The sequence below is a fragment of the Hyla sarda genome, chromosome 13, assembly GCF_029499605.1.
Source record: "Hyla sarda isolate aHylSar1 chromosome 13, aHylSar1.hap1, whole genome shotgun sequence".
NCBI lineage: Eukaryota > Metazoa > Chordata > Amphibia > Anura > Hylidae > Hyla > Hyla sarda.
This window is the reverse complement of record NC_079201.1, coordinates 12,684,155-12,756,243: the sequence shown is the minus strand read 5'-3', so window position 1 is coordinate 12,756,243 and position 72,089 is coordinate 12,684,155. Positions and strand designations below refer to the sequence as shown.

Below are 72,089 nucleotides of genomic sequence, written 5' to 3'. Positions count from 1 at the left end.
TGACCCGGGGCGCTGCGATTCCGCTTCCAGCCGGGATGCGATTCGCGATGCGGGTAGCGCCCGCTCGCGATGCGCACCCCGGCTCCCGTACCTGACTCGCTCTCCCTCGGTCCTGTCCCGGCGCGCGCGGCCCCGCTCCCTAGGGCGCGCGCGCGCCGGGTCTTTGCGATTTAAAGGGCCACTGCGCCGCTGATTGGCGCAGTGATTCCAATTAGTGTTTTCACCTGTGCACTTCCCTATATCACCTCACTTCCCCTGCACTTCCTTGCCGGATCTTGTTGCCATTGTGCCAGTGAAAGCGTTTCCTTGTGTGTTCCTAGCCTGTGTTCCAGACCTCCTGCCGTTGCCCCTGACTACGATCCTTGCTGCCTGCCCCGACCTTCTGCTACGTCCGACCTTGCTTCTGTCTACTCCCTTGTACCGCGCCTATCTTCAGCAGCCTGAGAGGTGAGCCGTTGCTAGTGGATACGACCTGGTCACTACCGCCGCAGCAAGACCATCCCGCTTTGCGGCGGGCTCTGGTGAAAACCAGTAGTGACTTAGAACCGGTCCACTAGCACGGTCCACGCCAATCCCTCTCTGGCACAGAGGATCCACTACCTGCCAGCCGGCATCGTGACAGTAGATCCGGCCATGGATCCCGCTGAAGTTCCTCTGCCAGTTGTCGCTGACCTCACCACGGTGGTCGCCCAGCAGTCACAACAGATAGCGCAACAAGGCCAACAGCTGTCTCAACTGACCGTTATGCTACAGCAGTTACTACCACAGCTTCAGCAGTCATCTCCTCCGCCAGCTCCTGCACCTCCTCCGCAGCGAGTGGCCGCTCCTGGTCTACGCCTATCCTTGCCGGATAAATTTGATGGGGACTCTAAGTTTTGCCGTGGCTTTCTTTCCCAATGTTCCCTGCATCTGGAGATGATGTCGGACCTGTTTCCCACTGAAAGGTCTAAGGTGGCTTTCGTAGTCAGCCTTCTGTCTGGAAAAGCCCTGTCTTGGGCCACACCGCTCTGGGACCGCAATGACCCCGTCACTGCCTCCGTACACTCCTTCTTCTCGGAAATCCGAAGTGTCTTTGAGGAACCTGCCCGAGCCTCTTCTGCTGAGACTGCCCTGTTGAACCTGGTCCAGGGTAATTCTTCCGTTGGCGAGTATGCCGTACAATTCCGTACTCTTGCTTCAGAATTATCCTGGAACAATGAGGCCCTCTGCGCGACCTTTAAAAAAGGCCTATCCAGCAACATTAAAGATGTTCTGGCCGCACGAGAAATGCCTGCTAATCTTCATGAACTTATTCACCTAGCCACTCGCATTGACATGCGTTTTTCCGAAAGGCGTCAGGAGCTCCGCCAAGATATGGACTCTGTTCGCACGAGGCGTTTCTTCTCCTCGGCTCCTCTCTCCTCTGGTCCCCTGCAATCTGTTCCTGTGCCTCCCGCCGTGGAGGCTATGCAGGTCGACCGGTCTCGCCTGAAACCTCAAGAGAGGACACGACGCCGCATGGAGAACCTCTGCCTGTACTGTGCTAGTACCGAACACTTCCTGAGGGATTGTCCTATCCGTCCTCCCCGCCTGGAAAGACGTACGCTGACTCCGCACAAAGGTGAGACAATCCTTGATGTCTACTCTGCTTCTCCACGTCTTACTGTGCCTGTGCGGATGTCTGCCTCTGCCTTCTCCTTCTCTACTGTGGCCTTCTTGGACTCTGGATCTGCAGGAAATTTTATTTTGGCCTCTCTCGTCAACAGGTTCAACATCCCAGTGACCAGTCTCGCCAGACCCCTTTACATCAATTGTGTAAACAATGAAAGATTGGACTGTACCATACGTTTCCGCACGGAGCCCCTTCTAATGAGCATCGGATCTCATCACGAGAGGATTGAACTTTTGGTCCTCCCCAATTGCACCTCGGAAATTCTCCTTGGACTTCCCTGGCTTCAACTTCATTCCCCAACCCTGGATTGGTCCACTGGGGAGATCAAGAGTTGGGGGCCCTCTTGTTCCAAGGACTGTCTAAAACCGGTTCCCAGTAACCCTTGCCGTGACTCTGTGGTTCCTCCAGTAACCGGTCTCCCTAAGGCCTATATGGACTTCGCGGATGTTTTCTGCAAAAAACAAGCGGAGACTCTACCTCCTCACAGGCCTTATGATTGTCCTATCGACCTCCTCCCGGGCACTACTCCACCCCGGGGCAGAATTTATCCTCTCTCTGCCCCAGAGACTCTTGCCATGTCTGAATACGTCCAGGAAAATTTAAAAAAGGGCTTTATCCGTAAATCCTCCTCTCCTGCCGGAGCCGGATTTTTCTTTGTGTCCAAAAAAGATGGCTCCCTACGTCCTTGCATTGACTACCGCGGTCTTAATAAAATCACGGTTAAGAACCGCTACCCCCTACCCCTCATCTCTGAACTCTTTGATCGCCTCCAAGGTGCCCACATCTTTACTAAATTGGACTTAAGAGGCGCCTATAACCTCATCCGCATCAGAGAGGGGGATGAGTGGAAAACAGCATTTAACACCAGAGATGGACACTTTGAGTATCTGGTCATGCCCTTTGGCCTGTGCAACGCCCCTGCTGTCTTCCAAGACTTTGTTAATGAAATTTTTCGTGATCTGTTATACTCCTGTGTTGTTGTATATCTGGATGATATCCTAATTTTTTCGGCCAATCTAGAAGAACACCGCCAGCATGTCCGTATGGTTCTTCAGAGACTTCGTGACAATCAACTCTATGCTAAAATTGAGAAATGTCTGTTTGAATGCCAATCTCTTCCTTTTCTAGGATATTTGGTCTCTGGCCAGGGACTACAAATGGATCCAGACAAACTCTCTGCCGTCTTAGATTGGCCACGCCCCTCCGGACTCCGTGCTATCCAACGCTTTTTGGGGTTCGCCAATTATTACAGGCAATTTATTCCACATTTTTCTACCCTTGTGGCTCCTATCGTGGCTTTAACCAAAAAAAATGCCGATCCCAAGTCCTGGCCTCCTCAAGCGGAAGACGCCTTTAAACGACTCAAGTCTGCCTTTTCTTCGGCTCCCGTGCTCTCCAGACCTGACCCTTCCAAACCCTTCCTACTGGAGGTTGATGCCTCCTCAGTGGGAGCTGGAGCTGTTCTTCTACAGAAAAATTCTTCCGGGCATGCCGTCACTTGTGGTTTTTTTTCTAGGACCTTCTCTCCGGCGGAGAGGAACTACTCCATCGGGGATCGAGAGCTTCTAGCCATTAAATTAGCACTTGAGGAATGGAGGCATCTGCTGGAGGGATCAAGATTTCCAGTTATTATTTACACCGACCACAAGAACCTCTCCTACCTCCAGTCTGCCCAACGGCTGAATCCTCGCCAGGCCCGGTGGTCTCTGTTCTTTGCCCGGTTTAATTTTGAGATTCACTTTCGTCCTGCCGATAAGAACATTAGGGCCGATGCTCTCTCTCGTTCCTCGGATGCCTCAGAAGTTGAACTCTCTCCGCAACACATCATTCCACCTGACTGCCTGATCTCCACTTCTCCTGCCTTCATCAGGCAAACTCCTCCAGGAAAGACCTTTGTTTCTCCACGCCAACGCCTCGGAATCCTCAAATGGGGTCACTCCTCCCATCTCGCAGGTCATGTGGGCATCAAGAAATCTCTGCAACTCATCTCCCGCTTCTATTGGTGGCCGACTCTGGAGACGGATGTTGTGGACTTTGTGCGAGCCTGCACTATCTGTGCCCGGGATAAGACTCCTCGCCAGAAGCCCGCTGGTTTTCTTCATCCCCTGCCTGTCCCCGAACAGCCTTGGTCTCTGATTGGTATGGATTTTATTACTGATTTACCCCCTTCCCGTGGCAACACTGTTATTTGGGTGGTCGTTGATCGATTCTCCAAAATGGCACATTTCATCCCTCTTCCTGGTCTTCCTTCAGCGCCTCAGTTGGCTAAACAATTTTTTGTACACATTTTTCGTCTTCACGGGTTGCCTACGCAGATCGTCTCGGATAGAGGTGTCCAATTCGTGTCTAAATTCTGGAGGGCTCTCTGTAAACAACTCAAGATTAAATTAAATTTTTCTTCTGCATATCATCCCCAGTCCAATGGACAAGTAGAAAGAATTAACCAGGTCTTGGGTGATTATTTGCGACATTTTGTTTCCTCCCGCCAGGATGACTGGGCAGATCTCCTTCCATGGGCCGAATTCTCGTATAACTTCAGAGTCTCTGAATCTTCCTCCAAATCCCCATTTTTCGTGGTGTACGGCCGTCACCCTCTTCCCCCCCTCCCTACCCCCTTGCCCTCTGGTCTACCCGCTGTGGATGAAATTTCTCGTGACCTTTCCATCATATGGAGAGAGACCCAAAATTCTCTCTTACAGGCTTCATCACGCATGAAGAAGTTCGCAGATAAGAAAAGAAGAGCTCCTCCCGTTTTTTTCCCTGGAGACAAGGTATGGCTCTCCGCTAAATATGTCCGCTTCCGTGTCCCTAGCTACAAGTTGGGACCACGCTATCTTGGTCCTTTCAAAGTTTTGTGTCAAATTAATCCTGTCTCTTACAAACTTCTTCTTCCTCCTTCTCTTCGTATCCCTAATGCCTTTCACGTCTCTCTTCTTAAACCACTCATCCTCAACCGTTTTTCTCCCAAATCTGTTCCTCCCACTCCTGTTTCCGGCTCCTCGGACATCTTCTCTGTCAAAGAGATCTTAGCCTCTAAAAAGGTCAGAGGGAAAACTTTTTTTTTAGTGGACTGGGAGGGTTGTGGTCCTGAAGAGAGATCCTGGGAACCTGAGGACAACATCCTAGACAAAAGTCTGCTCCTCAGGTTCTCAGGCTCTAAGAAGAGGGGGAGACCCAAGGGGGGGGGGTACTGTTACGCCGAGCGCTCCGGGTCCCCGCTCCTCCCCGGAGCGCTCGCTACACTCTCCCCGCTGCAGCGCTCCGGTCAGATCCACTGACCCGGGGCGCTGCGATTCCGCTTCCAGCCGGGATGCGATTTGCGATGCGGGTAGCGCCCGCTCGCGATGCGCACCCCGGCTCCCGTACCTGACTCGCTCTCCCTCGGTCCTGTCCCGGCGCGCGCGGCCCTGCTCCCTAGGGCGCGCGCGCGCCGGGTCTTTGCGATTTAAAGGGCCACTGCGCCGCTGATTGGCGCAGTGATTCCAATTAGTGTTTTCACCTGTGCACTTCCCTATATCACCTCACTTCCCCTGCACTTCCTTGCCGGATCTTGTTGCCATTGTGCCAGTGAAAGCGTTTCCTTGTGTGTTCCTAGCCTGTGTTCCAGACCTCCTGCCGTTGCCCCTGACTACGATCCTTGCTGCCTGCCCCGACCTTCTGCTACGTCCGACCTTGCTTCTGTCTACTCCCTTGTACCGCGCCTATCTTCAGCAGCCTGAGAGGTGAGCCGTTGCTAGTGGATACGACCTGGTCACTACCGCCGCAGCAAGACCATCCCGCTTTGCGGCGGGCTCTGGTGAAAACCAGTAGTGACTTAGAACCGGTCCACTAGCACGGTCCACGCCAATCCCTCTCTGGCACAGAGGATCCACTACCTGCCAGCCGGCATCGTGACAATTACTTTATATTCAGATTTTTTTCAGGGATGTGATGTGACCAGAAGTCAGCAATTTTGGAGCTTGTGTTTTTTGTGTGCGCTCACGCTGTTGACCGGGTAAGATCAGGAGTGTGATCATTTAATAGTTCAGACGATTCTACGTGTGTGGTTTTTGTTGTTTTTTTTACTGGAAAAGGAGCGATTTCATTTTTTATTAGGATTGGGATTTTTAAAATACATTTTTTTTTTTTTATGTAAATTTTTTTTTTACTTCTTTTAGTCCCCCTAGGGAACTTTTTTAAGCAATTGTTCCATTTCTTACATAGGTTGATGCAATGCACATATAACAAATTGATCTATGCGATCAGTGCTCTGCAAGTACAGCCTGCCATAGATCAGCAAAGGCCTTGGGCTGCATACATTACAGGGGTGCTGGTTGGTCCCACTGTATCACCAATGACCAAAATACTGTTTAAATGCCGCTATTGATTGTTCCATCTAGATCAGTTAATGACTGCTATCTGAGCGATCTGCAATGTTGGTCATTACCGGGGAGTGTCAGCTGCAGATAGCAGCTGACACCCAAGGGGTATGGCACAGGCTTGGCTTCTGAGCCGCTCTATACTCCATCACCTAATCCATTCCATAACTGTACAGCATTGGTCAGAAAGGGATTAAAGGTTTTGTTAACATCTCTGATCACAGATTTCATTGACAGGACAAATCTTCCACTTTGAAATATAGTATTGTAATTTAAATTGACCCTTTGCTGACATTGTTCGAAGGCCCATAACCCATATTACATAGGGAGAAGATGTGTTGCAGATGAATGATGTTTTTTTGAGAGTTCAAAATGATATGGCTGATGCAATATTAAAGCCTTCAGACCCTTTCACGTTTTTCACATTTTGTTATGTTGTGTTTGGTTAGCATCAACCAGGACTCTTCTTAGAGCTGGGTGCTACACTAGGCTAAGTAATCAGGGAATTGGTAAAATAGGTAAAAAAGAACCCAATGGTCACTCTGGCTGAGCTCAAAGATCCTGTGCTTAAATGGGAGAAACCTACAGAAGGTCAACCATCACTGCAGCACTGCACTTGGGGTTTTATGGCCAAAAAGAAGCCTCTCTTCAGTTAAGAGAACATGAAAGTTTTCCTAAAAGCACCTTAAGGACTTTTAAGACTGTAAGAAACAAGATTGTATGGTCTGATGCAACCAAGATTGAACTTTTTGGTCTCAATTCTATGCATCATCTCTGGAGGCAACCAGGCACTGCTCATTACCTGCCCAATACCATCCCCACAGTGAAGCATAGTAGGGACAGCATCATGCTATGGGACTAGTTTTTGGTAGCTGAGATTGGTCAGGGTTGAGGGAAAGCTGAATGAAGGCATACACTATATGCCTCACTTCCCAGTTCACATTCAATTAATTGCTGCCCAGGTGTAAGCGGGGGTGATGTATGAATTGCAGCTGACAATCTACATTTGCTGGACTGGAGAAAGACAGGAGTCCCCGGTCCTCTTTAGTAAGCAACAATTCTCTATGCATTGCTACTTACTTTTCTTGGACAAAAGGAGTTTAAGCAATGATGCAATGCTATGCCACTTAAAGTTGTTGTCTCGGCAGAACGGTCATTTTACTGCAATGGCCATAGCTCTATGTCACTGCTGAGAGGCGGATCAGGCATGTTGGTCAGGCGCAGCTGCAGGAGGGGATTCTGGGTAAACAAGGGGGTGCTCTGGCTGCCCAAGTTACTCCCCAGTGCACCGATGGCCAAATTACCATAAGGCACAGCACATCTACATAACAAACGTATCATTTATTCCATTACAACTTCTATTTAGCAGTGACATCAATATATGAGCAAAGGTTCTGTCATTTTTCCTTTAATGTAATAGGACTTTAATTTTCATTGCTTATTTCCATGGAAATGAAAGCCTATTCTTCATCATTTTGTGGGTAAAATTTCCTTGCTAAATTCTGTAGTGTGAACAAGCCCTAAGCCTGCCGAGCCTGTGTCTGTGTGCCTGCACTTGCTCTACCTCTCTTCACTCCTTCCCTTACCCTCCTTTCTACAGACTTCTATGGGCAGTGTAACCTGATCTCAGTGCAGCTAAAAACCTGTCTTCACACTACTGAATACATATTTTACTTAGTGATGAACAGATGTAAACTAAGGGGGTGAGAAGAAAAACAGCCTTGTAAAAGCATGTTTCTCTGATAGGATATATTACCGAATTTCTTATATTTGCTTGTTCTATTGATTTACACAATGTTGCTGAAATGTGAACTTTATTGACCAAGCTTTTTGTTTATACAAAGAGAGAACATATTCTTAAAGAATCATCTGTCACTGATTGTTTTCAGTAGAATACTATAAGAAGAAATATGGAAGAAATATGATACTCTATTTTTGTGTCAGCCGGTTGAAATTTGTTCTGTGAAAATGGCCATCAAATCTGCAACAAATTCAGCACGTGTAACATATAAATTTTGCGGTGGAATTTCTTTTGTGGCTTTCACCCATTGCAATGACAAGAGTGAAATTAGCAATAAACCCATGACAGAACAGAGCTCTCAAAGATATGTACAGCAAGCTCCCTTATAATCTGACTGGCTGGCCTTGTTTAACTCTGTACTGCTGTACAAGGAAATAAAATATCAACATAGAAAATGTCCTGAAAAATTTCACAAAATTTGCAATTTAAAAAAAAAAAGTTTTCATTTTCCACCCTCCAGTATCAAAAACTTGTATTTAAATAAAACTTTCAACCCAAGATATATAACTTATATAGCGTTATCACAAATTTTTCTGGCTTCAGTGTCCTTTTGCGTCATTCACTCCTGACAGGAAGTTATGTAGTCCACTCATTGTCAGTATGGAGTTGTCTTAGCAGCTTCCGGCTCCTCCAACTCTCCTGACAGGAAGTTATGTAGTCCTGTTATTGTCAGGGTGGTGTTGTCTCAGCAGCTCCCCAGCTTCCCCATCTTTTCCAAGACAACACATCATCAACACCACTGCTTTCTCAGTTGGCTTGGCTGGATCTTGTCGCTAAACTCTAGCCTCACCCGCTGTCATATACACATATTCATATACATCTTTAATAGGACATTTAGGAAGAATGAGGTGTGTTTACAGCATGTTGCCTTATGTTGAAAAATGCCACAGACAGAGAAGCAGACAGGAAATGAATACAGCAGGTGCTGCAAGCTCACTGATTGTGCCATAATCTGCTGTGAGATGTTCTGCAACAGATTTTTGGTAGACAAGTAAGCAATGCTACATGCTACTGCAGAATTTCGATGTTTTTTTTTTTTTTTTTTTTTACCTACGTCAGAAGTTAGAATACTCCTTTAGGGTACATTCGCGCGTATGCAGATTTTCTGCTGCAGGTTTCAGTGTAAACTAAATGACTGAGCACAGCTTCTAATCGGCAGTTACAAATCTTGCGCATCAAATCTGCTCAGGATCCTGTACATGTGAACGTACTCTTAATCTCCAGTTTTGGCATCAGCTACAAATTTCCAAATGTTTGGATACCAGTAATATATAACACAGATATTTAGAGACTCTCAGCACATCTAGGCTCCCACTTAACATTGACCTAAAGGTTGGGTTGTTCTTTTTGTTGTATTTGTTTTTGTTTAAAGATCTTTGCTTATTGTTATCAGTATTGTGTCGGATATCATGAGAAATGTATTCAATCTTATTCTTTTCAGTAATTCCAATTGAACACTTGGATACTCTGCGGATTTAAAGACTCTATTTGCCATTCTTTCTGATATTCGCGGCATTATGTATGCTCTCCGCACAACTTATTTACTTGTCTCTATTGAACGACAGTTGATTACTTTGCTTTCTATCAATAATATACGATTGTTTGAATGAAAAAGGACTCCCTAATGACAACGTACTATTGTAAAGTACCTCCAAAGTTATCAGAATTTCTTCTTTAAGGAACTACAAGGTAAACATTACAGGAATTTGAGCTTTTACTTTTCTTTATAATAAATATTGCCATGAAATCGCTTAGCACTGGCTATTAAAAAATTATAAAATACTATCTCTTGGCACATCAAAGCTGTTCTTTATTATTCATTTTTTCCCCTAACCATGCAAGTTAGGTTTAAAGTAAGCTGTGTAAAAAGCCCAGTACCCCTGTGGGTAATGGGGGCATCATTTTAATGTTGTCCATGCTCCGCATAGGATGGTATATGCTATGGACTGTTAGTAGATATAATGATTACATCACAACTTATTAAACTTAGTGCAATATTGTAATATGATAGGACTAACCTGCTAAGCACTCACTGGTGTGATGTGGTGATCTCCGAGGTCTGGAAGTCATTCTGTGCATGCACATGGCAAACAAACAGGGCTCATCATCCAAAATAGACTGTGACACACACTGGCACGTCATAAACTACTGTTGGCCATGCATAATCCTATATTATTGCAACTCCTCCAATGTATTAGCATTTAAACAGTTAAAATAACTACAGTACAGACCAAAAGTTTGGAGACACCTTCTCATTCAGAGTTTTCTTTATTTTCATGACTATGAAAATTGTAGATTCACACTGAAGGCATCAAAACTATGAATCAACACATGTGGAATTATATACATAGCAAAAAAATGTGACAAAATGTCATATTCTAGGTTCTAGCCACCTTTTGCTTTGATTACTGCTTTGCACACTCTTGGCATTCTCTTGATAAGCTTCAAGAGGTAGTCACCTGAAATGGTCTTCCAACAGTCTTGAAGGAGTTCCCAGAGATGCTTAGCACTTGTTGGCCCTTTTGCCTTCACTCTGCGGTCCAGCTCACCCCAAACCATCTCAATTGGGTTCAGGTCTGGTGACTGTGGAGGCCAGGTCATCTGGCGCAGCACCCCATCACTCTCCTTCTTGGTCAAATAGCCCTTACACAGCCTGGAGGTGTGTTTGGGGTCATTGTCCTGTTGAAAAATAAATTATGGTCCAACTAAACGCAAACCGGATGGAATAGCAGCCGCTGCAAGATGCTGTGGTAGACATGCTGGTTCAGTATGCCTTCAATTTTGAATAAATCCTCAACAGTGTCACCAGCAAAGCCCACCACACCATCACACCTCCTCCTCCACACCAGCACACCTGTGAAGTGAAAACCATTTCAGGTGACTACCTCTTGAATCTCAACAAGAGAATGCCAAGAGTGTGCAAAGCAGTAATCAAAGCAAAAGGTGGCTACTTTGAAGAACCTAGAATATGACATATTTTCACACTTTTTTGTTATGTCTATAATTCCACATGTGTTAATTCATAGTTTTGATGCCTTCAATGTGAATCTACAATTTTCATAGTCATGAAAATAAAGAAAACTCTGAATGAGAAGGTGTTTCCAAACTTTTGTTCTGTACTGTAGATCACAGCAATATCCAATGCCAGTTATTAGCAGTGACCTGCAGGGTATGGAGCAGGCTGAAGTCCTGAGCCTGTTTCATACACTGTTGACAGCCAGAGAACAAGTATACTTGTCCTGTGTCTTCAACAGAGTGACAAGCAATTTTCTAGGGAAGGGGTGGGGTTCTTCCCCCCAACCCCCCCCCCCCCCCTTCGGGCACCCATGATAGCACGAGATAATACCCAAGTAAAACCAGTCTAAGTATATGGTGAATGGAGGCTGCAGTACTCCGCTGCATGAAGGTACTGAACTTAAAACATTAACATGCCCTCATCAAGAGGATATAGAGGTGGCCTTGGGGGTTTTGGGTTTATTGTGTAATTGTACCCCATGTGACATGTGATTTAGTAGGTGGCACAGGATGGGACAACTGAGGGGTGTTCATAGTGAGCCTATAACACCCTACACTATCCCTATTGTAAACCTTAAGACCTAGGTGAATTCGTCATCCCAATAAGGACTGTCCTGTGCTGGAACCTACCCTGTGCTGGCTATGAGACCCTCTTTAACGCTAACTCACTAACTAGGACAGATAAGCTGACTCTCTAACCAGCCCTATGGAGATTATAGGCTGGTTTCACATAACATTTGGGACCTACAATGGCACTGTACCTTGAGATACATATTCTTTTATTTTACGGTCCCAAAAGCACAGCAGACCTTGCAAAATCAAAGTATACGTTCAGGAACGTAGTCACTAGTTGAACATGTTTGGTCTATTCGATTTAAAGGAAACCTGTCATCAGTTTCATCTGCACTAACCTGTTGGTACAGAAAGGTAGTGCAGGTGACACTGATGACAACGATATTTACCTGATCTTGTTCCATGCTCCGGTTCTCCCACAATCTTCCTCCATATCTTCCATAGCTTCCTGATGATAGGAAGCTCCGCCTATGCTCCATGTCGGACCGGAACGTAAGATACCGAGGAAGATAGCGAGAGAACTGAAGCACGTAACAAGATCAGGTAAGTATGGTTGTCATCAGTGTCACCTGCACTACCTGTCTGTACCGACAGGTTAGTGCAGGTCAAGCTGATGACAGATTTCCTTTTAATAGTTCTACTGCGAGTATACAACAGTATATGTCAGCATACTTTGTTGCTGGCATTCCAATGTATGCTTGCGACAGACTGTAAAAGAAATCAGGACTTGAACACAAAATAGAACACATCCTAGGATAAACAAATGCTACTTTATTAAATAGAGAACCATTTAGGAAAACAGACAAACACTATTGTGATATCATCAAAATGGAACACTGCTTGTAAATGAAGAAAACAAGGTATTATGTGTTTATCACAATACCTCTCATCTTATTAGATGCAGACTATAATAACATTGTCACAACAGAACAAGCCTATTGTGGCATCAACACAATAAAACACATCATCACATGAAAATAGAACACAACTTTTAGACTCATTATAATAGAACACAACCTAATAAATAAATAAAAAGAGCCCAATGGGGACTTTATTGTAAATGATGGGTAGCAGCTGGCCTAGCAGACCAGATGGTGCTGGTGTGGGGCATCAGGGGGGTCAGGATGGTAAACATAGTCAGCAGACCAGGTTGTACACTGGAGAGTCAGAATGGTACCAGAAATGAGGCAGAAGTGAAGTCCAAAAAAAAGTAGCAATTTGGATTGGCAGCAGGAGAGACAATATGGTACAGATGAGGTCAAGCAGAATTGTAGTCCTGGAAACAGACTCAGGCCAGGATACACAGAATAGTAGTATAATTGGACACAACATGTATTGTAGTAGCCAACCCTGCCTAAAAGGGACGTTACCTGTTTCTTAGTTTTTGAAGAAGGCAAATTAAAAAAAATTTCCTCACAAATTCTCTGCTAGAGGAATTTCATCACAAAATCAGGAGACTGGGAAAGCTGGGTGGCATGCAAGCCTTATCAGACAGATATTCTCTTCAGGAGACTGGGAAAACTGGAGGGGCACTGTGAGCCCTTTAACTACAAACTTACAACCAGCTTTCCCTGTTTTCCGTAGAGTTCCAATATGGCAGGAAGACTAGGCAACGCCAGGTCCTCAGCTAATGCTCTAATAAAAGTAAAAATATCCCACTGCTGTCACCTATTTGTCATATGCACACTTCCCCAGCATAAAACATGGGCGAGACTGCTAGGAGTTAATCTTTTCCTGCCTACTCTATCATGCACTCATCTTCCACTCAGGTTGAATACTGAACATAAATCAATACGGCCTGTACGCCCCAGATAACTCCTGCCTCCACTAAATTGTTGGCGATAGGTTCATAACACACACTCAGAAAAGTGTTAAACATTGTATTAAAGACTATATATTTCTTTAAAGCATTCAGGGACCAAACTTTTTTTTTAACAAAATGATTAAATATTAAATGGATTGATACAAAAACATATGCATGTGAATTGCTGGCAGTTGGTGTACATATTTAAAGTGCATGGTATAAAAGGAGCTCAACATTTCATATATACAGAAAAGAGAAATAGAAATTAAATAACCATTAACAAGAGTTTACTGCTTACATAAAGAGAGGTCTCGAAAGCAAAAACCGTCATTACGGTTCTAGTTACTATGTGGTACAATGGAATTTAGATTTTATACATTTTTTCTATTTTGAGACATAAGTAATTTCCAGGGATTATAGCTCTTCCCCAGTGTAAGGGGTTAAAGGGGTTATCTAGTGGAAATAGGTAATTTCGTATTGTTCCCAGGCTGCATATAAAAATAAGAAACTCTTTAACTCACATTCCACCGCTCCCTCGTAGCTCTAGTATCGGGGAGCCCTGTCCACAGCAGGTGACTCTGCTTTCCTCCGAACTGCAGAGCATAGTGTCTACAGCCATGGGAACTGACATTGCCGAACTGGCCCTACTGCACTGTTTCTCCACTGTTTATAATGTGACAGATCCAACTGTAAAGATATCAATCTTTTGATGGCATGCTGCTGCCGGTGGTCCTCCCCACTTGGGACATCTATCTGACTGGTCTCAACATGAAGTTATGACCTTTGTTCAGTGCTGCGATCCAGATTTAAGTATTTAAAGTCATGCCTTTTCTTTCCTTTGTTTTTATTTAATATTACGTAAATACACAGAAGAACGCTTTTTAAAGTATGGAGTAGACCCCTTGTCAGTTAAAGGGGTACTGCAACGAAAAGTAGTACCCCTTTAGGGGAGGGTCTGACCGCTGAGGCCACCCACAATCTCCATGGCCTCAGCGGAGGGTCTGATCGTTGAGGCCACCCACTATCTCCTGAATGGGCCTTGGCTCTCTGAGAGGAGCACGTGCTGGGGTCAGCAAGCGCTCCATTCATTCTCTATGGCAGTGCCAAAGGAACCCGAACGCTGCAGTCAAGCATCTCCGGCGCTCCCATAGTGAATAGGGGATGTTATTTTATGCTGCAGTACCCCTTCAAAAGTATAACATATCTATTTTTTGTGCTTTTTTTCTGCATATTAAAGCTTTAAAATAACAAGGAAAAGGACAGTGGAACACATCAGCATATTTGTATCCTTACGCACGGTCTATGACAACAATAGGAATGAAATTAATAAATATTTATTATAATGTAACTCTTGCTTTTATAAACTGTATCTGCAATACGAGGCCGTACATTTGACGTGTCTCTAAACAGTTTGGAGTTCCCTCTCAGAAATCCCCTAGTTCTTCCTGGATCCCGTCAGTTCCCAGTTTCACTTTCACTCAGCAGTAGTAACCCTTGGGCGGGTCACACTGTAGGCTTCAGAACAGAGAACACATAACAAGCCCTGGTCTGTTGTCTCCTCTGATCTATGGAGTTGTCGCTCTTGTCGTGAGGAACCTCGTATGTCCTCCCTTTGGAGTCACCTTTATCTTTATCTTCACAGAAGGCTGTGCCTCTGATATCTTCTTTGAGATACTTACGTGCCTTCATCTGCTGCTTTGTTACGTAGACTCGTGGGACCATCCTGGAATTGTCACCTAAAAAATTCTGTGGCATTGCAATGTACCCTTGGATTATCTTGCTCATTCTCTGTAGCCGATACCTCCAGGTGAGACAAGACTTTGTTACTTTCCTATAATCACTGGTTGTATAGTCCTAAATAATAATTACTAGCAAACCTGGTGCTGCCCTGCCATGTATCTGGCATCTCCATGTGCTTTGCAGTACATCAGTCTTCTCTGTGATTTCCCCCAAGGAGTTAAAATGTGTTTGTTCCTCATTTCTGACACCGGTAATTTCCAAGCACCTGCTGTTCGCCTCCCTGGGGACTTTAAGTACAGGCGTGAAGTGCTGCGTACTATCTAAATGTGTGTGCACTTTAGCATCCCACTGGTAGGCTAATTTCATGCCATGATCGACTTAATCCGTTCTGTCTTAACAATGAATCTATCTTGGAAACTTGTATACTGTGGCAGCGCTGCTGTTTATGAAATAGCCCACAGAGAATTGGCGTAATGAACCCACCGTTGAGTGAAAATTAATATAATCAAAAAATGCCTGGAAGCAAGTTAACAGTGAAGTTAAAGTCAATTTTCTTTTGTTTCTTGTAGTAAACATAAGTAGTAAACATAAAAAGTCAGACTAAATGGTAGAGTTACAGATAAAGTTTAAAGATAAACCAGTTTATAAACCAACTTTGTATTGTCACACATCAACGTAACCAGGACGTCTTATACCCTTTGTCCATCATCCGGCAAACTTAGCAGCACCCGCAGTATTGTAGTAGTACTAAATACAGAGTCTTAGTTCAAGGATCAATTTAAAGGGGTTATACAAGGCTGAAGATGCTTATTACCAAGGGTTTCCCACTATGTGGTCACTTGCTAAGCCACTGGAACCCCACTGATCATGAGAACAAAGGGCCCTTTAACGTTTTATCTGCACAAAAACTGAAAAGCAACTCCGCTATAGAGTGTCTGTATTGTGGCTGCAAGTCCCAGTCTGACCACAGGTCTAATTACTCTTTTGGGTCATCAGAAATGCATTTAGGCTAGGATTTGCAGTAATGTGGCCACAGAAATGTAGCCTTATTATGCCGTTGTTGAACTTTTCTTAGTAGCCCCTAAAAACGTATCCCCTTATCTGCAGGGACTAACCTTTGAGACCCCCCCCCCCCTGCAATCTCCAGAATGGGGCTCACACACTCCCCAATGCGTGAAGCAGTGGGTTGGCACCTGAGTACATCGCTTGGGTGTTTCCGGTGCCCCCATGCATGGAGCTGGTGCCGACCCTATAGACCATGCTTGGAGCTGGTGCACTGGGGAGTGTTTGAGCCCTGTTGTGAGCCCACCCCCCTGTGATTAGCCCCTTACCTTGTGAAAGGGGGATACGTTTTTAAATTCTGGAGTAACCCTTTTGAAAGGAGTTATTCAATATTATAAAATGTATGGCTTCCCCATGGATTGGCTGTTTGAAGAAGTAAGGTGCAGCAGCCTCTTCAGTGTTTACCAGTGCACATACTTTCGTTGCTATACAGTAACCCCCCGACATGCGATGGCCCCGACATATGATCAAATCGACATATGATGGCCTCTCAGAGGCCATTGCATGTCGATGTCAGCATAGACATACGATGCTTTTATATGTCAGGGCCATCGCATTAACTGCTATTCGACAGCGCAAAATGCTTAAGCTGCTGTCGGATAGCAGCTTAAGCATCCCGGACAGGTTCACTTACCTATCCCCGCTGCTCCAGGTCCACTTCGGGATCCTCCGGCGTCTTCTGCATCTTGTCCAGGGTCCGGGCCTCGCTTTCCGTTGTCGTTATTACGTCGCTACGCACGCCGTGCCGGCGCAGCAGCCTAATAACGTCACCAGAAAGCGAGGCCCGGACCCTGGAGAAGATGCGGAAGAAGCCGGAGGATCCCGAAGAAGACGCCGGAGCAGCGGGACAGCATCGGGAGCCGTGAGGACGCGGTCCGGAGCGACGGGGACAGGTGAGTATTAAATGCACTTTTTACATTGCACGAATCCCTCAACATACAATGGATTCGACAAACGATGGGTCGTTTGGAACGAATTACCATCGTATGTTGAGGGACCACTGTACTAATAAAGGGGTTGTCCAGGAATAGAAAACCATAGTCACTTTTTTTTCCAAAAACAATGTCACCCCTGTCCTCAGGTTGTGTGTGGTATTACAACTTGTTTCCTTTCACGTCAATGTAACTGAGATGCAATACAACACACAACCTGAGGACATGGGTGGCACTGTTTTGGAAGAAATTAGCTGTTTTTCTCTTTCTGAACAACCTCTTTAAGTATTAAAGCATTGCCCTGTTCACTTAAACAGGACTTTGCGCTGCCACTACTAAAAAATAAAGCAATGCAGGTCGAAGCACTGGTAAATGTTAAAAAAAGGCTGAGGTGCTCACACAAGCAGAGCTGATCAGCTGGGGTGCCTGGAGTCGGACCCCTCCACAAATCTAATATTAAGGGCATATCCCAAGGGTAGGCCATCAGCTTTATAAATCTGGATAACTTCTTTAATTTCAATTAAGAATCATAGTTCGACACAGCTCTATGGAGGACTTAAAGGGTACCTTTCATCAAAAAATCTTTTATAGATTAATGTATGCAGAATAACTTTCCAATTGCATGTTATTAAAAAATATGCTTCTTTCTATTTAATTTTCCACTTTGAAAAAATGACCACTAGGGGTCTCCCTACCAGTCCTTCTTTATAGATTTCAGACTCATGCAGGAGTCCTAAATCTCAGACTGCAGCCGGGACACAGACAAGCTCAGCATTGCTCACTGCCAGGGATTTTTTCTGTGTCCCGGCTGCAGTTTGAGATTTAGGACTCCTGCATGAGTCTGAAATCTATAAAAAAGGATTAGTAGGGAGACCCCTAGTGGTCATTTTTTCAAAGTGGAAAATTAAATAGAAAGAAGCATATTTTTTAATAACATGCAATTGGAAAGTTATTCTGCATACATTAATCTATAATATATAAAACGTTTTTTGGACGAAAGGTACCCTTTAAAGGGATTCAGATCCAAAGTTCAGATCCAGATCCAAAGTTATCTCCTTTTCACAGGATAGGGCATAGCAGCTGATCATTGGGGTCTACCAGCTGGGACCTCCACATTTCTGAAAACACAGGACAATTGTTAGTAGAACGACTATATACATGCTCGGCTAACACGCCATTTGTTTTCTATAGGGCTTCCGAATATTGCTGATCAGCTTATCTGTGAATAGGGTTATGTTTTGGATCCTGGCATAACCCCTTTAAGCAAAGTCCCACTGAGACCTGTATTAGAGCCATAAAAAAATCATTGTAGTTGTCAACAATTCTTCAGAAGATAAAATAGGGAGACTAGGGGCTTACCATAGAAACTGGAACATCTCAAATTACTAGCTACAGATATTTCATGCTTAAAGGGGTTTTCTGGGATTTTACATTATAGGCTATCTGTAGTAGTTGTAATATCTGTGTACCTACCTGCATACCATATTTAAGTGGTCCCTCAACATACCATTGTAATCCGTTCCAAATGGACCCTCGTTTGGTGAAACCATCGTATGTTGAGGGATCCGTGCAATGTAAAGTATAGGACAGTGGTCTACAACCTGTGGACCTCCAGATGTTGCAAAACTACAACACCCAGCATGCCCGGACAGCCAACGGCTGTCCGGGCATGCTGGGAGTTGTAGTTTTGCAACATTTGGAGGTCCGCAGGTTGAAGACCACTGGTATAGGAAGTTGTACTCACCTGTCCCCGCCGCTCCGGACCGTCACCGCTGCCCGGGATGTCGCCATCCATCGCTGTCGCCACATCCCCGGGTGTCCCCGATGCTCCGGCAAGGCCTCTGCTTCCCCGGCATCCTCGCTCTCCGTCCCACCATCACGTCGCTACGCACGCCGCTCCTATTGGATGACGGGACGGCGCGCGCAGCGACGTGATGACGTTGATGGAGAGCTCCGACGATGCAGGGGATCCCGAAGAGGACGCGCCGGAGCCCCGAGGACAGGTAAGTGACATCACCGGAGCACACGGGGCGCCGTACACGGCTATCTGGTAACAGCTGAAGCAGTCTGCGCTGCCGGATAGCCGTTTATGCGATGGCCCCGACATACAAAAGCATCGTATGTTGATGCTGCCTCTGACAGACAAATCGCATGTTTAAATGATCGTAGGTCGAGGCCATCGTAGGTCGGGGGGGGGGGGGGGGGGGTCACTGTACTTTGATGTATTTCAGGAATTTTATGAATGTTTTGAATACATAAGTCCCTATATACAAATGATAAAACATAAAAGTAAAAGTACTGTACATGTGGATGGCTGCCAGGAGTTTTCCCAGCTCTCCCCACTGCACTAGAATAACACAGTCTTTTCAATTATTCAAATTGTATAAAGGCCTCTAAGGTTACCTAAAAGAAGCTGGTTTATATCACAATACACCATAGGGGCCAACAGACATATAGGGGGGAGATTTATCAAAACCTGTGCAGAGGAAAACTTGCCCAGTTGCCCATAGCAACCAATCAGCTCGCTGCTTTCATTTATATGAAGGCCTGTGAAAAATGAAAGAAGCGATCTGATTGGTTGCTATGGGCAACTGCGCAAGTTTTCCTCTGCACAGGTTTTGATAAATCTCCCCCCATAGTTTCTATCTACATCATAAAGGCAGGTAATAATTTGGGTGATCAGATATCTAAAGGTGAACAGTACCCAGAAGAATTATCAGACTAGGGTTACCGTATTTTTCGCCCTATAGGACGCACCGGCATATAAGACGCACCCAATTTTAAAGGTGCAAAATCTAGAAAAAAAAGATTCTGCACCCAACAGTGATCTTCAACCTGCGGACCTCCAGATGTTGCAAAAATACAACTCCCAGCATGCCCGGACCCAGCCTTTGGTATCTAAGCAAACTGAACACAAATTTGGTATTTCGGTGATCTTAACGCTGGAACCAGCGCCGGGAGCTCCTGACGTCGTAGCCCCGCCCCCTCATGATGTCCCACCCCGCCCCCTCAATGCAAGTCTATGGGAGGGGGCGTGACTGTCACGCCCCCTCCCATAGACTTGCATTGAGGGGGCGGGTCGTGACATCACGAGGGGGCGTCGTCGGCTCCAGCGTTTGGAACAATTTGTTCCAAATGCTCAGCAGCGGAGTAACCCTTTAAGTCATTTATGGCTTCTATTGGGGAAGTGGTTAATGTAGTACGTACTGTTGTACCTTTGGTTCTCTGCCGCAGAATTTCATTTTTTCCTGACCTATCAGACAAGGGGAAGAAAGTGACAGATGACTTTTTGAGTCATCTCAGTAACCTCTGAGATGGTGTTACTTCCCTTCATTTTCTTATTTCCTTTTTTTTTATTTTATTTCCCATGTGGTGTTTCTCATGGTTTCCTTGTCATTGATAGAGGTTGTTCTATGACTTCATTATAGATTTGATAGGGATTTTCCTATGCCGAGATGAAATATAGGGATTTTACAGTTATACTGTATGTAAATAAATCTGCAGTATTTATACTTATACTATATATATATATATATATATATATATATATATATATATATATTATTTATTTATTTTTTATTTTTTATTTATTTATTTATTTATTTTTTATACTGAAAGGTAAGTAGTATTTCAGAACTTTAGGCGAGGAACCTCCTCAGACAAAATTGTAATGAAAAGACTTGCTCATCTTCCATGTTCTAGACCCATTCTTAGGTAAAGAATTCACATTTTTACCAACGTGTTTCCTACTTGGCATGATAAATGCTTGCAGTGAAGCCTGCCGTTAAAAATGATTTTTACTGTAATAATTAAATATAATAATATACAACTTGTCAAGTTAGGTTAAAGGGGTATTCCAGGAAAAAACTTTTTATTTATATATATATATATATATATATATATATATATATATATCAACTGGCTCCAGAAAGTTTAACAGATTTGTAAATTACTTCTATTAAATTTTTTTTATCCTTCCAATAATTATCAGCTGCTGAAGTTGGGTTGTTGTTTGCTGTCTGGCAACAGTGCTCTCTGCTGACATCTCTGCTTGTCTCGAGAACTGCACAGAGTAGAAGAGGTTTGTTATGGGGATTTGCTTCTACTCTGGACAGTTCCCGAGACAGGTGTCATCAGAGAGCACTTGGACAGAAAAGAACAACTCAACTTCAGCAGCTCATAAGTACTGAAAGGATTAAGATTTTTTAATAGAAGTAATTTACAAATTTTGAATTTTGAAGAATAAATGAATAGTCGGCAACTCACCACGCTGGTTCTTGTGAGATCCTTCTTTTATTGCGGCATACTCACTTACAACAGACAGGGGAGAGACAGACTGTGGGGGTTACAACAAATCGGCAACGGAACCGTTTCACACTATGAAAGTGCTTCTTCGGGCCTCTGATGCAGAATGAGACACGAGAGCCTTAAGTACAGGTAACTATACAACTGCACCTATCAACAGCGGCTACGTGCGTAATGATGCAATGGGTAGGTGGCAACCAAGCTCAGTACTGATCAACCCATAACACGGTGTGGTAAAAAACATTAAAGTGCAGAAATTAAAAACAAGGGGCCATATCGACCTTATCATTAAGGCCCAAAGGACCGCAAGCATCCGTTTTCAATATCTTTGGGCCTTAATGATATACAGGCAAAACGGTGGTGCTAGGAAATGAATATTGGCAGCAATCAAAAGTAAGCAAATTTAAAGAAAAAAGGGCATTCCTGCACTCACCGCAATGGTACAAGACAACCGGCTCCCTTCACAGGTCCTCCGTCAGGCTGGCAGACAAGCTTAGCGTGGGGCGCTCAGAGGCGACTGCCTGCCGGCAGCACGCTAAGCTTGTCTGCCAGCCTGACGGAGGACCAGTGAGAGGAGCCGGTTGTCTTGTACCATTGCGGTGAGTGCAGGAATGCCCTTTTTTCTTTAAATTTGAGGACTGATAGGAGTACTGTCAGAGGAGAGCAGGCACTGTGGGAGGACTGTGACGAAGAGCTGAGGGAAATGGCATTCTAGGAATTAAAGTGGTTATTCAGGAAAAAACTTTTTTTTATCTATCAACTGGCTCCAGAAAGTTAAACAGATTTGTAAATTACTTCTATTAAAAAATCTTAATCCTTTCAGTACTTATGAGCTTCTGAAGTTGAGTTGTTCTTTTCTAAGTGCTCTCCGATGACATGTGTCTCGGGAACCGCCCAGTTTAGAAGCAAATCCCCATAGCAAACCTCTTCTACTCTGTGCAGTTCCCAAGGCAAACAGAGATGTCAGCAGAGAGCACTGTTGCCAGACAGAAAACAACAACTCAACTTCAGCAGCTGATAATTATTGAAAGGATTAAGATTTTTTAATAGAAGTAATTTACAAATCTGTTTAAGTTCCTGGAGCCAGTTGATATATATATATATATATATATATAAAAGTTTTTTCCTGGAATACCCCTTTAATGGGCTGAGCAACTCCGAAACTAAGAAATTTAACTAGGAAGTACAGGACTAAGACACTCAAAACACCTGGATTTTTTGTGGTTTCAGAACTTGGGCAGACAGTTTAGCTATGTTTTATACTTCTGCAGCTTTTTTATATATATATATTTTTTTTAGCTGACGTCAGAGTATCCTTTTAACCCCTTAAGGACACATGACGTACTGGAACGTCATGTGTCCGCTCCCGATCTATAACGCGGGGCCACGGCGTGGCCCCGCGTCATAGCGGGTCGGGCCCGGCCTCTAATAACGTCCGGGACCCGTGGCTAATAGCACGCGCCATTGATCGAGGTGCCGCGCGCTATTAACCCTTTAGACGCGGCATTCAAAGTTGAACACCGCATCAAAAGTGAAAGTGAAAGTATGCCGGAAAGCTCAGTAGGCTGTTCGGGATAGCCGTGGCGAAATCACGGCATCCCGAACAGCTTACAGGACAGCTGGAGGGTCCCTACCTGCCTCCTCGCTGTCTGATCGCCGAATGACTGCTCAGTGCCTGAGATCCAGGAATGAGCAGTCAAGCGGCAGAATCATTGATCACTGGTTTCCTATGAGAAACCAGTGATCAATGTAAAAGATCAGTGTGTGCAGTGTTATAGGTCCCTATGGGATAACAATGATCAGTGTGCGCAGTGTTATAGGTCCCTATGGGATAACAATGATCAGTGTAAGAGATCAGTGTGTGCAGTGTTATAGGTCCCGATGGGATAACAATGATCATTGTAAAAGAACAGTGTGTGCAGTGTTGTAGGTCCCTATGGGGGCTATAACACTGCAAAAAAAAAGTGAAAAAAAAAGTGAATCAATATCATTTAACCCCTCCCCTATTAAAAGTTTGAATCACCCCCCTTTTCCCATAAAAAAAACACAGTGTAAATCAAAATAAACATATATGGTATCGCCGCGTGCGGAAATGTCCGAATTATAAAAATATATATCGTTAATTAAACCGCACGGTCAATGGCGTACGCGCAAAAAAATTCCAAAGTCCAAAATAGTGCATTTTTGGTCACTTTTTATATCATGAAAAAATGAATCCTCAATTCATATCAATAAGTCCTATCAATGCAAAAATGGTACCGTTAAAAACTTCAGATCACGACGCAAAAAATGAGCCCTCATACCGCCCCATACACGGAAAAATAAAAAAGTTATAGGGGTCAGAAATGACAATTTTAAACGTATAAATTTTCCTGCATGAAGTTATGATTTTTTCCAAAAGTACGACAAAATCAAACCTATATAAGTAGGGGATCATTTTAATCGTATGGACCTACAGAATAAAGATAAGGTGTCCTTTTTACCGAAAAATGTACTGTGTAGAAACGGTAGAATTGGTGGCGCAAAAAATAAGCCCTCATCTGGATTTTTAGGTGCAAAATTGAAAGAGTTATGATGCAAAAACGGAAAAACCCCCAGTCCTTAAGGGGTTAAGTCATAGATAAACCTCAGCACATTAGGTATTTATGCACCAGGCCAAGTTTTAAAACTTTTATAATTGTCATACATTTACCAGCAGGTTCTCAGCAGGCATAGCCTCTAATATAGAAACTACTTTGTCATTTTCCTTCGGGAGCAGGCATATTCCTTGTCATCGTAAAGACTGATGCAGCCATATAAACACTGCTATAACTCATCGTATAGTAAAAACAATGATAACACACAGTTTATTATCAGCCAACAGAGTAGGGATTAATAATCTGAACTTTTTACATGGGGGAAAACTTACATTTAATGAATACCTTATCTTTTGCTAAGCTCAACAAATGCTGATTCGTATTAGAGACAAGTCTCTGCGTAGATAGGCCTGGTTAATGGCTCACAAAGGGGCTCATTTATGAAAACTAGTGCAAGGAAAAACGGGAAAGGCTTGCCTGTGGCAACCATTTTCTGTTTAGGTTTATATAGCCGAAGTAAGAAAAATGTTTACAATAGACAGTGCCTTTTATGCAGGTATTTTTATACCGTAAATGGTTACTAATGAATGGTCTCCAGGATTTATAAGGTATCACTAACCTGTATAATGTATCTTCTTTTTTATAGACTTTAGGATCGGGGTGTGATGCTCTTAATGAATATGAGAAAGATGGCAGATGTTGTCAGTTATGTAGGCCAGGTAAGTGCACGAGATACACAACTGTCTACGCATGTTTGAGAGAAGGAAAACAGGAGTGGAGGGGAATTAGATCATAAAATTAAACAACGTTTTAAGTCAACTTTAATCATTTAAGTCATGGAAACCACCATGGGACAACAACTGGAGTCTTAAAGGGGAAGTCCAGTGGTGAAAAACTTGTCCCCGATCCTGCGATCTCTCTGTATAGGGCCCCGGCTCTCCGGCCAGATAGCAGGTGTCGACCCCTGCAGGAAGCGGCGGCTGACACGCCCCCTCAATACATCACTATGGCAGAGCCGGAGATTGCCGAAGGCAGCGCTCCGGCTCTGCCATAGAGTTGTATTGAGGGGGGCGTGTCAGCCGCCGCTTCGTGCGGGGGTCGACACTCTCCTTCACGCGGGCTGTCGGGGCCCCATAAAGGAGATCGCGGGGGGCCCCAGCGGTCGGACCCCCCGCGATCTGCAACTTATCCCCTATCCTTAGGATAGGGGATAAGTTGTTCACCACTGGACTACTCCTTTAAGACCATCAAAAAGAAAAGATGATATACTAAGAAGAAGCGCACACCCATGGGTGTGCACTTCTTCTTAGTATATCATCTTTTCTTTTTGATGGTCTTATGTTGTAGTATTGATATACGTGGTAGCATCCCGTTAACTATGATACCTGCTGATCCCGCTTTACTTTGGTTGTGGTTTAACAACTGGAGGCTTGTCCAGGATTAGAATAATAGATCTGCATTTTTTTTTCTGAATAGTGTGCTGGCCTAATGCCAAATTTTTAAATAGGGTCCCCAAGACCAGACCCCAAAGTCAGATCCCATGTTGTGGTAGGGCTTCCCAAAAGCATCAATGACATTCTAAGTGTCTAGCTATCTATCTGCCCATGAAATGTTCCATTGCTGTCCATTGACTGTTTCTGGTATTGGGGATGAACGAGGTCAGCTGAGCTGTAATACACATCCCAGAGACAGGAGAGTACCGTATATACTCGAGTATATGCCGAGTTTTTCAGCACGATTTTTCGTGCTGAAAACGCCCCCCTCGGCTCATACTCGAGTGAACTCTCCGCCTGTCAATCCCTTCTCAGTGGTTTTCAACCTGCGGACCTCCAGATGTTGCAAAACTACAACTCCCAGCATGCCTGGACAGCCATCGGCATTCTGGGAGTTGTAGTTTTGAAACAACTGGAGGTCCGCAGGTTGAAGACCACTGCGGCCTCCGTCATCATCCAGATCCCCCTTTAGTTTTCTACTCACCTCCCCTCGGTGGGAAGGAAGGGTGAGCTGGTCCGAGCCATCTATGCTGCAGGGACCGTTTGGTGTGGAGGGTTAGTCGTTTCGGGCTATCCATCTTCACTGGGAGGCTCTCTTCTCTGCTCCGGGTCGGCCCCGGACTAGTGATGTTCCCTTTACGACGACGCACTGGGACGTCCGTGCGCAGCAGACGTCCGTGACAACTGGGAGTTGTGGTTTTGCAACATCTGGAGGTCCGCAGGTTTAAGACCACTGATGAAGGGATTGACAGGCGGTGATGATGAAGGGGGGGGGGATGATGATGACAGGATGATGATGACGGGGGTGTTAATGACGGGGGTCTGGATGATGACATGGGGGGGTGATGTATTTCCCACACTAGGCTTATAGTCGAGTCAATAACTTTTCCTGGGTTTTTGGGGTGAAATTAGGGGCCTCGGCTTATATTTGGGTCAGCTTATACTCGAGTATATACGGTAGTATTGTTTTGGAAAGATGTATTTTTTTTTTATATGTATAAGTCCTTTACCATATTACTACAAATTTGCTGAAAATTAGAGGGAGGTCCTGACATGCTCTAAACAGCCACTCTACGTCATCCCAGAGATGGTCTACAGGAATAAGATCAAGGGACTATGACCATTACGCCACCTCCAGGAATGTAAACTGATGATACCTGACAGGAAGGGTTCATCAATTCATTATGCAAATTAGATGAAGGTCCTGACATGGTTTAAACAGCCCGTTTTACCTCATCCCAGTGATGGTCTACAGGACTAAGAGCTGGGGAATATAACCATTACGCCACATCCATCAACCTGAACTGTTGATACCTGACAGGAAGGGTGATCCAGTCTTTGATATTTTTTTGCCCATGGAGTATTGTCCTTCCGTTTCCCTTAAACAGCCATGACACTCGTACTGGTCGTCTGCTGGTGTTGCCCATCCACGCTAAAGAACAATGTGTTGTGCATCTGAACACATTAGCTGGAGAACCATGTAGCTTGCGTGACTATGCATCGCTTGTTCCTCAGAATCACTCTTGAATTTCTTCTTTGTCAAGAGGATTTATGTCCACAGGATCCACTTGTGCTGATTTTATTTTTCTCCTTGATCACACGGTTCTCTGTATACTCTCAACAACATTGTAGTAAATTTGAGTAGCCGTATTCCAGTGATGCAGATGCAAATCAATTGAAGTATTGTATTGTATCTCAACAACATTAAAAGAAAAGCCCGCAAGTTTGTCAGTTTTTTAAATACTGGCTTTGACCAGTCTAGCACCGAGGACCAGGCCTCATTTGAAGTTGCTCAGATCACTCGATTTTCCCATTCTAAAGTGTGAGAGTGAACTAGCCGGCACCGCCACACAGACAGGATCCCCACCAGCACACTTTTAAAGGCAACTAACCCTAAAAGTGTACTGCTAAATTGGACCTAAGGAAGGCACCCTTGAGTGCCGAAAAGCATTGTCCGTATTTCTCAATAAAGCAGCTCCACTCTCAACCAAATTAACCTCAATCACCACGACCCACAACAGCCGTGGAATCAAAACATCATCAACCCATAGGTGAGTATATCACTTAGGTGCGGTGGAGGGATCACACCGAGTCGACATACACTACAAGGTGCGCCCCCTGTCTCTTTTTCTATCTCTCAAATCCCCATTTTAAAGTGGATTTACATTGAAAACTTGCTCACATGATTTGATGTTCTATGTACAAAGGAGATCATTGGGATGGGAATGCCCCATGGATTTTTACATGGAATTCATGTGAAAAAAAAAACAACAACCCTGTATCCGCAAGCGGAAAAGTTCCTATCTGTTTTGTTCTCCGATACATACTTCCACCCCCTGCCCCATTTGGTTACTATACCTTCTGAGACAAGAGGGAGGTGCTAGTCACACTAATGAGAAACCATGTCTGCACCGGTCAATAGCCTGCACAATGTAGCCAATGTTAGGGTGACAGTGTGTAGTTATTGGACATGTCCAATGTTGCTGTATTGCCCTCATGTGATGATCGTGACTGGCACCCAACACCTCTCGTCTCGTAAAGGTATAGTTCCAAGATGGGGCATGGGTGGAGGTAAGTGCTGGGAAGCAGAGCAGGTAGGACCTTTTCTGCTTTCCAGACAACCCCTTTAAGGCTGAAAAACCTTTAGGTTTTTTTTTTCTTTACCATTAAGACAATTGTATTGGCAAAGGAAAAAATAATGAACTCGTCCAAGAGTTGCACCACTCTTCACTCCCACAAAGGTATAAGAAGATCAGCCGTTTGGTTCTGGAATGGGATTGGCCAAGAGTTGTACCACTCTTCACTCCTACAAAGGTATAAGAAGATCAGCCGTTTGGTTCTGGAATGGGATTGGCCAAGAGTTGCACCACTCTTCACTCCTACAAAGGTATAAGAAGATAAGCCGTTTGGTTCTGGAATGGGATTGGCCAAGAGTTGTACCACTCTTCACTCCTACAAAGGTATAAGAAGATAAGCCGTTTGGTTCTGGAATGGGATTGGCCAAGAGTTGTACCACTCTGCACTCCTACAAAGGTATAAGAAGATAAGCCGTTTGGTTCTGGAATGGGATTGGCCAAGAGTTGCACCACTCTTCACTCCTACAAAGGTATAAGAAGATCAGCCGTTTGGTTCTGGAATGGAATTGGACATGGAATCGGGGGAAGGCCATCATTGTTATTTGTTCTGTCTTCTGTAAACTTTACTTCGGTGACCTGTCAATGTGCATTTGTGAAGTGGACACCACTATATATTCTGTACTGTTGATATACTAAGTTAGTTATTTTTTATGACTTTTAATGTCTGAATTCATCATTCACAGGACAATGTTTGGTCACAGACTGCACAGTGCATAATAAAACAGTGTGTCGTGCCTGTCCAGCCGGCGAGTACCAGGATAAATCTAACAGGGAAACAAGCTGTCTGCTGCACAGAGAATGCAATGAACGTATGTGTTGACCTGCCTGTTGTTCCTTATCTTTGTTATATTTTCCCTATACTTTCTGTTGGAGAATATTTTTGGTAGTAGGAACAGTGCTGTAAATTCAGTCTCAGAGATTCAGTGTCTGACCTTAGCCAGGTGAGGATTACTTTGTTTATTGACCTGTCTACAATTTTTACTTACGCCATATACAGTTGTAGCCGGTGCCAACTTTATAGTTGACTCGTTCCATCTATTACAAAGCATGCTATGCCATCAGCGTAAAAGTGCTTTGAACGGAGCCCGGACATAGGTGTCCCTGCTTCCTTGCAAATTTCTATGTCACCCCACGCTATTAGCACAGAGTGCTATTGATAGCTACGTAAGGATTCTAGTATATGTAGATGATACCACTAAAGTCAGCACTATTTATATGGTTGGCTTATTCAACAACTACTATTTTTTATACTTGATTGCTGCATTTACTCATGATAGGATATATTTTATTCAAGACTGCAGAATTGCTTCATTTTAGATTCATATGAGCAGTTTAAAAAACGATAGCCAGACAAAGGTTCTGTTTCCTTCCCTGTATTTAGATGCCCTAGGCCAAACTGTAGCCCTATCAGATGCTGCACCACAAATGTTGCACCTTTAAAGGGGTACTCCGCTGCTCAGCGTTTGGAACAAACTGTTCCGAACGCTGGAGCCAGCATCGGGAGCTCGTTATGTCATAGCCCCGCTCCCCTCATGACATCACACCCGCCCCCTCAATGCAAGTCTATGGGAGGGGGCGTGACAGCCGTCCCATAGACTTGCATTGAGGGGGTGGGGTGTGACATCATGAGGGGCGGGGCTATGATGTCACACCCCACACCCTTCAGATGTTGCACCTCAGATGTTGCACCTTTAAAGGGGTACTCCGCTGCTCAGTGTTTGGAACAAACTGTTCCGAACGCTGGAGCCGGCGCCGGGAGCTCGTGATGTCATAGCCCCGCTCCCCTCAAGGCGTCAAACCCCGCCCCTTCCATGCAAGTCTATGGGAGGGGGCGTGACAGCTGTCATGCCCCCTCCCATAGACTTGCATTGAGAGGTGGGGTGTGACATCATGAGGGGCAGGGCTATGGCATCACACCCCACCCCTTCAGATGTTGCACCTTTAAAGGGGTACTCCGCTGCTCAGTGTTTGGAACAAACTGTTCCGAACGCTGGAGCCAGCGCCGGGAGCTCGTGATTTCATAGCCCTGGCCCCCTCATGACCTCACAGCCCGCCCCCTCAATGCAAGTCTATGGGAGGGGGCTCCAGCGTTCGGGAACAGTTTGTTCCAAACGCTGAGCAGCGGAGTACCCCTTTAACTTGGGCTGCCACATTAAAGATTTTCAGGGCATGCTGGGAGTTGTAGTTTTCCAACATCTAGAGGGCAACAGTTTGGAGACAACTGCTGTAGGTAAAGGCAAAAAGGCTTTTTGGCATTTGGCACCCTCCTTGGTACACCCCTGGAAGTATCCTTCATTTTTAGCTAAACTGATCTAAATTACAAAAGAGTGAAGCCACTAAATGACATAGAAGGCTCCACGACAGGTCATATTATTCTGTTCATTTTGCATAGCACCAGGGGTGTATAAATATTTAAACACTTTCACAGTATAGCAATGTTGGTTTTTGCTCTGGAATCCAATAGATGGGGCAATGACACAGCTCTCAGTATAGTCAGAAGTAAAGCAAAGTTGTAGTTTTGCAACAGCTAGAGACACACTGGTTGGGAAACACTATTATACAGGCTGCTTATAGCAAGATATCTAATGATGCCCCTATCAATGTGTTACTTTTATTTTTTTCCTTTGCACAATGGTTTTCTAACCAAAATATTATTTTTACTTTAGAGCTGGGGTTCGAGAAGATAAGTGAAGGAACACCAACCTCAAATGTAGACTGCAGATGTCAATGGGGCAAGCACTGCTCGAGTGCAGCCTGTGAGACATGTGCTTTGAACAAGGCATGCGGTAAAGGAGAAGGAGTAATACAGAAGGGTAAGAGGACGGATGGGGTCAACTACAGTGGGTACAAGAGTTGCTCATGTTAGAAATATTAAGGTTACACCAGTAGGCCTAAATAATAACACATCCATAGTAACATGGCATGACCATGGAATACTTTACTAGGAACACAACAAAATGTATTTCGAAGACAGATCAGTGGAAATACCTTTCATATGGAATCTCATTCTGGTGGTTGAAGATGCCATCACCTTATGCTTAAAGGAAATATAGTACAGTGGTCCCTCAACATACAATGATAATCCGTTCCAAACGGACCATCTTATGTTGAGGGATCCGTGCAATGTAAAGTATAGGACAGTGGTCTACATCCGCAGGTTGTAGACCACTGTTAGAGAAAGTTGTACTCACCTGTCCCCGCCGCTCTGGACAGTCACCGCTGCCCTGGATGTCTCCTTCCATCGCTGTCCCTGAGGTGTCCCCGATGCTCCGGCAAAGCCTCTGCTTCCCCGGCCACCGAGCTCTCTGTCGCCGCCATCACGTCGCTACGCACGCCGCTCCTATTGGATGACGGGACGGAATGACGACGATGGAGAGCGCCGACGATGCAGAGGATCTTGAAGAGGACGTGCCGGAGCCCCGAGGACAGGTGAGTGACCATCATCGGACCACACGGGGCACCGTAAACAGCTATCCGGTGGCAGCTGAAGCAGTCAGCACTGCCGGATAGCCGTTTATGCGATGGCCCCAACATACAAAAGCATCGTATGTTGATGCTGCCTTCAACATGCGATGGCCTCTGAGAGTGACCGTATGCTGAAATGATCGTATGTCGGGGCCATCGTAGGTCGAGGGTCACTGTATAACATAGAGGCCATTCAGATTCCACCAAAGTGCCCCTCTTTGCTTACAGAGTTTTATGCTATTCATCTGCCCCAACAGGGAATACAGATAGGGATTGTCCATTAAAGGGGTACTCTGGCCTTAAGACATCTTATCCACTATCCAAAGGATAGGGGATAAGATGTCTGATCGCGGGGGTCCTGCTACTCCCCTGCTATCTCGCATGCAACACCCACCTCTGAGAGCTGCACGCAGCGCTGAAGCCTAGGAGTCTGCCGGGTCACGACTACGGGGCCAGAGTATTGTGACGTCATGACCTTGCCCCCGTGTGATGTCATGCCCCGCCCCCACAATGCAAGTCTATGGGAGGGGGCGTGATGATTAATCCGATTGAGCACATCTGGGACGTCATGTCTTGCTCCATCCACCACAGACTGTCCAGGAGTTGGCGGATGCTTTAGTCCAGGTCTGGGAGGACATCCCTCAGGAGACCATCCCCCACCTCATCAGGATCATGCCCAGGCGTTGTAGGGAGGTCATAGGGGCACATGGAGGCCACACACACTACTGAGCCTCATTGGGACTTGTATTAAGGACATTACATAAAGTTGGATCAGCCTGTAGTGTGGTTTTCCCCTGTGATTTTGAGTGTGACTCCATATCCAGACCTCCATGGGTTAATACATTTGATTTCCATTGATAATTTTTGTGAGATTTTGTTGTCAGCGAATTCAACTATGTAAAGAGGAAAGTATTTCATACGATTAGTTCATTCATTCAGATCTAGGATGTGTTATCGCAGTGTTCCCTTTATTTTTTTGAGCAGTATATATATGTACATCCAGTGTCACCCAGTGTGGTCTAGTTATTCAGGGATAACATGATAACTGCAAAGTATTGTACAAGTTAAAGGGATTATCCAGGAAAAAACATTTTTTTATATATATCAACTGGCTCCAGAAAGTTAAAGAGATTTGTAAATTACTTCTATTAAAAAAATCTTAATCCTTTCAGTACTTATGAGCTTCTGAAGTTAAGGTTGTTCTTTTCTCTCTAAGTGCTCTCTGATGACACGTGTCTCGGGAACCGCCCAGTTTAGAAGAGGTTTGCTATGGGGTTTTGCTTCTAAACTGGGCGTTTCCCGAGACAGAGACACGTGTTATCAGAGAGCACTTAGACAGAAAAGAACAGCTCAACTTCAGAAGCTCATAAGTACTGAAAGGATTAAGATTTTTTAATAGAAGTAATTTACAAATCTGTTTAACTTTCTGGAGCCAGATGATATATAAAAAATTTTTTTTTTCCTGGATAACCCCTTTAAAGTAATGATTTTTATCACATGTTTTGCATTGACATTTAGGAGATTAACTCTTTTATTTGTTTTTATATATTTTTGTCAGCTACCAGTATTTCTGATACCCAGTGCTCACCATGCAACGAGGGGACATTTTCTGATACAGAATCGGAGACGGAGACTTGTAAAAACTGGAGCAAGTAAGAAAAACACTTATATATATATCCTGGTTGGGAAGAGTTTTATGTGCGAATAAATTCAGCAGATAAATAAAGTCGCACCGTGACTTTTTAGCTGAAGATTACCAAGAGTCTAATGAAATTCTCCAGTCATTATTGCGCTAATCTGAATTTTCCGAACTCAGCTTCTAAGATTAACATTTAAAAGTAAAGCCCCACAATGAAGTTAGCAAATGTAAGATCTTCATTAAAATGTTCAATGCCATTAAGTATATTGCAACAAAAAGGCTATCTGCTGTGGATGGATCTTAACAAAAACCAAAAAACAAGAAAAACCTCTTCTCCAGCTATGATTAAATTAATGAGCTTAGCTCACTAATACATGAACAGATGAAATAATGTATACATTAATTGAGTATTTTTTTGCATGTAAGCAATGCTGTGGAATGTTATGGAGCCAATACCCATTTACTACAGCACACTCTTATACTGTAAAAATGCCAAATAGAGACATTAAATAAGACAATCAGATCTGCAGTATATACAGTTGTATGCAAAAGTTTAGGCACCCCTGAGTAGTAGTTTTGTAAAACAGTGAGATGGGGGATAAGTCCTTAAAGGGGTACTCCGGCCCTAAGACATCTTATCCACTATCCAAATGATAGGGGATACGCTTTCTGACCGCAGGGGTCCCACCGCTGGGGACGGGACCCCCCCCCCCCCCAGAATCTGCCGTGTGACAACCACGGGGCCGGAGTATCGTGACAGAGTAACGTCTGATTCTGAGCTAACGGCAGATTCTGAGCTGGCAGCGCGGCATGCAGCTCCCCAGCGGCGGGACCCCCGCGGTCAGACATCTTATCCCCGATCCTTTGGATAGGGGATAAAATGTCTTAGGGCCGGAGTACCCCTTTAAGCGATGGATAACCCCTTTAAGGCTTTGTTCACGCTAATTAGCGGCACGATTTTACAGCTATTTTGGGAAATCTCTGTAATAATTGCACAATTTTTACCGTAATTTTAGAAAGCAGCGGTAAAATTGCAAGGCAATTAGTGATTACTACCCAGCATTGCCTGGTCTTCCTATCTAAATATCTTGAGAGAGGAAAAGCAACACTTTTCAGGAGACTGGAAAAGCTGAGTGGCACGCATACTGTGTGCCACCCAGCTTTCCCAGTCCCCAGAAGCCCCAGCAGTGATAGGCTGCTCATCCTCTTTGTACTCCTCACTGCAGCAGTGCTATTATGCCCTCTCCCTGCCCCCCTCACTGATGTCTACTTAACTTCATCGCTCTTTTTTCAGCTTGCATTAAATCTTCTCTCCCCCGCTCCTTTCCCTCTCCCTGCCCCCACACTAACTATTCTCTGCACCTGCCTGCCAGACAGTTAAATCATACTTTACCATCACATTGATCCAGCAGCAGGATGTTTAAAACTCCTGGGCAATCTCCACAGCCCGAAAGTAACAGTCAGGAGATATACCAGAAGTCCCCATGACTTGATTCTACTGCCCATGCTTCACTGTTTTACTCTTGGGCTGCGGAGATTGTCGGTATAAGGACATCCTTAAACTTTACTATATTTTTAAGTAGAGGAAGTGAAAGAGCACCATGCTGGAACTTGTGGTTCAGTAAAGAGGACTTCTAGTCCAAATGGGGTCCTCAGCTCCAGGACCCGACCCACCATCCACAATGTAGACACAATGTAAATCCAAAAAGGAAGCAGCTGCTCTGTCACAGATGGGTGAATAAACAACACTTTTTTTTCTTAAAGGGGTACTCCGGTGAAAAACATTTTTGTTTTCTACATCAACTGGTGCCAAAAAGTTAAACAGATTTGTAAATTACTTCTATTAAAAAAATCTTAAACCTTCCAGTACTTATCAGCTTATCAGTACTTACAGCGGAAATTCTTTTCTTTTTGGATTTTTTTTTCTGTCTATCCACAGTGCTCTCTGCTGACACCTCTGTCCATTTTAGCTATCCACAGTGCTCTCTGCTGACACCTCTGTCCATTTTAGCTATCCACAGTGCTCTCTGCTGACACCTCTGTCCATTTTAGCTATCCACAGTGCTCTCTGCTGACACCTCTGTCCATTTCAGCTATCCACAGTGCTCTCTGCTGACACCTCTGTCCATTTTAGGAACTGTCCAGAGCAGGATAAGTGTGCTATGGGGATTTTCTCCTGCTCTGGACAGTTCCTGACACGGACATAGGTGTCAGCAGAGAGCACTGTGGACAAGACAAAAAAGAAATCCAAAAAGAAAAGAATTTCCTCTATAGTATACAGCTGCTAATAAGTACTGGAAGGATTAAGATTTTTTTTTTTAGAGAAGAAATTTACAAATCTGTTTAACTTTTTGGCACCAATTGATTTAAAAAAAAAAGTTTTCCACTGGAGTACTACTTTCATTTTGTTTTGTGGAGTGCCGCGTCCTTTTTGGATCTACTATATTTTTAGATGACATAAGCATTGAGACAGCTATCGCCGGTCGTTTGGAAGTTGTGCTGGAACATTTTCTAAATTGCAGTAAATGTTATGCAATTTCTACGGAGACTTGGGAAAATAGCGGTAAAATTGCGCCAGTAATTAGCGTGATCACAGGACATAAGGACTTATCCCCTATCCCATTGTTTACAATAGTGTGCCTCCAGCTGCTGCAAAACTACAACTTCCACCATGCCTGGACAGCCTTCGGCTGTCCAGGCATGCTGGGAGTTGTAGTTTTGCAACAGCTGGAGGCACCCTGGTTGGGAAACACCGGACTATACAGACAAATCAGCACATTTTTGACAACATATCAAAGAAATGTTTGTTAGGTTTCAGTTCCCTTTAATGTCATCCTGTCATTTCTTTTATTCATTAAGTGGAATCCGCTCTAATGAACATGAATTATGAATGTGTCGTTCTCACATTCTGTTTATTAATAAAACGTAACGGCTGCGGGGAAGAGCGGCTTTGAAGAACTCCATCCAGATAGCTCTTTAATTGCAAAGTGTCGCGCAAACAGGCAGCGAGGATATAAATGCGTTTTATAGGGAGAAAGCCTCAACCCGCTTCCACATAATACATTATATCTGGTAATTCTTCTGTTAAGCACTGTAACATTCTCACGGTGCATCGATTGGATTTAAAGGAAATCGCTTCTCCCTTCTCGGCACCGGTCAATAAAATATCAGGTGATTACAATCCTGAGAGGTTAATTGGCTTCCTATGAGTCTGTCCACTGTATAAGCAACTGGGGGTTGCTGAGACCACCACCCGTTGTTTAAGGGGGTACTCCGGTGAAAAACTTTTTTTTTTAAATCAACTGGTGCCAGAAAGTTAAACAGATTTGTAAATGACTTCTATTAAAAAATCTTAATCCTTCCTGTACTTATTAGCTGCTGAATACTACAGTGGAAATTCTTTTCCATTTGAAACACAGAGCTCTCTGCTGACATCACGAGCACAGTGCTCTCTGCTGACATCTCTGTCCATTTTAGGAACTGTGCAGAGTAAAAGAAAATCCCCATAGCAATCATATGCTGTTCTGGACAGTTCCTAAAATGGACAGAGATGTCAGCAGAGAGCACTGTGCTCGTGATGTCAGCAGACAGCTCTGTGTTTCAAAAAGAAAAGAATTTCCGCTGTAGTATTCAGCAGCTAATAAGTACAGGAAGGATTAAGATTTTTTAATAGAAGAAATTTACAAATCTGTCTAACTTTCTGGCACCAGTTGATTTAAAGAAAAAAAAGTTTTTTACCGGAGTACCCCTTTAACTGAACAGAATGAGTGCTGTGCCAATTTTTTCTGTATATCACTGTGCTCACGTATGGACTCTATGAGCTGCAAATGGACAGGGTCAGGAAGTATTGTCATGGGGCAGGGACAGGTGTGGACTTTGATTAGGGTATAGGGTATAACTTTTGAAGTTTAAGGGTCTATTCACACGTAGAGTATTCTCCGCAGATTTGATGCGCAGGATTTCAAGTCATTCAGTTTACATTGAAATCTGCAGCAGAAAATCCTGCGCATCAAATATGCGCAGAATACTGGACATGTGAATAGACCCTTAAGGGGTATTCAAGTGAAAAACAATTTTTTTCATATCAACTGGCTCCAGAAAGTTAAACAGATTTGTAAATTACTTCTATTAGAAAAAATATTAATCCTACCAGTACTTATCAGCTGCTGAAGTTGAGTCGTCCTTTTCTGTCTGACAACAGTGCTCTATGCTGACACCTCTGTCTGTTTCAGGAACTGTCCAGAGTAGCAGCAAATCCCCATAGCAAACCTCTCCTGCTCTGAACAGTTCCTAAGACAGACAGAGGTGTCAGCAGAGAGCACTGTTGTCAGACAGAAAATAATAACTCAACTGCAGCAGCTGATAAGTACTGGTAGAACTAAGATTTTTTTAATAGAAGTAACTTACAAATCTGTTTACATTTCTGGAGCCAGTTAATATGGAAAAAAAATGTTTTTCACTAGTTTACCCCTTTAAAGCAGTATTCTGACATTAGGTAAAAAAAAGAAGAAAAAACTAATGCTGCAGAAGAATATAGCATTGCTTTACCCATCTACCCCAGTTTTGAAACCACCAAAAATCTATTTGTTTTGGGGATCTTAGTCCTGCACTACAATTCCCAGAATACATTGCTTTCCTTCAACTCTTCATTACAGCCCTCCCACCCTGCTCACTCTCCTCCGACAACACTCTTTTTATTTCCCTGCCCAGACCTGTTGCAGAACATCTTATTTCACAGCAGATTATGGAACAATCGGTGAGGTAGCAGCATCTGCTGTATTCATTCCCTGTCTGCTCCTCTGCCTGTGGCATTTCTGTAACCAAATCTAATTCTTCACTAATGTGACTATAAAGATATATATGTATATGACAGGTAGATGGTGATGTAGGCTGTAGGGGTTGGTAAGAGGTGATGATGTCACTCAGAGACAAGATCCCACTACACCTCTTGAGACAGCAGAGGATGTTGTGTTGTTTTGCGAGAGATGGAGTCGGGAGCTGACAGGACAACACCACGCTGACCATGAGAGGACTACACAACTTCCTGTCAGTGAGAGAGGAGCCAGGAAGCTGCTGAGACAACACTACACTGAGAATGAAAGAACTACACAACTGCCTGTCAGTTAAAGGGAGGAGCCGGGGAGCTGCTGAGACAACACCACATTGGCAATGATAGAACTACACAACTTCCTGTCAGGCATGAATGCTGCAAAAGCATGCTGAAGCCAGTACACGCTTCGAGGGAATATACTGGCGGAAGATGAGTCTCCTTTAAAACTCATAAGACACTCATCTACAGAGAGCTCCCTTAGGGTTACGGAAGCCTCCCAAAATTTTGCCCCAAAGTGATCTATAACCGGCCTCACTTTGTAAATCCCGTCATAGGCGGGATCACTTGGGGGGGACATGCCTCATTATCAGTGTAATGGAGGCATTTCCGTATGACCTTGAAACTCCCCATTAGCATGGCCATACTGTAGAGTGGGGTCTGGTAGAGGCTCCAGTACTGTCTGACACTGGGTTTTTTGACTAGGCCCATATGCTGCACGATGCCCCAAAAATGTCCTCATTTCGGCTGCATTGACGACATACCATTCATTGGGCCTGGCCAAAAACGAATCAGGGTGGTGGACAGTGAACTGTTGGGCGTACAGATTCGTCTGCTCCACCATTAGATTGACAAAGTAGTCACTGAAATAATAACTAAAAAAGTCTATTTCCGTGTATCCGGACGTGTCAATCTGGATTCTTGAGTTGCCAACAAACACAGGAATCCGTGGCTGATATCCCTCTGGGGGTCTCCAGTCAGGTTCACCGGAAGGGAGCTCCGGTACGCTTGTCTGGGGGGTCGGACTCCTATTACGAGCGGCACAGACGCTTGTACTAGTGTCGGCTACTGGGTCACTATCATGGGGGGTATGTGGCCTCATCTGGCTGCGTCTCCGCAGCCGTGCAGGCAGGGAGCTCATCATCAGAACTAAATGATGAGGAGGACGAGGAAGAACACAGAAAAGTAAGATCTTCCTCATCCTCACTGGCAGATTTGGTGTTGGATGCAAGTATGCCTCCTCCATTGAATATTCACGGTAGGCCATCACCTTTTTTTTCCACTGTGGCGGGGGGGGGGGGGGGGCCCGAGTCACGCTGCTAAATGCGTGGCGGACCCATGAGGACCTATTGGGGGGTTTGAGGGGGGGGGGGGGGGGGGGGATGTTTCACATTTTTTTCCTTTTTCAACTCCTACCTGTCCCTCCACACAAACTCTCCTGGCTCCTTCTCTCAGCTCTGCCTGCTGACTGAACTCGGTGAGCTAGCAGAGCTGAGAGAAGGGGACATTAACCCCTCCTCTGCCAACAGCTATTGATCGCACCAATAGCAGCTCATCTGGGGAGGTAATGTGATCGTCACCTCCCCCCAGCATCAGGAGGTGATTGGCGGTGTATAGTACATCACCGATCACCTTCTAATTCCGGATCATTGAGTCACATGTGACCCATATGACTGGAATCGCCGCAGATCACTGGTGTGAATTCTCAGGACCCCCCCACCCAGGTGTTGTCACGGGATGCCTGCTGAATTCCCATGGGCAAACAGGTACGCCCTTAGTCCTTAAGTACCAGAATGTCAGGGCGTACCTGTACGCCCTTGGTCCTTAACGGGTTAAAAAAACTGATAAAAAAATTAGTGCCGACTGCTTTCCTTTTACCAGTAAGGAACTACCAACTGTATGACCTTGTTCACAAAATATTTATCCAGAGATATTCCAGGCGGAGATTCCATCTGCTGTGGACACAGCCAAAATCTTTTGGTGCTAGGGCCGCACGGACATGCGCTGTCGCCATTGAAGACAATTCAGTCCACATGGAATTCAGCAGAATCCCATATAAAAATGGATTTCCAAAACCAGACAACCCCTTAATACATTGAGTTAATATAGCAGTTCAGTTGTTTACATGCACTATGATATATTGACTTATAATACGTTTTTTTATTTTAGGTGTGGTGAAGCAATGGTGATAAAAGAGCCAGGAACACTAACCAGTGATGTTATTTGTGGTGAGTTATTATCCCCACCTAAAGGATTTAGATCTTCTCTCATATTGCTCAACAAATTTCTGTATAAAGGAGAAACTGGGCAACAGTATAATTTAAAGGGGTACTCCGGTAGAAAACTTTTTTTTTTTAATCAACTGGTGCCAGAAAGTTAAACAGATTTGTAAATTACTTCTATAAAAAAATCTTAATCCTTCTAGTACTTATTAGCTGCTGAATACTACAGAGGAAATTCTTTTCTTTTTGGAACACAGAGCTCTCTGCTGACATCATGACCACAGTGCTCTCTGCTGACATCTCTGTCCATTTTAAGAACTGTCCAGAGTAGGAGAAAATCCCCATAGAAAACATATGCTGCCCTGGACAGTTCCTAAAATGGACAGAGGTGTCAGCAGAGAGCACTGTGGTCATGATGTCAGCAGAGAGCACTGTTCCAAAAAGAAAAGAATTTCCTCTGTAGTATTCAGTAGCTAATAAGTACTGGAAGGATTAAATTTTTTTTAATAGAAGTCATTTGCAAATCTGAACCAACCAACCAAAGAAAAGTGTTATTATTAAATATTTCGTCATAGTCGTGAGGCCTAGACGCTTCCATGATCTGGGTGGTGAGATTCCAATAGAAAAATACTGACGGAGCTAGAATCACTTGAAGCCCTCATACTTTTTGGAGAGTTTTGTCCTACTTTTGCATTCTGCTGTAAACATACTTGTTATATAGTTACTATTAATTGTGATGCTAATGTGATTTTTTTTTCCCTTTCCAGAACCAAGTACTGATAGTCAGTCTAATACTTGGGTATATATTGTGTTCTTCTTGGTGGCCTTTGTAGCCCTTTCCGTTCCTGCTATAATCCTTTGTAAGTACAAGTATATTCACAACAGAAAATAACAACCTGCTATTAGTTTAAACCATGGAGCTGGAAATGCATATTAGAGTCGAATTTGCCCTTTTTAGTAGGATCAGCTAGAAGTCTAATGGATGCAGCCCAGCAGTCCCTTGTCGTTTGCCATTGGGGAAGGAAAGATCCAGTATGTTGGATATTAAAGGGGTATTCCAGGCAAAATCATCTTATCCCCTTATCTCCAAAGGATAGGGGATAAGATGTCTGATCGCGGGGGGGGGGGGGGGGGGGCTGCTGCTGGGACCCCCGGGATCTCCCTGCAGCACCCGCATTCTATGCGGGGCTGCGTCTCCATTGTCGGAAACCTCCGGGACTGGGGATGTGATGTCACGCCACGCCCCCTCCATTCATGTCTATGGGAGGGGGCGTGACTGCCGTCCCATACCCTTTGCGAGTGCGGCAGGAAGGACACGGGGGGGGGTCAGGGGGCCCACCACGATCAGACATCCCCTATCCTTTGGATAGGGGATAAGATGTTTTTGCCTGGAATACCCTTTTAACCTGTCAGAGGCTTAAGGGGTATTCCAGGATTTTCTTTTCTTCATTTGACTATGCTACAGGGGCTGTAAAGTTAGTCTAGTTCCTAATATAGTGTCTCTACCTGTGTTTCATGCTGGTCTCGCAATTCTTCTGCGATTTGTGCCCCAATGTTTATCTTAAACAGCATACAAAATGAGTGTTGTCTCAGGTTTTCCCAGGTTGCAGTACTTCCAGAGACATTACATCACAAGCCAGGTGTTGAGAGGGAGTCTGTCTTTGCTTCAATGGGTGGGAGGGAGATCATTCTTCAGGAATTATAGTTTTGCAACAACTGGAGGCACCCTGGTTAGAAAACACTGGTCTATTGCATGGAAAGGATCATAAGTGTGTTTCAATCGATGGGGTGGCTGATGTATGGGAGGGAGAAAGTGACTTCACACTTGCAAACAAGGAATCATGGGATTTGTAGTTGGAGGGAGGGAACTTCAACTTCAACAGGAAATAGCCAGTTCACAAAAAGATAGCCACAGCCTTATGGTGGACTCACAACATAGCCATTTAGCCCTAAGACATGCACCGATCCTTCCTAAGCATATCCATTACTGTCGGGCAGGTACGTACTAAAATCACCTTATGGTGGATAACCCCTTTAAATTTCCATATTTATACCAATCTGAGCATGGAGAGTGCACTTGACAGCACTGATGCAGTGGTATCATGTTCACTACAGCCACGGCTCCCTGTTCCTGGCCGAGGACCTCTGTCGGATTCCAACACCCTTCTGCATTCTCTCTCCTCAGTTCCATGGACTGCTGGGCAAGGTCTTTGCGCTGTCAAAGTCTACTTCTTTTTCCCAGCTGCAACTGTAACTGCAACATTAAAGTTTTAGTGTCTGTCAGTAATCAGTAAAAAAAATATATTTTTTATTTTAAGATTGTTACTATTTTTGGTGCTGCCATCTTGCCTGAGATATTTTTAACAGCATTTAGAGGCATGCTTTACAGAAAGCCCCATGGACATGGACAGCAATAGACTGAAACTGTCCTATTCACATGAGTGGGTAAAGTGTCTGGGTATGCTCGGGGAACTTTTCAGAGGCCATTCTACAGGGAAGGGGGCTGATCTGTGAGCAACAGCTATTGTGTGCACCTCTATGCACAGGTGTCACCTTTCATTGTAATCCTTTTGGTCTTAATAAGGAGGACACTGCTGGGAAGGGATCTGTACAGAACAGAAAGCATCGGCTTAGGTATAGGCCTAGTGGACAAAATAGATACAGCAAGCTTCTAGGACTATTTTTAAATTGACATCACCAAAAACTTTTACAAAAAATATGTTTAAAGTGAACTATTATTTAAATCAAGTTTACATTTTCTGCGGACACGTTTCCTTTAAAATGGGAACCACCTTAATTAAGTCCATAAGCTCCATAAATTTTCTTTATTAGGAAATTACTATAACATTTACTGTTTCTTGGGGTGTTGATTTTCATTAGATCACGTAAAAAGTTATTATCATCAAGGTTTTTAGGTGTTTTTAGGTGTCCTCAGGTAATACTCATATAACTCATAATATGAAATACTGATGTTCTGCAATGAGCTGTGTCATTGTGGTATTCTATACTGTGAATGTTATCACAATATATAAATTTTGTCTTAATAAATGTTTATGTTTATTAGTTGCATTAATACAAAGATTACAATATACATATCACGGTCAGCCTAGCCAGACTAGGCAAAAACACCCTAATAATACACAAGAAATAGGATAAATGTCTAGCCATCCTTTCTGTTATAACCTCTGTTGATTGATGAATCTGATAACCTATACTTCTATAGTTAACTTTCTTTCTTTTATTTAGATAGGAAATTATATCGTAAAGACAAGAACAAAAAAAGACAGGTAAGAAAATGTCAATATTGTGTATGCAAAACACATTGAAATGTCTGGAGTAGGCTCGCCCCTCACCACTTACGCTACCTACTTGGACAATCCAACCTAAATGGTTGACACCTCTCTCCCAATTGGGAGACAGCCCTTCACTGAAATAAGTGCACAGAGGCGTAAGGGGAGTCAGACAGGCCAGGTCAGTAACACAACAGTAGATACAGTGCAAAAACAGCAAACAAGCATTCAACCAGAGATGAGACAGAAGTCAGAAACCTAGAAAGCAGCGTAGTACAAAATCGCATACCAAGGCAAAGTCAAGACAGGCAATTGGTCAAACCTAGATAGCAGTGTAATACAACATCAGCAAACAAAGAGTAGTCAGGACACAAGCAGAAGTCAAATAAGATCAGGTAAGGTACAAGAACACAAGGGTCAGGGACACTAGTAAAGGGAGAAATCCAATGTCACAGGCGACTGACTACAGCAACTGCTCAGTGCAAATATCTCACTGTTATGATGTGTAAATGGCAGAGCTGTTGCTGTTTGGCCCAGTGCATCCACCTTAAGATGGGTCAACAGGGCTGTCAGTACTATGATGTACACTGTGCAGAGCTGGTTGTTATAACACACATAGGAACACATGTCTTACAACACCATTGTCATGGTTGTTTTTTGCCTCAAACTTTAACAGGATCCGCCAGAGGAAAACGATCAACAGGAGCCTATCAATCTGAAAGAAAACCTTCCTGAGGAAGACCAGGATGATCAGGATATTACCATGCAAGGGCTGCCGGTGGCCCAGGAGCAGGGAAAGGACTACCATATGTCACAGGAAGAAGTATGATAGAACTAGGCCAACCATCAGCATATAGGCCCAGAATCAGACCTTTGTGATGGGCGACAGCCTCACAGTAATTATTATCCACTAAAACTAGCAGCAGTTTTTGACATGTCAATAATGACTATTGAACCCTTTGTGGGGTTTTTGTATTTTTTTGTAATTAGTATTACTATTTATTCTTTGTTAGTTTCCCCTTTAAAATTTTTCCACATAGTTGTACTGAATTTAAACCATGTTCGGGTGAAGATTGACCCACTGGAGACCAAAAATACTGCCCTTTTGGCCTCTATTGAGGGTAGTATGTGGTCGTACCTTGCTTCTTACTGTATAGCCACCGCACAGTATGGGCTTTTTTTTAGCATGGCCATATGGCTGTACAATCATGTACATGCATTACATGTATGTGTTGGCAATTTATAGAAGAAACACGGAGTGCACATAACTTAATAGTAATAATAAGAATGATAATATTATTGATAAGGCATCACAAAAATGCATATTAGAAGTGATTTATGAAGCAGTGGTAATTATGGCGATTATAGCCAACCAGTATTATAGTACATCTACGCTGCCACTTTTTGATAATAGAAGAAGATCGGCTTGCCGGGTCATGGCCCCAACTTTCCATTGGCGTCCTATCATATACAGCCGGTGACATGAGTATTGAACGCATCACCATTTTGCTCACTAAATACTGTTTCTTTGAGACAACAGTACCTGCTAATTCCAGGTCTTGGCTCTTGGACAACTCTTCTGATTATTCTTCTCACTCCTTTGTCACAAATCTTGTGAGGAGCACCTGGTCGAGGCAAATTTATGGTGAAATGATTGTCCATCCGCTTCCGTATTATGGCCCCAACAGTGCTCATTGGACCATTCAGAAGCTTAGAAATGTGCCTGTAACCAACGCCATTGTTATGTTTTACTACAATTGTTGTGAAGGTTGTGAAGGTCTTGAGACAGCTCTTTGCTTTTCCTCATCATGAGATGTGCCTTGCATGACACTTGGGCAAGGAGACCTCTTTCTAGGCCATCAGGTGGAACTGATCCGGCTGATATTACTTTGTACTAGCTAGGGCCTGGATTGTTTTTTAATTACTGATAAATTTCAACTGTTGTCTTGGCTTTCCAGGCCTTTTTGCACCTCCCTTTTTTCATGTGTTTAACACTTTTCACATTATTACACATAACTTAATTTGTGAGCTTATTTGTTTTGGTCTTATGTCAATAGCACCTTTGGAAATATATTTAGTGAGAAAAATGGTGATGTGTTCAGTTTTTATTTCACCCGCTGTATATATTGATGGTCAGTCCGCGTTTGACCTCACTGATCATGTGAAAGAGGATTTGTGTTACTGATTCAGTTCTGCAGCCTCTTCACAGTCTAAGATAGGCTGCAGTTCCCTGCATGGATGAATATTGGCAGGGGCGCCACTGCACAATAAAACACAGTGTTAAATCCGTTCTGCAGCCCCTTAATTCTCAAGGTCGGTAAGTGTCTTAGAGACTAGACCCCCACCAATCATAATAAAGACTATTTATGGATGTATAGACTGAGCCCTTTTGTAATATGACTACATACAGCAGTGTTTCCCAACCAGCGTGCCTCCAGCTGTTGCAAAACTACAACTCCCAGCATGCCCGGACAGCCGTTGACTGTCCGGGCATTCTTGGAGTTGTAGTGTTGCAACAGCTGAAGGCACCCTGGTTGGAAACACTGGTATAGAGTTTACTTACAAAATGCCTTTGTCTGTTTTGCCAAGGTACTAAAGTCATTTTTTTTTGCCTTATTCCTGATGCTTTTAGTCTTTCTGGAACTGACTTTTTTTTATAATTAATGGTAAAAGTATCCACTAATGTGTTTTGCATAGCAATGGGGTTGCGGTCCCAGTAATAAATTTTGAGTCCATGGTGGACAATCCATTAAAGAAGAAGAAAATAGATGTCTTCCTTTTAAAGGAAATCTCCTCTTTGGAACTGCTAATTAAAGAGGATCTGTGGCCAACACATTAAAATGAGGTTGCTGTAACACTTACGTTTCAGTAGACAAGACACAGGTGGTAGTGTATCCGCTGGACCTGTGTGGCAGATGACACAGGGAGCGGAGTCTAAGGTGTCGTTTCTTTTCACCAGAGCCCGCCTCAAAGATGGATGGACTTGCTGCGGCAGGCGGCACCCAAGTCGCTACCCCTGGCATGGCTTGGCACAGGTAGGAAACTCATGGTCAGGAAAGCAGGAGGTCAGGGCAGGCGGCAAAGTAGCTAAGTCAGGGACGTAGCAGGTGGTCATTAGGCAGGCAGCAAAAGAGCAAGGTCAGGTCACAGAACAAGGGAACGATACACGGCAAGGTAATACTCTGGAACGCTTTCTCTAGGGCAACAAAGATCCAGCAGGGAAGTGTGGGAGGTGGAGGAATTTATTAAGTGAGCACAGGTGTTACCTAATTAATGGACGCACTGGCCCTTTAAATTTCAGAGCTCCGGCGCGCGCCCTAAGGGGCAGGGACACGCGCGCCGGAGCACAGAAGCCGAGGAGAGTACAGGAGGAGCAGTTGGTGAGCGATGGGCTGGGATTCGCATGCTGGCGCGTTCCGCGATGCGAATCTCAGCCCTGCCGGCAACAGCAGGAGACAAGGCCATGTGCTCACAGCCAGCGTGTGGCCGTAGCACTAAACATGACAGTTGCATCATCATTAAATAACTTAGGATGCTCTGATCACACATCTTTTTACAGTTTTTTTTATATGCCCTCCTGTTCCCAAAACATGATGGTTTATAGTTTGTCTGACAATTCAGGAAATCAGTCAGATGGGGTTGACCTCTGGTTTTATTTAAAAATGAGAATTACAATTAGGTGATGGGCAGGATGATATAGTCAGGGTGTGTGGATGTAGTACACTGAGGGGCATATATGTCTAATACACATCCCCTGTCAGTATAATCCTGCCTATCACCCGTCACTCTCATTATTAAAATTAATCCCCGCCCACCTGACCCCTTGGATTTTCAGACAAATTATAAACCCTCTCAGGGATGGACTAACATATAAAGAAACTGTAAAAAGATTCAGAATCAGGGCATTCTAAGCTATTTAGTGAAATCTCACTTTTTGGGTTGGCTACAGATCCTATTTAAATATTAAATGGCATTTCGAGTTAAAGGGGCACTCCGGAGGAAAACATTTTTTTCAAATCAACTAGTGCCAGAAAGTTATACAGATTTGTAAATTACTTCTATATACAGCTCTTAATCCTTCCAGTACTTATCAGCTGCTGTATGCTCCAGAGGAAGTTGTGTAGTTCTATCCAGGCTGACCACAGTGCTCTCTGCTGCCACCTCTGTCCGTGTTAGGAACTATATAGAACATGAGCAGATCCCCATACCCACTAACCCCTTTGCCAGAATGTGATGATTTTTAGCTTATATTGAGAATACTTAAAGAGAATTTCAACTCCAAATTAAACACTCACCAGACCAGTTTTTCCCAACCAGGGTGCCTTCAGCCCTTGCAAAACTAGAACTCCCAGCATGCTGTTGGCTGTCCCGGCATGCCGGGAGTTTTTGTTTAGTAAGCAGTGCATTATGGTCTTTCTTGCTTCTGCAACTTTGTTCCATTTTGCGCCTCTCTCGACAAAATGGAAGTAGTCAGAGCTGATTTACGACAGAAAACAACAGAATGGTCATCTACACCATTTATGCTTATTAAATATAAAAATAAGCAAATAAAGTATGTCTTGTAGTATTAAATAGAGTATGTGTTGTGTCTGTCTATATATGTGAACAATGAAAGAAGGCACTCGAAATGGTGTCCAAATAACGTGAGGTTTATTGTCCATACACATACAAGTGAGGCAACGTTTTGACCTGACAATCGGGTCTTTCTCAAGATGCTTGAGAAAGACCTGATTGTCAGGTTGAAACGTTGCATCACTTGTATGTGTATGGACCAATAAACCTCACGTTATTTGGAAACCATTTGGAGTGAGGTCTTTCATTGTTCTTGTATATCTAGATTCATCCTTGGTCAAGCTTTTGAGGACTGGCACCCACTGGCCTATAAGGCTTGTTGTCACTGTGTACTCTCCACACTCCTATGCTTTTTCTGTGTATATATGTGCATACAGTATTTATGGAGTCATTGCAATAGTGCTTTAAAATGAATAGACCTATTTTACAGTGTACAATAAACTTTTTTTTTCTTTAAAGCTAAAGTATGTACCATTTTAAGCTTATTTTCTTAATCAAATTGTTACAAAGATTCTATCGTGCTTTTGATATTTTTTTTTTCTTAAAGGGGTGCTCCAGTGTCCTGAACATTTTGTTCAGAACGCTTGGAGCCAAAGGCCGTGATTGTGACATCAAAACGCCGTGTCAGCTGTCATGCCCCCTCCCATAGGAGGGGGCGTGGCGTCATGTCACAAGGGGGTGCAGCCACGAAGTCACAACCACTGCCGCAGGAACCTGCCGTTTGTTTAGAATGCCGGGTGCTGCGGGCGATGGCGGTGGGCCCCAGCAACATGACCATTGTAACTTGAAACCAAACTCGCCTTACAATGCTACGGACAGTCCAGGTGTGTGAAACGTACCAATGGCTGGAAGATCTGGCCAATCAGAAAGAACATTTCACTTGTAAAACCCCTGTATTACTGAAATGCATGCACTGACTGGCTGTCTGGTAGTGCCCCCTACAGTACAGGGTGGTACTACATATTCTGTACTACTCTTACCTGTGCCAGGGTTAGCTGCTCCTGTGGACACCAGATGGGCCGGCTTCATGTTACTTTTTAGGACATTGTGTGTACTGTACAGGACCCTGAAGAAGCTTCTGTCCTCTACACAAAGATTTACAGCTTCCGGCAGATCTTTCTTACTTGCTCTATCTGTATTAGTTATCTGTTTATTTTTCTGCAATCCTCCCTTTTTCCTGTGCAACCAATTAATATTGGAACTTGAAGGGGCACTGTATATGTTCAGTATCTTGTAGGAGACGTGGTGTATTGGGCACAATGGACTGACGCAAACAATTCACTCAAGCACTCAAATGTTCGTTCAATGCTCTAATACCCAATATAGTGGGTCTTATAGCCCGATTTATGGATATTGGGAAAAGAATGGAATATAGCCCGAAATGAGTTTCCCACCAGAATATAGTCAACCTTTTTTTTTTTTTTGCTGGAGAACGGCCCCTCCTGTGTCCGCTTGGTGGACTACAAGATCCTTCATATTTGTTGACTATGACAAGGCTTTTGATTCTTGTGGACTAAGGTTAGACGTATTGAAGCTGTTTTTACTGGAGTTGTGCAGAGCAATAAATCGTGAAGAACTAAGTCCTGAAGCCTGACCATGGCTAGGTATGGGCCTGGATGGGATAAAAAGGCTCTGTTGCAGGTAATAAAGGATTCAGAGGAATTAATAAAACCCTCAACCCTAGACTCAGCAATTACACATTGTAAATCAGAGGAAGCAATTTGTTCAGTGAAAGACAATAAAACATCATTATCTTTTCTCCAGGCTCCGTAGGAAGACGGGTGATTATCCTCTGCATAATCTTCATTGCCGTCAGGTATAGCATGGAGTCAGTATCAATATTCAAGATAAGTTTCTTAAATGTAAGGTTGCGAGAAAATTTATTAACATCAACAATGGTTTATTATAACATCAACAAGGGTCTTGTAAATCTTCCTAATATTTAGACTGTTTAGCTTCCAGCTTGGAGATATTAGCTTTCATTCTAACATCCAATTGGCATGGTTTCATATAGAGAAATGGAATTCGGTAGGCCGGCACTTACGTGGTCGGTGGAGCTCATGGAGGAGGTGATCCAACATATGCAAGAAAAGTAATAAATCCTGGCACCTACTGATGTACTGTCACGATGCCGGCTGGCAGGAGGTGGATCCTCTGTGCCAGAGAGGGATGGCGAGGACCGTGCTAGTGGACCGGTTCTAAGACACTACTGGTTTTCACCAGAGCCCGCCGCAAAGCGGGATGGTCTTGCTGCGGCGGTAGTGACCAGGTCGTATCCACTAGCAACGGCTCACCTCTCTGGCTGCTGAAGATAGGCGCGGTACAAGGGAGTAGGCAGAAGCAAGGTCGGACGTAGCAGAAGGTCGGGGCAGGCAGCAAGGATCGTAGTCAGGGGCAACGGCAGGAGGTCTGGAACACAGGCTAGGAACACACAAGGAACGCTTTCACTGGCACGATGGCAACAAGATCCGGCCAGGAAGTGCAGGGGAAGTGAGGTGATATAGGGAAGTGCACAGGTGAAGACACTAATTGGAATCACTGCGCCAATCAGCGGCGCAGTGGCCCTTTAAATCGCAAAGACCCGGCGCGCGCGCGCCCTAGGGAGCGGGGCCGCGCGCGCCGGGACAGGACCGAGGGAGAGCGAGTCAGGTACGGGAGCCGGGGTGCGCATCGCGAGCGGGCGCTACCCGCATCGCGAATCGCATCCCGGCTGGAAGCGGAATCGCAGCGCCCCGGGTCAGTGGATCTGACCGGAGCGCTGCAGCGGGGAGAGTGTAGCGAGCGCTCCGGGGAGGAGCGGGGACCCGGAGCGCTCGGCGTAACAGTACCCCCCCCCTTGGGTCTCCCCCTCTTCTTAGAGCCTGAGAACCTGAGGAGCAGACTTTTGTCTAGGATGTTGTCCTCAGGTTCCCAGGATCTCTCTTCAGGACCACAACCCTCCCAGTCCACTAAAAAAAAAGTTTTCCCTCTGACCTTTTTAGAAGCTAAGATTTCTTTGACAGAGAAGATGTCCGAGGAGCCGGAAACAGGAGTGGGAGGAACAGATTTGGGAGAAAAACGGTTGAGGATGAGTGGTTTAAGAAGAGAGACGTGAAAGGCATTAGGGATACGAAGAGAAGGAGGAAGAAGAAGTTTGTAAGAGACAGGATTAATTTGACACAAAATTTTGAAAGGACCAAGATAGCGTGGTCCCAACTTGTAGCTAGGGACACGGAAGCGGACATATTTAGCGGAGAGCCATACCTTGTCTCCAGGGGAAAAAACGGGAGGAGCTCTTCTTTTCTTATCCGCGAACTTCTTCATGCGTGATGAAGCCTGTAAGAGAGAATTTTGGGTCTCTCTCCATATGATGGAAAGGTCACGAGAAATTTCATCCACAGCGGGCAGACCAGAGGGCAAGGGGGTAGGGAGGGGGGGAAGAGGGTGACGGCCGTACACCACGAAAAATGGGGATTTGGAGGAAGATTCAGAGACTCTGAAGTTATACGAGAATTCGGCCCATGGAAGGAGATCTGCCCAGTCATCCTGGCGGGAGGAAACAAAATGTCGCAAATAATCACCCAAGACCTGGTTAATTCTTTCTACTTGTCCATTGGACTGGGGATGATATGCAGAAGAAAAATTTAATTTAATCTTGAGTTGTTTACAGAGAGCCCTCCAGAATTTAGACACGAATTGGACGCCTCTATCCGAGACGATCTGCGTAGGCAACCCGTGAAGACGAAAAATGTGTACAAAAAATTGTTTAGCCAACTGAGGCGCTGAAGGAAGACCAGGAAGAGGGATGAAATGTGCCATTTTGGAGAATCGATCAACGACCACCCAAATAACAGTGTTGCCACGGGAAGGGGGTAAATCAGTAATAAAATCCATACCAATCAGAGACCAAGGCTGTTCGGGGACAGGCAGGGGATGAAGAAAACCAGCGGGCTTCTGGCGAGGAGTCTTATCCCGGGCACAGATAGTGCAGGCTCGCACAAAGTCCACAACATCCGTCTCCAGAGTCGGCCACCAATAGAAGCGGGAGATGAGTTGCACAGATTTCTTGATGCCCACATGACCTGCGAGATGGGAGGAGTGACCCCATTTGAGGATTCCGAGGCGTTGGCGTGGAGAAACAAAGGTCTTTCCTGGAGGAGTTTGCCTGATGGAGGCAGGGGAAGTGGAGATCAGGCAGTCAGGTGGAATGATGTGTTGCGGAGAAAGTTCAACTTCTGAGGCATCCGAGGAACGGGAGAGAGCATCGGCCCTAATGTTCTTATCGGCAGGACGAAAGTGAATCTCAAAATTAAATCGGGCAAAGAACAGAGACCACCGGGCCTGGCGAGGATTCAGCCGTTGGGCAGACTGGAGGTAGGAGAGGTTCTTGTGGTCGGTGTAAATAATAACTGGAAATCTTGATCCCTCCAGCAGATGCCTCCATTCCTCAAGTGCTAATTTAATGGCTAGAAGCTCTCGATCCCCGATGGAGTAGTTCCTCTCCGCCGGAGAGAAGGTCCTAGAAAAAAAACCACAAGTGACAGCATGCCCGGAAGAATTTTTTTGTAGAAGAACAGCTCCAGCTCCCACTGAGGAGGCATCAACCTCCAATAGGAAGGGTTTGGAAGGGTCAGGTCTGGAGAGCACGGGAGCTGAAGAAAAGGCAGACTTGAGTCGTTTAAAGGCGTCTTCCGCTTGAGGAGGCCAAGACTTGGGATCGGCATTTTTTTTGGTTAAAGCCACGATAGGAGCCACAATGGTAGAAAAATGTGGAATAAATTGCCTGTAATAATTGGCGAACCCCAAAAAGCGTTGGATAGCACGGAGTCCGGAGGGGCGTGGCCAATCTAAGACGGCAGAGAGTTTGTCTGGATCCATTTGTAGTCCCTGGCCAGAGACCAAATATCCTAGAAAAGGAAGAGATTGGCATTCAAACAGACATTTCTCAATTTTGGCATAGAGTTGATTGTCACGAAGTCTCTGAAGAACCATACGGACATGCTGGCGGTGTTCTTCTAGATTGGCGGAAAAAATTAGGATATCGTCCAGATATACAACAACACAGGAGTATAACAGATCACGAAAAATTTCATTAACAAAGTCTTGGAAGACAGCAGGGGCGTTGCACAGGCCAAAGGGCATGACCAGATACTCAAAGTGTCCATCTCTGGTATTAAATGCCGTTTTCCACTCATCCCCCTCTCTGATGCGGATGAGGTTATAGGTGCCTCTTAAGTCCAATTTAGTAAAGATGTGGGCACCTTGGAGGCGATCAAAGAGTTCAGAGATGAGGGGTAGGGGGTAGCGGTTCTTAACCGTGATTTTATTAAGACCGCGGTAGTCAATGCAAGGACGTAGGGAGCCATCTTTTTTGGACACAAAGAAAAATCCGGCTCCGGCAGGAGAGGAGGATTTACGGATAAAGCCCTTTTTTAAATTTTCCTGGACGTATTCAGACATGGCAAGAGTCTCTGGGGCAGAGAGAGGATAAATTCTGCCCCGGGGTGGAGTAGTGCCCGGGAGGAGGTCGATAGGACAATCATAAGGCCTGTGAGGAGGTAGAGTCTCAGCTTGTTTTTTGCAGAAAACATCCGCGAAGTCCATATAGGCCTTAGGGAGACCGGTTACTGGAGGAACCACAGAGTCACGGCAAGGGTTACTGGGAACCGGTTTTAGACAGTCCTTGGAACAAGAGGGTCCCCAACTCTTGATCTCCCCAGTGGACCAATCCAGGGTTGGGGAATGAAGTTGAAGCCAGGGAAGTCCAAGGAGAATTTCCGAGGTGCAATTGGGGAGGACCAAAAGTTCAATCCTCTCATGATGAGATCCGATGCTCATAAGAAGGGGCTCCGTGCGGAAACGTATGGTACAGTCCAATCTTTCATTGTTTACACAATTGATGTAAAGGGGTCTGGCGAGACTGGTCACTGGGATGTTGAACCTGTTGACGAGAGAGGCCAAAATAAAATTTCCTGCAGATCCAGAGTCCAAGAAGGCCACAGTAGAGAAGGAGAAGGCAGAGGCAGACATCCGCACAGGCACAGTAAGACGTGGAGAAGCAGAGTAGACATCAAGGACTGTCTCACCTTTGTGCGGAGTCAGCGTACGTCTTTCCAGGCGGGGAGGACGGATAGGACAATCCCTCAGGAAGTGTTCGGTACTAGCACAGTACAGGCAGAGGTTCTCCATGCGGCGTCGTGTCCTCTCTTGAGGTGTCAGGCGAGACCGGTCGACCTGCATAGCCTCCACGGCGGGAGGCACAGGAACAGATTGCAGGGGACCAGAGGAGAGAGGAGCCGAGGAGAAGAAACGTCTCGTGCGAACAGAGTCCATATCTTGGCGGAGCTCCTGACGCCTTTCGGAAAAACGCATGTCAATGCGAGTGGCTAGGTGAATAAGTTCATGTAGATTAGCAGGAATTTCTCGTGCGGCCAGAACATCTTTAATGTTGCTGGATAGGCCTTTTTTAAAGGTCGCGCAGAGGGCCTCATTATTCCAGGATAATTCTGAAGCAAGAGTACGGAATTGTACGGCATACTCGCCAACGGAAGAATTACCCTGGACCAGGTTCAACAGGGCAGTCTCAGCAGAAGAGGCTCGGGCAGGTTCCTCAAAGACACTTCGGATTTCCGAGAAGAAGGAGTGTACAGAGGCAGTGACGGGGTCATTGCGGTCCCAGAGCGGTGTGGCCCATGACAGGGCTTTTCCAGACAGAAGGCTGACTACGAAAGCCACCTTAGACCTTTCAGTGGGAAACAGGTCCGACATCATCTCCAGATGCAGGGAACATTGGGAAAGAAAGCCACGGCAAAACTTAGAGTCCCCATCAAATTTATCCGGCAAGGATAGGCGTAGACCAGGAGCGGCCACTCGCTGCGGAGGAGGTGCAGGAGCTGGCGGAGGAGATGACTGCTGAAGCTGTGGTAGTAACTGCTGTAGCATAACGGTCAGTTGAGACAGCTGTTGGCCTTGTTGCGCTATCTGTTGTGACTGCTGGGCGACCACCGTGGTAAGGTCAGCGACAACTGGCAGAGGAACTTCAGCGGGATCCATGGCCGGATCTACTGTCACGATGCCGGCTGGCAGGAGGTGGATCCTCTGTGCCAGAGAGGGATGGCGAGGACCGTGCTAGTGGACCGGTTCTAAGACACTACTGGTTTTCACCAGAGCCCGCCGCAAAGCGGGATGGTCTTGCTGCGGCGGTAGTGACCAGGTCGTATCCACTAGCAACGGCTCACCTCTCTGGCTGCTGAAGATAGGCGCGGTACAAGGGAGTAGGCAGAAGCAAGGTCGGACGTAGCAGAAGGTCGGGGCAGGCAGCAAGGATCGTAGTCAGGGGCAACGGCAGGAGGTCTGGAACACAGGCTAGGAACACACAAGGAACGCTTTCACTGGCACGATGGCAACAAGATCCGGCCAGGAAGTGCAGGGGAAGTGAGGTGATATAGGGAAGTGCACAGGTGAAGACACTAATTGGAATCACTGCGCCAATCAGCGGCGCAGTGGCCCTTTAAATCGCAAAGACCCGGCGCGCACGCGCCCTAGGGAGCGGGGCCGCGCGCGCCGGGACAGGACCGAGGGAGAGCGAGTCAGGTACGGGAGCCGGGGTGCGCATCGCGAGCGGGCGCTACCCGCATCGCGAATCGCATCCCGGCTGGAAGCGGAATCGCAGCGCCCCGGGTCAGTGGATCTGACCGGAGCGCTGCAGCGGGGAGAGTGTAGCGAGCGCTCCGGGGAGGAGCGGGGACCCGGAGCGCTCGGCGTAACATGTACGCTCAATCACATGAAGGTTTATTTATGTTCTTGATAGCATGGATACATAAACAGGTTGCGTTTCAGCTATATTAGCCTTCCCCAGCTGTCTAGAAGGACCAACAATGCCGAGACCAGTTTGTCTCAGAAGGTGGGGGACAGCGCTAAGAGTTGGCCCTGTTGTGGAGATGGCAGGGGGTCCAGCTGCCAGCACAGCGATTAGACACTTAGAAGATACATTAGTATTAACTTGATAATATCTTAAAGGGGCTTTTTTATAAAAAGAAACATTTTTAAAAGGGGGAATGGTGGTTGACCCCTTTTAAACCAAATTTATTTCACCAGACAACCCTTTAAAGGGGTTGTGCAGTGAAAAGTAACTTATCCCCTATGGGGACAACACTCCTTTACGGGGACATCAATTAGGTCTCTTTTGCACCATAGAGAATGAATGGAGTTTAGAGAGCTGGGGGCTTTCAGGAGATCACGGGGGTCTCAGCAGTTGGACCTCCCGTGATCTCCTGAAGGGCCCCTGCTCTCTAAACTCCATTCACTATGGGTGAGACCCAAGTGGTGTCCCCAGCACATGCTTCTGGGGCCCTTTAGGAGATCATGGGGGTTCCCAGCATTTGGACCCTGCAATCAGACACTTATCTAAGCAGCTACTTTTCGCTGAACAACCCCTTTAAGGCTACCTGCGCTGCTCATTGAAATAACATGGTTGTCAAAACATTTTGCAACTCTGGTTCATTTCAAAAGAAATGACTTTTATATGTCGTATGTTTGGATTTGTGATCCTTTATGTGTAGAAAAAAAATAGGGGTATGAATCACTTATCTTTGCTAATTCACAAAACTAAATGTAATGACCTGTAAATGTAATATGAGTTCACATCCATTAGACATAGTGAGCCGGAAATGTTAAAAATGTTTTATAATATTTGTAGCACTTTCCAATTTAATAGTTATCAAAGCCCATTTATGTTCCCAATTTTAACACCTCATTGAAAGTGGAGATAACTCGTAAATATGGTAATAAACTAATGTAATCAAATGCAAAAACACACTAAATGTATCATCTAAAGAGACCTTGGAAATTGTTGTGATAAATCATGAATTTTCCATCTAAAGGATTTTTGAGGGTTCTTTTTTTTTTTTTTTTAACAAACATTCTTTCCAGAAGCATCCATCATAGCCATCCAGATACTGTTGGAAGATGTGAAATATTTCTACGCACTGCCAGATGAGCGAAGGGGTTGAGGTCATGAAAGGCATACCTCCAATACCATGTGGAAGTGGTACACCTGGGAATTGACTGGACAAGAGCCACATCACTAAATATCTGCTACTATGGAAAGATGCGAGGAGGGAAGATTAGGCAGCGATGACTGATGTCCAGTATGTACTTGCACTGACTAATTTTAGTTTCCACCGAGGGACAACATGCTCTCAAGGTATTTGTAGGGTTTTTCTTTATGGCTTTCACTGTCATGATAGTCATTTGGTTGGCACTGTTATTTGGTTCCTGTATTTAAAGGGGTTATCCAGGAAAAAAACTTTTTTTTAATATATCAACTGGCTCCAGAAATTTAAACAGATTTGTAAATTACTTCTATTAAAAAATCTTAATCCTTTCAGTACTTATGAGCTTCTGAAGTTAAGGTTGTTCTTTTCTGTCTAAGTGCTCTCTGATGACACATGTCTCGGGAACCGCCCAGTTTAGAAGAGGTTTGCTATGGGGATTTGCTTCTAAACTGGGTGTTTCCCGAGACGTGTCATCAGAGAACATTTAGACAGAAAAGAACAACCTTAACTTCAGAAGCTCATAAGTACTGAAAGGATTAAGATTTTTTAATAGAAGTAATTTACAAATCTGTTTAACTTTCTGGAGCCAGTAGATATATAAAAAAAAGTTTTTTCCTGGATTACCCCTTTAATAAAGTGGGTGAAGACACCTCTCAAGGAAAAATTTGATCTAGTTTGATAAAATTACTAAGAGTCATATAAATTAAAGCGGTTATCCCGTTTTTAAAAACTTTTCCCCCTTATCCCCCTCTCTGAACGCGGGGGGCCTGAATGCGAGAATCTGACCCCTCTGACCCTCGCGATCTCCAGAACAGGGCCAAACTCTTCCCACTAAGTGGTCCAGCTCTCAACTTTCAAGACAAACTGGTCTCCCCTGTAATAGTCTTCTCGGCCAGTCTTCAACTAAAAGTAGAAAAAGAAGCGCTCCATAGGGTAATATTGTTAAGCCCCAGTGTGAGGTAAAAAAGAAATGATTGCTCACCCTGGGTGGTTGTGTAGCTTCATACACATCAATGATGATAGCATACAAATAGTAAGTCGTTTTCTGCCCTCCGGTCACTGGTCTATGTAATGGACAGGGATGGCTTTGAGGAGGGACCCGGCTAAAATGGCGCCGACCGACCACGACAAAGTAAGGAGAATAAAAGAGGATTTTATTGACCAAGATGCAACGTGTTTCACTGCACTTGCGCAGCTTCCTCAGGCATGGAATGATTGAGGAATGTTACGCCGAGCGCTCCGGGTCCCCGCTCCTCCCCGGAGCGCTCGCAGCATCCTCTCATTCACAGCGCCCCGGTCAGACCTGCTGACCGGGTGCGCTGCAATATCACTCCCAGCCGGGATGCGATTCGCGACGCGGGAGGCGCCCGCTCGCGATGCGCGTCCCGGCTCCCGTACCTGACCCGTTCCCCGTCTGTCTTGTCCCGGCACGCGCGGCCCCGCTCCTTAGAGCGCGCGCGCGTCGGGTCTCTGCAATTTAAAGGGCCACTGCGCCACTGATTAGGCCTAATCAGTGTTATCACCTGTGCCACCAGCTATCTCAACTGACCGTGATGCTACAGCAGCTATTACCACAGCTCCAGCAATCTTCTCCTCCGCCAGCTCCTGCACCTCCTCCGCAGTGAGTGGCCGCTTCCAGCCTTCGATTATCCTTGCCGGATAAATTTGATCGGGACTCTAAGTTTTGCCGTGGTTTCCTTTCGCAATGTTCCCTGCACTTGGAGATGATGTCGGACCAGTTTCCTACTGAAAGGTCTAAGGTGGCTTTCGTAGTCAGCCTTCTGTCTGGGAAAGCTCTGTCATGGGCCACACCGCTCTGGGACCGCAATGACCCTGTCACTGCCTCTGTACACTCCTTCTTCACGGAGATTCGAAGTGTCTTTGAGGAACCTGCCAGAGCCTCTTCTGCTGAGACTGCCCTGCTGAAGCTGGTCCAGGGTAATTCTTCGGTTGGCGAGTACGCCATCCAATTCCGTACTCTTGCCTCCGAGTTATCCTGGAATAACGAGGCCCTCTGCGCGACCTTTAAAAAAGGCCTATCCAGTAACATTAAAGATGTGCTGGCCGCACGAGAAATTCCTGCTCACCTGCATGAACTTATTCATCTTGCCACCCGCATTGACATGCGTTTTTCCGAAAGGCGTCAGGAGCTCCGCCAGGATATGGACTTTGTTCGCACGAGGCGGTTTCTCTCCCCGACTCCTCTCTCCTCTGGTCCTCTGCAATCCGTTCCTGTGCCTCCCGCCGTGGAGGCTATGCAAGTTGACCGGTCTCGCTTGACACCTCAAGAGAGGACACGACGCCGCATGGAGAATCTTTGCCTGTACTGTGCTGGTACTGAACATTTCTTGAAGGATTGTCCTATCTGTCCTCCCCGCCAGGAAAGACGTACGCTGACTCCGCACAAAGGTGAAACAGCTCTTGATGTGAACTCTGCTTCTCCACGCCTTACTGTGCCTGTGCGGATATCTTCTTCTACCTTCTCCTTCTCTGCTATGGCCTTCTTGGATTCCGGATCTGCAGGAAATTTTATTTTGGCCTCTCTCATCAACAGGTTCAACATCCCGGTGACCAGTCTCGCCAGACCCCTCTACATCAATTCTGTTAACAATGAAAGATTGGACTGTACCGTGCGTTACCGCACGGAACCTCTCCTAATGTGCATCGGACCCCATCACGAAAAAATTAAATTTTTGGTCCTCTCTAACTGCACTTCAGAAATTCTTCTTGGATTACCGTGGCTTCAACGCCATTCCCCAACCCTTGATTGGTCCACAGGAGAAATCAAGAACTGGGGTACTTCTTGTCACAAGGACTGTCTTAAACCGGTTCCCAGTACTCACAATCGTGACCCTGTGGTTCCCCCGGTATCTGGTCTTCCTAAGGCCTATCTGGACTATGCTGATGTTTTTTGCAAAAAACAAGCAGAGACTTTGCCTCCTCACAGGCCTTATGACTGTCTTATTGACCTCCTCCCGGGTACTACTCCACCCCGGGGCAGAATCTATCCTCTGTCTGCTCCAGAAACCCAAGCCATGTCGGAGTACATCCAGGAGAATTTAAAAAAGGGGTTTATCCGCAAGTCCTCCTCTCCTGCCGGAGCTGGATTTTTTTTTTGTGTCCAAAAAAGATGGCTCCCTACGCCCTTGCATTGATTACCGCGGACTTAATAAAATGACGGTAAAAAACCGCTACGCCTTACCTCTTATCTCGGAACTCTTTGATCGCCTACAAGGTGCCCACATCTTTACCAAACTGGACTTAAGAGGTGCTTATAATCTCATCCGCATCAGGGAGGGGGACGAATGGAAGACTGCATTTAACACCAGAGATGGACACTTTGAGTATCTGGTCATGCCCTTTGGCCTGTGCAACGCCCCTGCCGTCTTCCAAGACTTTGTTAATGAAATTTTTCGTGATCTCCTATATACCTGTGTTGTGGTTTACCTGGACGATATTCTGATTTTTTCTGCCAACTTAGAAGAACACCGCCAGCATGTCCGCATGGTTCTTCAGAGACTTCGGGACAATCAACTTTATGCCAAAATGGAAAAATGTCTCTTTGAATGTCAATCTCTTCCTTTCCTAGGATACTTGGTCTCTGGCCAGGGACTACAAATGGACCCAGATAAACTATCTGCCGTGTTAGATTGGCCACTCCCTCCGGACTCCGTGCTATCCAACGTTTTTTGGGGTTCGCCAATTATTACAGACAATTCATTCCACACTTCTCCACTATTGTGGCCCCTATCGTGGCTCTAACCAAGAAAAATGCCAATCCTAAGTCCTGGTCTCCCCAAGCGGAAGATGCATTTAAACATCTCAAGTCTGCCTTTTCTTCTGCTCCCGTGCTCTCCAGACCTGACCCATCTAAACCCTTCCTATTGGAGGTAGATGCCTCCTCAGTGGGAGCTGGAGCAGTTCTTCTACAAAAAAATTCTTCCGGGCATGCTGTTACTTGTGTTTTTTTTTTCTAGGACCTTCTCTCCAGCGGAGAAAAACTATTCCATTGGTGATCGAGAACTACTGGCCATTAAATTGGCGCTTGAGGAATGGAGGCACCTGCTGGAGGGATCAAAATATCCAGTTATTATATACACTGATCACAAGAATCTCTCCTATCTCCAGTCTGCCCAACGACTGAACCCTCGCCAGGCTAGGTGGTCGTTGTTCTTTGCCCGTTTTAACTTTGAAATCCATTTTCGCCCTGCTGACAAGAACATTAGGGCCGATGCCCTCTCTCGTTCTTCTGATGCCTCTGAAGTAGAGGCCTCTCCGCAACACATCATTCCTCCGGACTGTCGGATCTCCACTTCTCCAGCTTCCATCAGGCAAACTCCTCCAGGGAAGACCTTCGTTTCTCCCGAGAATCTCGGGATTCTCAAGTGGGGACACTCCTCCCACCTCGCAGGCCATGCGGGCATCAAAAAATCCTTTCAACTCATCTCTCGATTTTATTGGTGGCCGACTCTGGAGACTGATGTTGTTGATTTCGTGCGGGCCTGTACTGTCTGTGCCCGGGATAAGACTCCTCGCCAGAAGCCTGCTGGTCTCCTTCATCCTCTGCCTGTTCCTGAACAGCCTTGGTCACAGATTGGTATGGACTTTATTACGGACTTGCCCTCATCCCGTGGCAACACAGTTGTTTGGGTGGTCGTTGATCGATTTTCCAAGATGGCACATTTTATTCCTCTTCCTGGCCTTCCTTCAGCGCCTCAGTTGGCAAAGCAATTTTTTTATACACATTTTTCGCCTTCACGGTTTGCCCACGCATATCGTCTCGGATAGAGGCGTCCAATTCGTGTCTAAATTCTGGAGGGCCCTCTGTAAACAGCTCAAGATCAAATTAAACTTCTCTTCTTCTTATCATCCCCAATCCAATGGGCAAGTAGAAAGAATTAATCAGGTCCTGGGTGACTATTTACGGCATTTTGTTTCCTCCCGCCAGGATGACTGGGCAGATCTTCTACCATGGGCCGAATTCTCATACAACTTCAGAGTCTCCGAATCTTCTGCTAAATCCCCATTTTTCATGGTGTACGGCCGTCACCCTCTTCCTCCCCTCCCTACTCCCTTGCCCTCTGGTTTGCCCGCTGTGGATGAAGTGACTCGTGATCTTTCCACCATATGGAAAGAGACCCAAAATTTTCTTTTACAGGCTTCATCCCGGATGAAAAAATTTGCTGATAAAAAAAGAAGAACTCCCCCCATTTTTGCTCCCAGAGACAAGGTATGGCTCTCCGCTAAGTATGTCCGCTTTCGTGTCCCCAGTTACAAACTGGGACCACGCTATCTTGGTCCTTTCAAAATCTTGTGCCAGATTAACCCTGTCTCTTACAAACTCCTTCTTCCTCCTTCTCTCCGTATTCCCAATGCCTTCCATGTCTCTCTCCTTAAACCACCCATCCTTAACCGCTTCTCTCCCAAAGTTGTTTCCCCTACTCCTGTTTCCGGTTCGTCTAACGTCTTCTCTGTGAAGGAGATTCTAGCCTCCAAGATTGTCAGAGGTAAAAAAATTTTTGGGGTGGATTGGGAGAACTGTGGCCCAGAGGAGAGATCTTGGGAACCTGAGGACAACATCCTAGACAAAAGTCTTATCCTCAGGTTCTCAGGCTCTAAGAAGAGGGGGAGACCCAAGGGGGGGGGGGTACTGTTACGCCGAGCGCTCCGGGTCCCCGCTCCTCCCCGGAGCGCTCGCAGCATCCTCTCATTCGCAGCGCCCCGGTCAGACCTGCTGACCGTGTGCGCTGCAATATCACTCCCAGCCGGGATGCGATTCGCGACGCGGGAGGCACCCGCTCGCGATGCGCGTCCCGGCTCCCGTACCTGACCCGTTCCCCGTCTGTCTTGTCCCGGCGCGCGCGGCCCCGCTCCTTAGGGCTCGCGCGCGCCGGGTCTCTGCAATTTAAAGGGCCACTGCGCCACTGATTGGCGCAGCATGCTTAATCAGTGTTATCACCTGTGCACTCCCTACTTATACCTCACTTCCCCTGCACTCCCTCGCCGGATCTTGTTGCCCTTGTGCCAGTGAAAGCGTTCCCTTGTGTGTTCCTAGCCTGTGTTCCAGACCTCCTGCTGTTGCCCCTGACTACGATCCTTGCTGCCTGCCCTGACCTTCTGCTACGTCCGACCTTGCTCTTGTCTACTCCCTTGTACCGCGCCTATCTTCAGCAGTCAGAGAGGTTGAGCCGTTGCTGGTGGATACGACCTGGTTGCTACCGCCGCTGCAAGACCATCCTGCTTTGCGGCGGGCTCTGGTGAATACCAGTAGCAACTTAGAACCGGTCCACCAACACGGTCCACGCCAATCCCTCTCTGGCACAGAGGATCCACCTCCAGCCAGCCGAATCATGACAAGGAAGCTGCGCAAGTGCAGTGAAACACGTTGCATCTTGGTCAATAAAATCCTCTTTTATCCTCCATACCTGGTCGTGGTCCGTCAGCGCCGTTTGAGCCAGGTCCCTCTTCGAAGCCATCCCTGTCCATTGCAGTCATCAACTAAGGCCTGCGACTGGTGATTGACTGAGCGGCCTGAAGTATGTCTCGGAAGATGGTGGCATGAGCACTCAGCAAGAAGATTTGGCTCCTGTCCTGGAGACCACATGGGGCCCGACTTGTGGGACACTTATCTTCTTTACTGTAGATATTGAATATGTTTTTAAAAGCTGGATAACCCCTTTAACTCTTTTTAGGGTCATTAATGTACTGATACAACGTGTATTGAACCCAGACAGCATTTTTCATCAGATATAATGATGCCATCAAATGCAAAATACACAGTGACATCCAGTGACTCACATATGATGTCTTCACTGATTCTAGACTTTCTCATCTCCATTTGATCCATCGTATTTGCCTAGACATCTTTTTTCTTCTTCACAAACAAGTGAGCACAGTGAATGGTGATGTCATTGGGGCACTTCCGCTAGGGATTCTGCAATTCCCTGCCCCCTTGCAATAGTATGTTAAATCCGGTACACCACTTTAATAGTGCCCACATGGAGCATGTCACATTTTGGCAAATTTATAGTGAAATTATGGTCTTTCCACTTCAGTATTATGGCCCCAACAGTGCTCATTGGAACATTCAGACACTTAGAAATGCTGTGACCAACACCATTGTAATGTTTTACTACAATTAGGTTGTGAGGGTCTTGAGACAGCTCTTTGCATTTACCCATCATGAGATGTTTCTTGTGTGACACCTCGGCAATGAGACCTTCTTTACAGCCATCAGTTGGGACTTTTGTGCCCTTTAGGAGAGATCTTAAGCTGATATTAATTTGCACTGATAAGGGGCTGGATTGCTTTTTAATTGCAAATAGATTTCAGCTGTTGTCTTGGCTTTCTAGGCCTTTTTGCACCTTCCATTCTTTATGCGTTCAAAACTTTTTTACTGTGTCATTTCACATTATTACACATAACTTCTTTCTGATCTTGTTTGTTTTGGTTTCTTTGTATGTTTGGATTACTTGAGTTGTTTCCGACATCTGGCCTTTGGAAATATATTTAGTGATATATTAAATTCACCCGCTGTATATATCTGTCTATGAGTTAGAACTGGTATAACAAATACTAATATCAAAAAACAACAATGTGGTACTCATATGTATTGATGTATACAGTAACTCGTATGTATGGAGTAGATAAGCTTTTCCTTGTGTCTGTTCTCTTGCCGTTTCTCTTCTCTCACTCTTCTATCTCTGCTCTCCCCCTCCCTTCCTCCTCCACAACCATCTCTGGTTTACGGGTCTCAGAGGCCTCCTCTGATTAAATGATTTCTTCCTTTTCAGCAGAAAAACTAATAAGAGCCTCAAAGGATTTTTCTTTTGACTTAAAAAAAAAAGAACAAATATCTTAATTTGCATCCACCCTGCAAACTAATTGGTGGAAAATGAAACTGGTGAAGCCGGTTAATTAAATGAGGACGGAGCGAAATCCAACCAGATCCTGATTAGCCGGCGCATTAATTCAGTTTGGGTGAATTTAGATGAGTTGGGAGCGGAGAAGAGGAGGGGAAGGAGGGATGGGGACGGAGAGAGAGGATACAGTAGACTGAAAGGCAATCTCAAGATGTCATCTGGATAAATTGGTATACAAACAGCATGGATTCGGTGTGGTATGTGACTGCAAAATCCGATCTCAAGCTGAAATTATTTGTTTAACCGCTTGTGCCCTTCAGGAGAGATCTTCAACCTCCTGGGCAGGAATGAAAGGTGGTGGTAACAAAATGCCGGATTCAATGTACTATGGCCAACTGCTTTTACCCAACTAATAGACTCCTTTAAATAGAAAATAGACTCCCTTGACTTGGCAAGATAAGTGAAGACTGAAGACACCTCTCATGTAAAAAATTGGATCTATCCTAGTGCTGGCTCTCGAAGGAGCGGAGAACAACCACCACAGTTTTACTGGTACTTCAGGCATCTGTGTGATTAAAGGAGTACTGCAGCAGAAAGTGACCTATCTTCTACAGGATAGAGGATAACTGTCAGATTGTGGGGGAACTGACCACTGGGACCCCCTGCGATCTCCTGATTTAGCATCGGCTTTCTGAGGGGAGCACATGCTGGGGTCAGCACAAGCATCATTCATTCTCTGTGGCAGTGCCGGAGAGTTGCTTTTCATAGAAATGAATGGAGTGCGTATCTCAGAGAGCTGGTGTAACGCTCCACGGGTGGACCCACTGTGCCACAAGTGGCAGCCAATCAGGCAGGCAGAATGGGGCAAAGCTAACACTAAGATACAGCAATGCTGATAAAGGTATTTATATACAAAGTAAATACAGAGTCCAAGTGATAAGGCAAATGGCAAGTCCAATAGGCAGGCAGGAAGAGGATCAGTGGACAGAACCAATACAGAGAGCCAACAGAACAGAATGCCAGGACAGACTACAATCGGAATGCAACCTTGCTAAAACCTTAGGCAACAGGTGATAGACGTTTATATAGGGAGTGCATGCTGCCTCTATAAAACACAGTGCTCGTGCACGGCACCTAGTGGACAGAGTGAAAACAGCAGGAGACACACCAGAGCAGGAAGTCCAGGAAACACAGCAAACACAGGATGCAGCAACTTTTTCCTGACACTGGTAAAAGCCGGGACTCATGGTACACTGGTGGTTGCCAACCAGCAGCGTTACACCTCGGGCTCATTCAGGAAACCGCAGGTATCCCAGCAATCGTACTCCCTGCAATCTGACACTTATCCCTTACTTATCGTGTGGATAGGGGATAAGTTACTTTTTACCGTAGTACCACTTTAAGATGTGGTCTATTCCGAACTGGGAAGTACTAGTTGTAACAGAAAGTTGTAACTTGGCTACGGCGATAGAAACAGGACTTAAAATGGGTCAGTTTTCTTTTGACCGTCTTTACATGGCCAGTTGTGTAAATGAAAATAAAACTATATTAAGTCAGAATACAAATCAACCAAATGTCCTGTATGGATGGGATATCACACACTAAGTAGATCACCCAAAAAGCCAAAATCAAGGACCAAACAATGCCTTTGGCTTAGTACTTAGCAGTATAGTTAGCAGTATAGACAACTGCCACCACCAAAAATATAACCGATAACCCATGACATGGGGACTTCATATGCCAATGATGGTCAACAAATTGTGGGAGCATGAAATTTGGCTATTGACTATGTCAAAGGTCCACATATCATATTCAGCCAGGACTTGATTAATACAATAGAGTATTAGGCTGAACTTGATGCGTGAAACTTCAGATGGTGGGGGTTGTCCATTCCCCGCTGCCATCTTGCTGTCAGGAGTTAAATATTATCCTCATTTTTACCTTTTCTTCTTCTGCTTGGTGTCACCAGTTGGCCCTCTGTCTACTCCACTAAGTTTAAAGGGATATTCTGGTTTCTGAAAATTGTTTTTAAATAAATAAATAACTTACTAATATATTGTTATCACAAATTGTACTGGCTTCAGCATGGTTTTGCATGATTCAGCCCTGACAGGAAATTGTGCAGTCCTCTCATTGTCAGTGTGGTGTAGTGTCAGCAGCTCCTCAGCTCCTCCCTTTCTTCTGTCAAGAAGTTGTGTAGTCTTCTCATTGTCAGTGTGGTGTTGTCTCAGCAGCTTCCCAGCTCCTCCCTTTCTCCCATGTCAACTAAGTATCCTCTGCTGTCTTAGGAGGCATGGCTGGATCTTGTCTCTGAGCTCTAGGCCTGCCCCCTGAGTGATGTCATTACCTCTGACCAGCCTCTAAAGTCTGCATCACCATCTCCCTATCTTATACATATATATCTTTATTGGGACATATAGGGAGAATGAGATGTGTTTACAGCATGCTGTCTTCTACTGAGCAATGCCACAGGCAGAGGAGCAGACAGGGGATGTATACAGCAACTTTTGCTGTTTGGAGAGATAATCTTCTAAATAGAGCTTGCTGTGGGAGGGGCGTGAACAGGATGGAAGGGCTATGCTGATGAGCTGAGGGGAATCAGGAATTGTAATACAAGCAACTGCTCAACCAGGAAGTAGGGAACAAAGACCCCCAAAACAACACTCTATGCTTTTGCAGCATTTTTTAACCAGTAAATTGATCTGATCACACTGAGACACGTAATAGGAATTTAGTAGAAGAAACTTTTATTTTTTCCTCTGAGGAATCATGATAAATAACGACAGTCCCCCGAAGAGCTGTTGTAGTGCACTGTGGAAAATTCAGTCCAAATAACCGCACTGTGTAGACAATGTAGATGGCGAAGTTTGAAAGTTGATACTATGAAAGTTTATTACAACGCCAAATGACAGCTAATACTGTGGATACCCCCCCCATAAGGATCAGTCCTTGATCCTTTGGGGTTACCCTTAGATTCGGCTGCTTTGGCATCTAGAGAAGTGGGTGACAATGGCAGCACAAGTATCATGAGTCGGTTGCTTAGAAGATATATTGGGGCATATAGGAAATTACAGGTTTCTCCCAAAAAATGGTTAAAAAAAACTTAAGTGTGAGGATGAGAAAAACTTTGTGAACAATTTAGACACGTCTGTATTCCTGCATTGATTGTAAGAGGAAAGTATACTCCATTTCTTGGACTGGTTGCTTTAGCATATTCCAGTTGTCTCCAAACTGCGGACCTCAAGCAGTTGCAAAATTACAACTTCCAGCATGGAATTTGTAGTTGTGCAACAGCTGGAGGTCCACAGTTTGGTGACCCCTGGCATATTCAGTAATTCAAGCCAATTTCAATATTATTTATACCATGTAAAAGACAATAGGGGAGTGGGGGAAGGGCTCAGGTGTTTCAGAGAAATCATAGTTGAAAAAAAGCCAACGGAACCCAGGCTAGTTATTGTGGCGGTAAGCCATATATATTTAGATGATTTAGGATGAATTGAATAGGAAATAGGTCTGGTTGTACTGACAACATGAGACCACATCCTTTGTTTTTAGACTTTCAATGATTTTCAATGACTTACAATTCGCACCAGATTTTAGCGCACAACCCAACCAAAGCAGGTCTGGTTCACAATAGTAAGTCGGGGCCTGCAGTTTGTGTGTTATTAGTCTAGTATATTGTGTTTGTCTATAATTGTAACTTAGATAACAATCAGATGACATTGTACAGTATTAGTTATCAATTGGTAATTTTTTTGCAACTGTAAAAGCTTCAGAATTATGGCTCAATTTGCGGTAAACAAATTGGCATCAATACCCTGCACCAGATTTATTACGGTATGTGTTTTAGACACCTTTATTGCCTTACAAGTGTTAAAAAAGGGGGAGTAGCTTAGAGAAAACGGGCAGGCCTCAAAAATGTGGGCCAAAATTTTGCCACAAAATTCTGGCGTGGAGTAAGAGGTGGCATAAAGAAGAGGTAAGGCTCTAGTAACGTGCACCAAATTTGTCATGTAGCATTTGCCACGGTAATAAATTTGGTGGATCTACTGCCAGCCTGTGGTAGTTTTAAAGGGTACCTTTCATCCAAAAAACTTTTGATATATTATAGATTAATGTATGCCGAATTACTTTCCAATAGCATGTTATTAAAAAATATGCTTCTTTCTATTTAATTTTCCACTTTGAAAAAATTACCACTAGGGGTCTCCCTACCAGTCCTGGCCGCAAGCCTTTTTTTTTTATAGATTTTAGACTCATGCTGGAGTCCTAAATCTCAGACTGTAGCCGGGACACAGACAAGCTCAGCACATATGTCAGAAGATGACCTCCATTAAGTTCTAAAATTACAGGACACTATGGAAACTGCTCAGAAGTTTCCATAACTGGAAATCTCCGACACAACAGATGTAAATACGGCCATTCAATTAATTGACGTTACTTGAAATATCCAAGTTTTGGGAGCACGGACTGCAAAATTTTACTATCTTTTGATGTTTAGATTGTTTTGAGGTTTTTAGAATTCCTCTCTAAGTCAAATAAATGAAGGGATACAGAATTGTCTCCTTTTTTCTTTAAGTGCTGTATATAGGCGTAACTAGAAAAAGTACAGGTGAAATGGTGACATAATGCAATTTGGCTCATGACCAGACCAGAAATTCTGATAAGTAATGACTGACGTTGTCTTTAGTATGATGGTTTATTTTGTTGGTGACTGTTGATGTACTGTATGATCTTGTTGTCAGAGAAGGAAATGAACATGGGTATCAAGGGTTGTATATATATATATATGTAAATAAATGGTCACTGGTGGAATGGAACAGTTAATGGGCATAGTAGAGCAATGTCATATGGTGTTTACATATTGATATGTAATAAATATGGAGCAAGTCTGCCCCTGCAATTAGAGCATAAGGTCTTGGTACCCTGAAAATTAAGGGATTGACTTGGGCTAGGAGCTCTGGCTTTCTTCGTGTCCCTTGTGTCCAGCATATAGAGCAGCTAGTTGGCGAAATCTTGGACCCCAAGAGCCCAACTGAGAAAAGTCTTGCTCTGAACTTGTAGACCAGCTGCTTATAGAACTGAGAGATGCAGCACTGGAGCCTGATCCCTCAAAGGCATAAGTCTGGAAGGAATCATAAGGAGGCACTGATGAGTCCTGATCTGCCAGCCTTACTTTTCTACTGATGTAGTCTTTAAACAGTGAGAAGTCCAATTCAGCTCCTGGAAACCACTGAGGCAAGGGGTGACGCTGAGTCGCAAGAGTACTGTCCCCTCCAGCCTCACTCCCCTCGCTGAAATTGTACAAGCTGCGCAATGCTGACATATCGTATGCCTCGGTGTCCTGCTCTCCACCTCCTTCATCATTGTACTTGATGACATTATCCCTCATGTCTTCATCTTCATCTGATGAAAGATGGCCCTGGTGGTGTCGTTTTAGAGCCAGAATAAGGAGAATCAGCACTGTGGGCAAAAAAAGAGAATATATGAATTATAATGAATGATAATTTAACATGATAATGATAACTTTTCAGCCATCTTATTTATTACTTGAAGGTTGGCCTGGTGTCCAAGAGCTTTTTGCTCGAAAAGGGTTAGATTTATCTTGGTGTTTATTCAATATAATCACTTGACTGATCCCAACCACTGCCATTCCAATACTCAACTGGTCCCTTCTTTTCTTCCACTTCCTGGTCCTATCTTGATACATGGTGGCCCCAGTGCATCCTTTGGGGGAGGTAGTGCCATAAGAGGATCCCATTTCCTCATCCTTGATTGTTTGCAACCACTGGACAGCTGATCAGCATTGGGCATGGATCAGGAGGCTGAAACCTCTATGTAAAGACATTCGATGAGTGCACTACTTTCAATTGCCTTGCTCTTTGGTTGTGGACTTTATTAGGGGTGCTCTCCTTTTTTTCTTGTCTCTCTATGGTCTCATTGTGACACACAGAAACTAGGGATCTACCGATTATCTTATCGGCCAATATTCACGATTTTTTACATTATCGGTATCGGCAATTACCTTGCCGATATGCCGATAATGCCCCGGCCCCGCCTCCCCGGCCGGAGACCACTGCCGCTGCCCCTTTGCCTCCCCCATCCCCGGTTTTATAATTACCTGTTCCCGGGGTCCGCGCTACTTCTAGCTCCTGCGACATTCTGCGTGCTGTGCAGCGCAATGACGAGTGACGTCCTCAACGCGACGTCACCGTCAGTGCGCACAGTGACAGCTCAGGACGCTGCCGGAGCCAGAAGTAGCGCGGACCCCAGGAACAGGTAATTATAAAACCGGGGATGGGGGAGCGGCGGCGGTGGTGGTTGGACTAGGGAAGACCTCAGGACAGGCAGGGGTAGAGAAGAGGGCGGCGGCGGTCTCTGGCCCCTCAAAAGCCGCTGCAGTTCATTGATTTAAAGCGCCCGCTTTAAATCATTGATCTGAAGCGGCTTCTGCTGGGCCGGGTGGGGGGGTCAAATAGAAGATAACTTATACCGGAATATCGGTATAAGTTATCGGCCTGAAAGGTCACAAATTATCGGTATCGGCCATAAAAACTTCGATATTGGTCCATCTCTAACAGAAACCACCATCTCATGCAATCACTGGTCACTGTGGGAATCTTTCTGTGTTGAGATGAGACCAGGAAATGTAGCGGTGACCTGTTGAGCTTCAAGATGAGACATGGAAAGTACAAGTGGACTGTTGAGCTTTGTAACAGTTCTTAGTTGACATGAGGAGTGGAAATTACCAGTGGACTGTTGCGTATTGGAATGGTTCTGTGTTAAGATGAGACATAGAAATGAATGGTGAACTGTTGATCTCCGGAACAGTTCTCTGTTGACTTGAAACATGGAAATGAGTGGTGACCTGTTGAGCTTTGTGACGGTTCTATGTTGAGAAGTGGAAAGTAACAGTGGACTGTTGCGCTTCAGAATGGTTCTGTGTTGAGATAAGACCAGGAAATAGAAATTAAGGGAAGACACTTGATCTTCGGAACGGCAATGGTGGCGACTCGGTAAGTAACACCTTCTTTGTTTTTTAAGCCAGACTTTCCATTTATAAAAAATATTTATCCCACTGGACAATAACTTTCCAATATGTACTATTAGTCTATGGTACTCCTATATGATCTCCTATAAGGCTAAGAGTGTTTCTACACCTATAATCATCCCCTCAATTTTGACAGTAAAATATTTTTATTATGTTTGTGATATCTGCTAGACTAGGTA

The 72,089-nt window shown here is 45.0% G+C and overlaps 2 protein-coding genes and 1 long non-coding RNA gene across 6 annotated transcripts in view; 2 read left to right on the top strand and 1 right to left on the bottom strand.

Moving 5' to 3' along the window:
• The window catches only part of LOC130297479 (uncharacterized), a 17,000-nt gene extending 8,261 nt beyond the window's left edge, over positions 1-8,739 (top strand). The window contains exon 3 of the long non-coding RNA XR_008849558.1: positions 7,854-8,739. This is a non-coding gene — a long non-coding RNA (uncharacterized LOC130297479). The remainder of the gene's footprint in view (positions 1-7,853) is intronic.
• A 5,837-nt stretch (positions 8,740-14,576) lies between these two features.
• On the top strand, positions 14,577-45,811 carry CD40 (CD40 molecule). 3 transcript variants are annotated; one of them, XM_056550059.1, is made up of 9 exons: positions 14,580-15,009; positions 24,464-24,536; positions 28,630-28,755; positions 30,613-30,759; positions 32,970-33,063; positions 40,048-40,106; positions 40,868-40,960; positions 43,347-43,387; positions 44,067-45,811. In XM_056550059.1, the coding sequence occupies exons 1-9, from the start codon at positions 14,962-14,964 to the stop codon at positions 44,217-44,219; spliced, it is 834 nt and encodes a 277-aa protein (XP_056406034.1). In that variant the 5' UTR covers positions 14,580-14,961; the 3' UTR covers positions 44,220-45,811. The 3 variants fall into 3 exon arrangements, with proteins under 3 accessions (XP_056406036.1, XP_056406034.1, XP_056406035.1); XM_056550060.1 differs by lacking the exon at positions 14,580-15,009 and adding an exon at positions 19,696-19,830; XM_056550061.1 differs by lacking the exon at positions 28,630-28,755 and having other exon boundaries at positions 14,577-15,009.
• Positions 45,812-67,589: 21,778 nt separating this feature from the next.
• The window catches only part of CDH22 (cadherin 22), a 257,926-nt gene continuing 253,426 nt past the window's right edge, over positions 67,590-72,089 (bottom strand). For both annotated transcript variants that reach the window (XM_056550686.1, XM_056550685.1), the window contains one exon: positions 67,590-70,322. In XM_056550686.1, the coding sequence (XP_056406661.1) occupies positions 69,811-70,322 (512 nt within the window). In that variant the 3' untranslated portion in view covers positions 67,590-69,810. The remainder of the gene's footprint in view (positions 70,323-72,089) is intronic.

Coding starts and splice junctions, on each gene's coding strand:
- CD40 (XM_056550059.1), top strand. CDS start 14,962: ATGTACCCTTGGATTATCTTGCTCATTCTCTGTAGCCGATACCTCCAG. Junction 40,961..43,346: donor CGTTCCTGCTATAATCCTTT/GTAAGTACAAGT, acceptor TCTTTTATTTAG/ATAGGAAATTATATCGTAAA. Junction 43,388..44,066: donor ACAAGAACAAAAAAAGACAG/GTAAGAAAATGT, acceptor AAACTTTAACAG/GATCCGCCAGAGGAAAACGA.